The 72,089-nt window shown below is 38.4% G+C and overlaps 5 protein-coding genes, 1 long non-coding RNA gene and 2 pseudogenes across 6 annotated transcripts; 5 read left to right on the top strand and 3 right to left on the bottom strand.

Moving 5' to 3' along the window:
• Window positions 1-11,151: 11,151 nt before the first annotated feature.
• LOC148596930 (uncharacterized) lies at window positions 11,152-12,434 on the top strand. The gene has a single exon (XM_088562719.1). It carries the CDS (start codon window positions 11,317-11,319, stop codon window positions 12,424-12,426), a length of 1,110 nt encoding a protein of 369 aa, XP_088418845.1. The 5' UTR covers window positions 11,152-11,316; the 3' UTR covers window positions 12,427-12,434.
• Window positions 12,432-14,043, top strand: LOC148596931 (uncharacterized; annotated as a pseudogene).
• Window positions 14,044-20,188: 6,145 nt separating this feature from the next.
• Window positions 20,189-21,426, bottom strand: LOC148596932 (uncharacterized). Its single transcript, XR_015918813.1, has 2 exons — window positions 21,211-21,426; window positions 20,189-20,482 (listed from the first exon to the last, which is right to left on the bottom strand). It is a non-coding gene; the product is annotated as an uncharacterized LOC148596932 (long non-coding RNA).
• Window positions 21,427-24,844: 3,418 nt separating this feature from the next.
• Window positions 24,845-35,507, bottom strand: LOC148596933 (52 kDa repressor of the inhibitor of the protein kinase-like; annotated as a pseudogene).
• Window positions 35,508-35,617: 110 nt separating this feature from the next.
• On the top strand, window positions 35,618-37,554 carry LOC148596934 (uncharacterized). Its single transcript, XM_088563150.1, has 2 exons — window positions 35,618-35,954; window positions 36,376-37,554. Exon 2 carries the CDS (start codon window positions 36,634-36,636, stop codon window positions 37,549-37,551), a length of 918 nt encoding a protein of 305 aa, XP_088419276.1. The 5' UTR covers window positions 35,618-35,954; window positions 36,376-36,633; the 3' UTR covers window positions 37,552-37,554.
• A 4,143-nt stretch (window positions 37,555-41,697) lies between these two features.
• Window positions 41,698-42,651, top strand: LOC148596935 (uncharacterized). Its single transcript, XM_088564346.1, has one exon. The coding sequence runs from the start codon at window positions 41,698-41,700 to the stop codon at window positions 42,649-42,651; it is 954 nt and encodes a 317-aa protein (XP_088420472.1).
• A 1,352-nt stretch (window positions 42,652-44,003) lies between these two features.
• LOC148596936 (uncharacterized) lies at window positions 44,004-46,447 on the top strand. The gene has a single exon (XM_088564287.1). The coding sequence runs from the start codon at window positions 45,078-45,080 to the stop codon at window positions 45,576-45,578; it is 501 nt and encodes a 166-aa protein (XP_088420413.1). The 5' UTR covers window positions 44,004-45,077; the 3' UTR covers window positions 45,579-46,447.
• A 4,172-nt stretch (window positions 46,448-50,619) lies between these two features.
• LOC148596937 (uncharacterized) lies at window positions 50,620-57,801 on the bottom strand. The gene is made up of 6 exons (XM_088564347.1): window positions 57,465-57,801; window positions 55,553-55,870; window positions 54,737-54,811; window positions 52,233-52,546; window positions 51,575-51,740; window positions 50,620-51,531 (listed from the first exon to the last, which is right to left on the bottom strand). Exons 1-6 carry the CDS (start codon window positions 57,574-57,576, stop codon window positions 51,305-51,307), a joined length of 1,212 nt encoding a protein of 403 aa, XP_088420473.1. The 5' UTR covers window positions 57,577-57,801; the 3' UTR covers window positions 50,620-51,304.
• Window positions 57,802-72,089: the final 14,288 nt, after the last annotated feature.

Genomic DNA, 72,089 nt, shown 5'->3' on the forward strand with positions numbered 1-72,089 from the left:
ATTTTTTCGTTTTGAGCTTTTTAATTTTTTCTGCTAGTTTTTATATTGTTTAAGACTCTGACGTGAGGTTTTTTCTTTTCTCTGACGACTTTCATTTCTGAAGATGCTCTTTCTTCTGCAGCAGCAACATGCAATATCACAGTTGGCTTGACAGGATTCGTATCGGTATCAACTGCATTCGGGTTAACAGGAATCATGTAAGAATTTCTAAATCGACCATGTAGTTCACGTCCCAGCTGGTTCCTCTTCTTTGAACGTCTGTACGTGTATGGGTTAAATTGATTTGAAGCCATATTTTTATTAAACCGTTCCCAGATTACAGGATCTGTCACAAAATTCGTATCAAATAACGAAAGGAAATTTTTTTTTAAATGAAGTGAGAGTCCCATTCTTTTTTGAGAAATGAAGCATCACGTCCTTTATATAAAAATGTATATGTTGTATTCCGCCTGGTCTAACAGGTATGTAATATGGATTATTGTAAATTATATTGTTTTGTTTTTCATTGTCAAAATACATTCTTCTTAATAATGGCTGTTCGTTATTTCCGATAAAACTATGTTGACAAATATCAGAAAAAATAAACACTTCAGGCTTTTCCTTGGCATCGTTGCGTTCGGTTGTAGTAAATTCAGTAATGCGAACCACTCAATATCCATCTAGCTGTATCATTTGATTGAGTTTGACTCTAAAGTCATATGGTTTGTTGTCAAGATACAAGTCTTTTCCATCTTCTGAAGATACGACAAGTCTCAAGCTCATTTTTCTTTAAATGACGTTAACTGTCAGTTAAGTTCTATTTTATGTCTTTGATCGAACTCTTTGGAATCCAAGATTTAAATTTTGAAGGCCTACCTAACCATTTGACTAATACCTGTTCTTTTCCGAACCTCGTTCGTTTTCTTAAAATCCTCTCTATTTTGTACATTTTTGTGTTTGATTGATCTATTTGTTGAAGCTCGTACCTATTGAAGTTTCCTTTCAGCTCGTCACCCCTCATATCTTGATTGTCTCTTTTCATTCGTTTACGAATTTTAAAATATTGTCCAATTTTCTAGGTATCCCTTCTCAAAAACTCTTTAAAGTTGTGAAAACCTTGCTCTTTAATTTGAAACTTGCTTTTTTCTTTTGATTTTGAGATTTTTCATGCGTTTTGATTTCTTTTCCCTGACCAGATATTGAATGTATCTCACTTCGTCTTCATTACTTTTTGTCACGGAAGCAGGCGTTGCACCTCCCAAAGATTGATGAGGTGTATTGTTGTAGCTATGAACTAATTTCTGAAGAACGTCAATGTACTTATGTGTTTGCTTTTCCATGAAATAAGAATACACTTTGTTTTTCAAATTTCTAATGACGCGTTCTGCATAATTACTTTTAATTGGAGAGTTATGTGTAAAAAAGTTAACATTTTCGGTCTTTAAGTATTTCTGTACATTGCCTTTGAATTCTCCGCCCTGATCGAATCAAATGGTTTTTGGTCTCCTATTGCTTTTTGTAAAAATTGATTTCAAAGCCTCTGCTACTGTTTCACATTTTCAATCGACATTAGATCACCGTCCCATTGTGCATTTAAACCTGAAACAATTACCCTATTTCTTTTAAAGTTCCTCTTCGCAGGTTTTTGAACACTGTATGCATCTTCCTTAGATAAAATCTGTTTTAAATAACCTCTACTAATGTTATATTTGCCTTCAGAACGAATAACTTTTATTAATTTATCCAGTCCTGCACATGCTCCGGGGTGATTAGGATCTGTCCATATATTTTTAACATAATCTTCCTTCTCTTTCTGTGTCATTTTGATAAAAAAAAGTTGTGATGTGTTCAGTGTATTTACCTTGATTGTAAATGAGAGTTTTTATATTGTTATTTATTATTATTAGTTATTATTTGTTGGGGTTTAACGTCCGAGCAGCAATATTTCAGCTATAGTTGCAAAAACAATTTAAACACACCTGTAACAAACATCAACAAGCAAAAATAAAACACTAATATAACTAAACATATTTCTTTATTATTTGAATTTCAATTATACATAGATTTAGATAGTATTTAAATAACTGTTTTCTTTTTTCTATAAATGTCATATATATCTCTACTACTGCAATCATCATCATTAATTTTCAGTCCGATCAGGCGTCAGCACGGAATACATGATTTTTAAATCTCCTTCCTGGTTCTGTGAAATATCATCGTCATCATGATGAACGGATCACATTCTGAACAGCCAAACATTCCCATTTCATTGTAATGAGTATATTCGCAAATGACAGCACTGTTGAGCAAAATCATTACTGTCTTGGTATCACAAAGTTTTTGCCATTTTATACTATTTAATGCTATACCACGCCTCGTCGCAACAGGTTCATCTGTTTGTTTGTCGGGGTTTAACGTCCGAGCAGCATTATTTCAGCTATATTCAGACGATGAACATGAAATTGATGATAAAATGAACATGAAATGATGAAGGAATGGGACACAAGGACAATGGGGTCAACAAATTTTTTGATTGCCACTGGAAATAGGGATAGGTGGGTAGGGTGGGGCAATTTAGCCTCCTGTGGCGGAGCCCTATGGTTCCTACTCCGGGAGAATACCACAGTAGGGTTCTTTAACGTGCGAGAAACGTGGCATCTTCCCTAAACGGTGCACCACTATGGTTTGCGGTCAGGTTTTCCGTATTATAGCCTGACATTCTTTTCACACCCGGACCTGCACGGAGACAGGTTCATCTGAATCTTCCGGTTTCCAAAAATGTCGGATGTCAACTGTAGGATATTTAAATTTAACGTGACATATACACCACCACCTAAATGTTTGTTTGTTGGGGTTTAACGTCCGAGCAGCAATATTTCAGCTATATTCAGACGATGAACATGGAAATGATGATGAAATGAAAAAGGGATTGGACACAAGGATAATAGGGTCGACAAACTTTGATTGCCACTGGAAATAGGGAGAGGTGGGTAGGGTCGAGCAATTTAGCCTCCTGTGGTGGAGTCCTATGGTTCCTACTCCGAGAGAATACCGCAGTTCTGTTCTTTAACGTGCGAGCAACGTGGCATCTGTCCCAACACGGTGCACCACTATGGTTTATAGTCAGGTTTTCCGTATTATATCCTGACAACCCCAGCATGTTACACGCCAGGGGTACCCCATTCCACCACCTGGGGCACACATCCCAGTTATTCTGTGGGCAGAGCGCCCTAGCCCCCCGCTAAGGTTCTGAGCACTATTTAGTCGCCTTTTACGACAAGCTTAGCGCTGCTACAGGCCTATTCTTTTGACATCCGGACCTGCACGGGGCCACCACCACCTAAATGAATTAGTTCTTCGTCAACCCTCTCTCCCGACAAACACAATTTTAAAACATTGTCAATGAAATCCTTTTGACTTTTCAAAACTAGCCATCTTGATAGTGTAAGTGCTACACCCTGTTTGGTAGGATACTTCTTTCCTTCGACATTATGATAGTTTCGAATGTTAATATATATCTGACCTTTATAGTCCTTTGCAACAACATAGGCATCTTCCTGCAGCTCTATCATCCATCTTCCTTCTGATGATATAGGTAATTCATCATCTTCCTTGTTCTCATCAGTGTCCTGATTCCTTATTTCACTTATGTTCTATAATAACTCTGGTTGTCCTGCTTTCACAAAAGCCATTCTTAGGTGATGTAATGATGCATTCCGGAACTCAATTATCATCTTGATTAGCTTTTGTGCTTTCAAAAAGTTGGATTCGACCATCAATAAATCGTCTTTTTGATCTATAGAAATTACTCTCCTGATTGCAAAATGGTGCGCAATACGATCCGTATTCATAATTGTTACCAGTTCATCGCATGGTTTTTCTACTATTTCGACGACTTTGGTTAATATGTTATGTTCTTCTGATGGATGATTTCCACGTATATTTCTATATTCACCCCATCCGTATAATTAAAGGAGTCATGAGATATTTCCTCGGAAAAACAACCATAGCGATATTTTTCCATGTTTCTTTCAAAACCCATTTCGGAAAACACTGCATTAGACTAATGACATCTTTTTCAAAGTACAATTTATATAGTATAGTCGTTATGGTATATGATTATTGAATTATTGGCCGATTTGTGTGTATGAGGTCATTATAACCTCAGAAACAACTATAATATGGGGGTCGTTGTAGTTTATGAATGAAACAGATTACCCTATATTGTGTTATTCATTTTAACCCTTATGTATAATTGTTAATGTTGAAAAATGTAGGGGTTGTGATAAGGTTTGTTTTGTTTGTTTGTTTGTTTGTTGGGGTTCAACGTCCGAGCAGCAATATTTCGGCTATATTCAGACAATGAACATGAAACGAAAAAAAAAGGATGGGTCACAAGGATAATAATAATTGTGATAAGGTAACTTATTTACGTCAAGAAGTTATACAGGCTTCATGTAGGTATTGGTAAGGTATAAATCGTGGGGGTTATAATCAGAGGTTAGGGGTATAGAATATCTTTAGGTTAAGACTTATACGAGATACATGTACCCTTAGGTATTGGTTATATAATGGGGTAAAAATAGTAGGAGTTATAATTAGAGGTTAGGAGGTAGGGGGTATAAAACCACCGTAATTCTTCTGTTATGTAATAGTAGTTAAATATGGAGGTTATAAAGCTATGGTGGTTATATAATAGGGTATAAATAATAGGGGTTATAATTAGAGGTTAGGAGGTAGGGGTGTAAAACCCCCATAATTCGAGTGTTACCTAATAGTAGCTAAATATGGGGTTTATAATGCTATGTAAAGGGGGGTGAAAGGAACCCCCTATAGTAGTGATATGGAGTGATTTTCACTTGCTTTACCAGTAGAGCCATTCATTTGGAAATTGCCAACTCCTTGGATACGGACTCATTAATAAACGTTCTTCGTCGATTCTTACGTCTTCGAGGACCCATTCGTCACCTTACGTCGGATAGAGGGACTAATTTTATCGGCGCTAAGAATGAGTTGGATCGCGCAGTGTCAGAAATGGACGACGAACGAGTAGCGGAATTTCTTAAAAATGATTGATTGATTGATTGTTGGGGTTTAACGTCCGAGCAGCAATATTTCAGCTATATTCAGACGATGAACATGAAACGGATGATAAAATGAACATCAAATGATGATGAAATGAAAAACGGGATGGGACACAAGGACAGTAGGGTCGACAAATTTTGATTGCCACTAGAAAAAGAGAGGGATGGGTAAGGTCGGGCAATTTAGCCTCCCGTGGCGGAGCGCAAAGGTTCCTACTCCTATCGAATACCACAGCAGGGTTCTTTAACGTGCGAGGAAGTGGCATTTTTCCCAATACGGGGCAGGTCAGGTTTTCCGTATTATAGCTTGACAACCCCAGCATGTAACACGCCAGGGGTACCCATCCCAGTTGCTCTGTGGGCAGAGCGCCTAGCCCCCGGCTAGGTTTCTGAGCACTATTTAGTCGCCTTATACGACAAGCTTAGCGCTGCTGCAGGCCTATTCTTTTAACACCCGGACCTGCACGGGGCACTATGGTTTGCGGTCAGGTTTTCCGTATTCTAGCCTGACAACCCCAGCATGTAACACGCCAGGGGTAAACATCCCAGTTGCTCTGTGGGCAGAGCGCCTAGCCCCCGGCTAGGTTTCTGAGCACTATTGAGTCGCCTTTTACGACAAGCTTAGCGTTGCTGCAGGCCTATTCTTTTGACACATGGACCTGCAAAGGGCCAGGAGCAAAAGGATGTTGCAAAATGTTACATAAAGTACATGTATATCATGCGTTCATACTGCTACAGTAATTATGTCAAATTAAAAGACACTGAAATTGCTGCCGAAGACACACTTCTGGAGAACTAATCTGTCATCAGTCGTGTTAGTGGTGATCAATGATATAAGGATTATATTACTTAAAACACTCATTGGGCATGGCATGCATGGACCACTTGATTTTCGAGGTGGGGGGGGGGTCTGCGATCGTTTAGAAAAAAATTTCTTATCCTGTTTTTGTCCAAAAAAACAATTCTGTGACCAACACCTGTGTTAAAAAAAACATACTCTGGCTTCAATTTTGGCAAAACAAAATCAAGATTTTGCCAACAAAACTTTCTTCCATTGTATTTTGTTTGTTTGTTGGGGTTTAATGTCCGAGCAGCAATATTTCAGCTATATTCAGACGATGAACATGAAAAGGATGATAAAATAAACATGAAATGATGATGAATTGAAAAAGGGATGGGACACAAAGACAATGGGGTCGACAAATTTTCATTGCCACTGGAAATAGGGAGAAGTGGATAGTCGGTCAATTTAGCCTCCTGTGCGGAGCCCTATGGTTCCTACTCCGGGAGAATACCACAGTAGGGTTCTTTATCGTGCGAGCAACGTGGCATCTTTCCCAACACGGTGCACCACGATGGTTTGCGGTCAGGTTTTCCGTATTATAGCCTGACAACCTCAGCATGTAACACACCAGGGGAACCCCATTCCACCACCTGGGACACACATCCCAGTTGCTCTGTGGGCAGAACGCCCTAGCCCCCGACCAGGGTTCTGAACACTATTTAGTCGCCTCTTACGACAAGCTTTCAATCCTTTGAAACCGGCGTAGGGTCAACATGATCATACAGTTGTCCCACCTGAAATTGATTCTGGTGGCTCCAACCATAACGTTGATTATCAAAGAGACTTCGAAGTTATCAGAGACTCTTGTGAAAGTTAAACTCCCTAGTGATCTAAAATTAATTGACTCTAAATCTGGCATCAAACGCCCTGATCAAGCTCACTTGGGGACCATTTCAAAATGTGCTAGATACACGGAGAACTCTTTAAAGTTACTTGCCTCACTAGCTGAACGCGTAATCGATCGAAATCCGGAACTGGGTAAACTTTACACCGTCTTAGTGGCTCAGATGAACTATTTGCAATCCCAAATACGCAGGATTAGTGGTTAAAGGACAATTTGACAATGAGACCGCTAACTTATTTAAGTGTTTAGAGAAAAACACAACTCAATTTAAAGGAGACACCTTAGACAACCTTCGTGCCCCCGCAGAAATCGCTGCCACCAAAAATCGTGTGAACAAAGACAATTCTAGTTTCAATCGGCGCGGTTTTGGTTACGGACGAAGAGGTTCTTGGCCCAACCGTGGCAGTTCACGAGGCGGTTATAATTCCGGACGGGGTTATGGTTATTACCGTGGTAACCAGGACAGTAATGGCAACATCCCCATGAATCGTGATAACTCAGACTAACTTTTCAAATGTGTTTTGACAGAAGCAAACTTTCAGAATGGGAATCTATATTGTTTGTTTGTTGGGGTTTAACGTCCGAGCAGCAATATTTCAGCTATATTCAGACAATGAACATGAAATGGATGATAAAATGAACATGAAATGAAAAACAGAAAGGATGGGTCACAAGGATCATAGGGTCGACAAATTTTGATTGCCACTGGAAAAAGGGGGGATGGGTGAGGTCGGGCAATTTAGCCTCCTGTGGCGGAGCGCAAAGGTTCCTACTCCTATCGAATACCACAGCAGGGTTCTTTAACGTGCGAGGAACGTGGCATCTTTCCCAACACGGTGCACCACTATGGTTTGCGGTCAGGTTTTCCGTATTATAGCCTGACAACCCCAGCATGTAAGACGCCAGGGGTACCCCATTCCACCACCTGGGGCACACATCCCAGTTGCTCTGTGGGCAGAGCGCCTAGCCCCCGGCTAGGTTTCTGAGCACTATTTAGTCGCCTTATACGACAAGCTTAGCGCTGCTGCAGGCCTATTCTTTTAACACCCGAACCTGCACGGGGAGGGAATCTATAAATGCACCTACAACAGTATTAAATTGGTTGAAGTTTGGTGTTGTCATTCCGTTTTCAAAAACTCCTGAACCGTTTTTATTTCAAAATAGACCTTTTAGTGCTAAAAAACATAACTTTATTCAAGAAGAAATTAGTAGATTACTCACAAGCGGCGTCATTTGCAAAGATGATTCTATTCAACACGTTTCTCCGATTAACTGTGTGCCGAAAAAGAACAAAAGTTTTCGTTTAGTAATTGACTTGAGAAATGTAAACTCTTATGTTCAGCCTTGCAGTTTTCAATATGAAGATATCAATTCAATTTTGGAGTTCGTCAGTCCAAAAGACAAACTTATTACTTTAGACATTAAAGATGGGTTTTATCACGTACCCATTTCTTTGGGATCTCTTTTGTTTGTTGGGGTTTAACGTCCGAGCAGCAATATTTCAGCTATATTCAGACAATGAACATGAAATTGATGATAAAATGAACATGAAATGAAAAAAAGAAAGGATGGGTCACAAGGATAATAGGGTCGACAAATTTTGATTACCACTGGAAAAAGGGGGAGATGGGTAAGGTCGGGCAATTTAGCCTCCTTTGGCGGAGCGCAAAGGTTCCTACTCCTATCGAATACAACAGCAGGGTTCTTTAACGTGCGAGGAACGTGGCTTCTTTCCCAACACGGTGCACCACTATGGTTTGCGGTCAGGTTTTCCGTATTATAGCCTGACAACCCCAGCATGTAACACGCCAGGGGTACCCCATTCCACCACCTGGGGCACACATCCCAGTTGCTCTGTGGGCAGAGCGCCTAGCCCCCGGCTAGGTTTCTGAGCACTATTTAGTCGCCTTATACGACAAGCTTAGCGCTGCTGCAGGCCTATTCTTTTAACACCCGGACCTGCACGGGGGTCTTTGGGATCTCAAAAATATGTTGGATTCATGTACAATAATCAGAAGTTTAGATGGTGCAAATTACCATTTGGGTTATGTATAAGTCCATATTTCTTTTGTAAAGTACTAAGACCCATTATTGCACATTTTAGGGCTTTAGGTATTAAGATTTCAGTTTATGTTGATGATTTTCTATTGTCTGCTTCTGATGAATCAATAGAAGAACATAAAGGTTCAGTACTTGATACTTTATGTAAGTTAGGTATTAATGTGAATTTTAAGAAGTCAGATTTAAATCCTACTTTTGTTAAAGAGTACATAGGATATATTATTGACACTGATCATGATGATCATGTTTGGTTAAAGATACCACAGAAGAGAGTCACTAAATTGTTACAAGACATTAATAGAGTGGTCAAGAAGGGTGAGGCCACAGCCAGAGCGATTGCTCGCATTACTGGCCAGTGTATATATATGTGTAAAGCAGTTATTCCTGCTAAACTGTTGTTAAGAAACTTATACAGGTTGTTAAAACAAAGAGACTCATGGCAAGATGTATTGATACTTGATCAGTCCTGTTTAAATGATTTAGGTTGGTGGAGATCGGCGCGCAAATCATGGAACGGGTGTGCCATTTACTCGAAAAGCATAGAATTTCAGTTGACGACGGATGCCTCCTCAATCGGCTGGGGAGGTTACATTCCAGGGAAAGAAGCGCAAGGATTATGGACACAAGATTTCGATTACGAAAATTCGAATCTACGAGAAATGGCAGCAGTGATATATTCAATGATAGCTTTTCGACAGGAATTGAAAAACAAAGTAGTGCAAATTGTATCGGACAATGTCGCGACAGTGGCGAACATCAACTTCCAGGGAGGACCAAGCCCGCAATTAACTAAAATGTTGTGAATTTCCGCCGAGTGAAAATGACACCCAGATATTTGCTGAATTTTTGTGTTCGCAAGCTGATTCAAGTGATCGACCTGAAACTTTAATGAAGATGTCGTCTGCGGCTATTGCTAACTTTGATAATGGACTAAACTGTAGAGTAATCCAATGCAAAACGAGAATATCAAGAGACTTATTACCAGTTCGGTGAAATCTGCTACTAAGAAACCAGCCAAAAGGACTGAGGTTATGCCAATAACGCCTTTTATGCAGTATTTCCGTTCTATAGATTTGTTTGTTTGTTTGTTGGGGTTTAACGTCCGAGCAGCAATATTTCAGCTATATTCAGACAATGAACATGAAATGATAAAAAAAGGGTGGGTCACAAGGACAACAGGGTCGACAAATTTTGATTGCCACTAGAAAAAGGGGGATGGGTAAGGTCGGGCAATTTAGCCTCCTGTGGCGGAGCGCAAAGGTTCCTACTCCTATCGAATACCACAGCAGGGTTCTTTAACGTGCGAGGAACGTGTCATCTTTCCCAACACGGTGCACCACTATGGTTTGCGGTCAGGTTTTCCGTATTATAGCCTGACAACCCCAGCATGTAACATGCCAGGGGTACCCCATTCCACCACCTGGGGCACACATCCCAGTTGCTCTGTGGGCAGAGCGCCTAGCCCCCGGCTACAGTTCTGAGCACTATTTAGTCGCCTTTTACAACAAGCTTAGCGCTGCTGCAGGCCTATTCTTTTACCTCCCCCGTTCTATAGAACCAGATGAGATGTTAGATTTGCCGTTTTTACGAATGAAGGTTATAACATTACTAGCATTGACATTTATGGCTAGACCGTCTGATCTAGCTCCTCGTTCGCATATCGTGGCTCGCAACAACTTGTGTTTTCACAGTGACAACTCATTAACAATTACGTTCCTTGGTATTAAGAATGACACATCCAGGACAGGGTTTGAGGTCCGAGTTCCACCAACCAATGACCCAATGACTGACCCAGTCAGTGCTCTTAAGGTGTATTTAGATAGAACACGACATATTACCTCATTTTCAGGTCCTGTATTTTTGTCGCTTACTTACCCATATAAGCCAATTTCTGCAGAAACTGGAGCTAAGATTTTATGTGATGCCACATCATTGGCTGGTTTAGGAGGTGGAGGTTTTACGGCCAAATAATTTAGGCCAACAGCAGCTAATGCTGCAGTACAATCTGGAGTTGACCAAGAAACTGCCATGTATATTGGTCGTTGGAAGACCAAAGAGGTATTTTTCAACCACTATGTATACCCTTTAGCACCTCGTGATTATACTGACAATGTGCAAGAGTTTGAAGGTCTTGATTATTCATAAATTGTACATTTGTTCTCTATATTAAGGCATTGTTTAATTAATATTGTATAATTATATTTGATTAATTTGCAATTAAAATATTTGAAGTGTGACGTAAGTTTTGTCAATTATGACGTAAACTGTAGTCACACGAATATTTTTACGACATTATCAGTTTACGACATCAATTGTCGTAAACCTGTATCGTCTTTGCCAAAATTGTGTAGAATTTTGTTAAATTCATTTTTACGGAAATCGAGTCATGCCCGTCCGAATTTGTATTGTATTTTATTATTAGCATGGCCACATCCAGGCCTTTTTGCAGAAGATACTTTGCTTTGGCTTATTTTTGCAAAACTAGTGACATTTATGTGTAAAATATGCAACAAACCCCACGTATTACTGGCGGCAACAAGTACCATGAAATTCTTCAAGCGCTTAAGGGGGACCATGAACATATTTCAGACCAAAATCAAACACCGGCATTAGATTCTTCGCCTTCGGTAACCAACCCCGGGGCAGCACAGAATAGCCCACTTTCACAGGACCCCGACTTGTCTTTTGCTACTATTATGGACCAGCGTCTACTTTTAGAAGCCCCACGCTCGGCCCCAGCGACAAAAACCACTAAAAGTTCAGTTACGGAACAGAGACACATAAAATCAGAAATTTCAAAATTGGAGGCCCAGTGCGAACAGCTAAATCTTGAATTAGCAAAAGTTAGGTTGGAGAAGAAGCAATCAGACCTCACTAAAGCCTTGGCTTTGGAACTTCAAGCTGTACAACCTAAAGACACTAGTCAACTCAACCCAGGATCAGGTATACAAATAAAAAAGGCCAAGCAAATTACTGACTTTTTATTTTTAACATCTCTTGATTCTATTGAAGAAGAGGGCCATATAGTAGATATCGGGGGCGGAGCTCGTATCCAAATTGACCGCAAGAAAACACCCCTTAGTCAAGTCACTTTAGAACAATGGGGCTTCGCGAGCCTTGGTATTTTCAATGAACTTGTGCGTACTGGTGAATTGTCTTCCTTGGAAATCAAGGGGTACATTAATTACACACAGAGCATATTTAGACTTGCTGCTAACCTTATTTGGCATAGTGTACTCTTGTATGATAAGGAATATAGGGACCTTCAAGCTAAAGAGGGATTTAAATGGGGGGAACCCCAGAAAGATTTGAGAGACTTCCATCTCGTCCCAAGGAATAACAATCTAACTATGCGTACACTTAGTGCAATGAGCAAAACTTCACATTCTCAAAATGTAATGGAAAATTCAGGGTCGAAATTCAGTCAGCGGAGAAGAGGCCCCTTTTTGCCAGATGGTAGGGAAATTTGCAGAAAGTTTAATTCGGGATCATGTGACCTTCAAAAGTGTCGAATGGCTCATAATTGCGCAATATGTTATTCTCGCGATCACAAAGCAGTCGAGCACAATGCAAAAAACGAAGGGAAGAAACCGCAACAGAATCCCACATCTTAATCTTTCCTCGAAGCATTTCTTGTGTCAACACATACCGTTTAAATGTGAATTCATGGTCCAATTTGTTGCCTAGTGATGATATAGATTATGATTTTTTATTGTGTGGTGTCAAATATGGTTTTTCTATCGTGGACCGTATGCCTAATTTTAATTCCCCAGTTTTATGTGATAATTACAGATCTGCATTGTCAAACAAAAGTTTAGTGGAGAAGCAAATTAATGTTGAAATCGAAAATGGCAACTATGTGGTGACCAAAGTTCCGCCTCTTATAACTAGTGCACTTGGTTCAGTTCCCAAAACTAATGGATCCGTGCGTTTGATTCATGATGCCAGTATGCCAAATAATTTTTGTGTGAATAGCTTAGTTTAGGAAAAATCATGCTCATATATGGATCTTAATTATGCATGTAAATTAATAAAACCTCATGATTACCTTTGCAAAGTGGATTTAAAAAATGCATATAGATGTGTAAGCATTCATGAATCAAATTTTAATCTCACTGGTCTTCATTGGAAATTTGATGGCGATGCAGATGAAACATACTTTTATGATACAAAATTACCGTTTGGTGCTTCAAAATCGCCAAGTATTTTTCAACGTCTTTCAAGTGCAGTGTGCAGAATCATGAAGGCTAAGTTTAATATTCTGGTGATTTCATACCTTGATGATTTTTTGATTATCAGTGACTCATATAACAATTGTAAAAATGCACTTCAGAGGCTTCTTGCAATTCTGCGTTTGCTTGGTTTTCATATTAACTACAGTAAGATATCAGGGCCAGCACAGAAACTGATTTTTTTAGGTGTGCTAATTGATACGGTAGAGATGACGCTGTCATTGCCAAATGAAAAACTATCAGATTTTAATTTATTATTACGTTCATTTCAAACCAAACGTCGTGCGTCTAAAAGACAGCTTGAATCACTCATTGGAAGTTTAAACTGGGCGTCGCAAGTCATACAAGGAGGCCGCCCCTTTTTACGTAGGATAATAGACTTACAGAATACACTTAAGGGTCACTCTGATAAGGTTTTACTAAACTCTGATTTTTTTGCTGACTTAGACTGGTGGCTTCATTTCATGCATTTTTTTAATGGAAAGACTCATATTCTAGACAATAAGGCTATTTCACCACTTCAGTGTGATGCTTGTTCTGAGGGAGGGGGAGCAGTTTTTCTAGGTGACTTTTTATACATTAACTGGGCTGTTGATATGCCTGAAGTTGCTCCTCTGCACATTAATTTGAAAGAGACAATCATAATTGTTGTTGCAATTTTTAGATGGGCTTCATTATTGCAAAATAAGAAAGTAATTGTATACACGGACAATGTTACTGCCAAGAGTGTAATAAATAAAATGTCAAGTAAAAATCCAACAGTGATGGTGTACATTAGATTTTTGTTTTTTATGCAAGCTGTATTTAACTTTTTCAATTTTTTGTGTACATATACCTGGCAAGCGCAACAGACTAGCCGATGCTGTATCTAGATTACATGAAAATGACAGTTTGTTGGGGTTTAACGTCCGAGCAGCAATATTTCAGCTATATTCAGACGATGAACATGAAATGGAAAAAAGGATGGGACACAAGGATAATAGGGTCGACAAATTTTGATTGCCACTGGAAAAAGGGGGGATGGGTAAGGTCGGGCAATTTAGCCTCCTGTGGCGGAGCGCAAAGGTTCCTACTCCTATCGAATACCACAGCAGGGTTCTTTAACGTGCGAGGAACGTGGCATCTTTCCCAACACGGTGCACCACTATGGTTTGCGGTCAGGTTTTCCGTATTATAGCCTGACAACCCCAGCATGTAACACGCCAGGGGTACCCCATTCCACCACCTGGGTCACACATCCCAGTTGCTCTGTGGGCAGAGCGCCTAGCCCTCGGCTAGGTTTCTGAGCACTATTTAGTCGCCTTTTACAACAAGCTTAACGCTGCTGCAGGCCTATTCTTTTAACACCCGGACCTGCACGGGCGTGAAAATGACAGACTAAGTCAAGTTTATGAATTGTTATCATTGAATCAGATAGGACTATTTTATGCTTATGATCTGCTTAATCATGTCTTATAAATATTTTATTCACATGTGGTTATGTGGAAGACACCCTCGAAAGGGCTGTGGCTGAGTACAAGGCCAGGGGCTGGGCAGAGAGCACAAAGCGTTTGTACAGATTTCAGTTGAAGTGCTACCTTTCCTTTTGTGAGACTATGTTTAAACAGCCAGTGCCTATCTCAACCCAGGATGTTTCCTTATACATAGCCTATTTAGCCTATTACAAGAAATTCCGGTTTTGTACTATTGAGAATTATTTGGTGATAGTAAAACATTTACATAAAGCCAATGGTTTTCATGATCCTCTTGATAATTGGCACATAAAACATCTATTGCAAGGAGTCAGGAGAGATTAGGTGATGCACAAATAGGAGCTACAGCAGTTACTCCGGATATCATTCTGCTGATAAAGAAGGCCTTAAATTTGTATAGACTTTTTGATTTATCCATATGGGTAGCATGTTTAATTGGATTTTTTGGTTTACTTAGACCTGGCAATTTTTTGCTCACGGATAAGCATACTCCTATATTACGTATTGAGCAGATAGATAGCTATGAAAACGGATTTGTAATTACATTTTTTTTATACCAAAACTATACAATTTCGTGAGAGACAGCTTCAAATTGTGATGCCGCAGATTACAGATAATCCTCTCTGTCCAGCCTCTGCCTTATTACGTCTACTGAGCCTTCATGAAATACTAGGGTCTAACGGTCAGTCCTCTTTGTTATGTGAAAATGTTTTTAAACCTTTGTCATATGTGCGTTTTATAGCCTTTATTAATGATACTCTTGCAAGTGCAGGCTGTAATAAGAAGTTAACTGGACATTCATTTCGAAGAGGTGGGGCAACCTTTGCTTTTCATGCAGGTTTGTCAGGTGAAACCATACAAGATATAGGCATGTGGAAAAGTGATGCCTACTTGCGATACATTGACAAAGGCCTGTCCGACAAAACAAAAGCAATGAAAAAGTTTGGGGAGGCCTTGCCTAAAACTGCCCTTTGAATTATTATGGATTTTGATATATAAATGTTCAATTCATTATTATTATTATTATTTTCTTTTCTTTCTATTACCCTTTGGGTTCTTGGGTAGTTTTTATATGGTACTTGTAGTAGTTAGCTTACATGTATTAGGCTTTTTGCTTTATTATATACTTAACATGCATTGCTTATTTCATATATGTAATTGTGTTGTTTAATTTGTAATTGAATAAATTGTTGCACCCAGCACTTGATTTTCTTAAGTATGAGTTTTGAAGTAAAGTAGAATTTTGTTAAATTCATTTTTACGGAAATCGAGTCATGCCCGTCCGAATTTGTATTGTATTTTATTATTAGCATGGCCACATCCTGGCCTTTTTGCAGAAGATACTTTGCTTTGGCTTATTTTTGCAAACCCTCCCTCCCACACCAATAGTATTATTGGCTGGTAGCTGGCTCAGTTTTTTTAGCTAAATTTTTGCTCGTATTTTTGCTATTGCTTAAAATTTTGCATAACTAGGCTTAAATGTATAACAAGTGCTTACATAAGGGGTAGTTTTTTTATATGGTACTTGTAGCAGTTAGCTTACATGTATTAGGCTTTTTGCTTTATTATATACTTAACATGCATTGCTTATTTCATATATGTAATTGTGTTGTTTAATTTGTAATTGAATAAATTGTTGCACCCAGCACTTGATTTTCTTAAGTATGAGTTTTGAAGTAAAGTGTTATATTTATGGTGATTATCTTTGGTTATAAGAGACTGATATGGCTAGAATATATGTCATTATGTGAATGTGTGCATTTGGTAGAGATAAGGCATTGTTTAATTAAAATTGATTATATTTGATTAATTTGCAATTAAAATATTTGAAGTGTGACGTAAGTTTTGTCAATTATGACGTAAATACAAATCGGAAAGCAAATGTAACAAACTTCGCAAAGTTCAAGATCAGAGAATAATTACCGCCGCGAAAGCCTCGAGTCCAGACATTCGTAACCATAGCACATTATTATCCATAAATGTTTACACCGGTATCTGTTTTTGAAGAACTTGCCTTATCTTTCTGTATGTTCGTAAAGGCTAGAAACCACTATACTCGGCGTCACATAAATAACATACTGTTAAAATTTGAATAAAAATATTTTCTACGACTTTATTGACACCAACCGTCGTTTAAATTGTCTTAAATGACTTGCACATTCGTTTACCCAAACAGCTTCTCAAAAACAAGTCGCTTATTAGCTTAAATCACGCGTAACAAATCCTTACGGGAAAATCCCATACTAATATCCGCCATGTTGGTTTTTACGGGACGATTTGTTTACAAACGAAGTTCGTAAGTTCCCGTCGAACTCCGGTGACAATCGTCTGCTTGATCAACTTCTCGGTATTGTACGTTGTTCGCGTAAAATAAATCCGAGATATCCGAATAACGCCGAAGTGCATTCTGGGTTCTTCGGTTTTTGGACAAACCATTTAACAGTCATTCCCAAATAATGGGTACAATTAGATTGTAGAAACTGATAAAAATAAATGTCAACTGAACAGAGGGACAAATGGTATACCATTTTGTATCTATATCTGGTCTGTCAATTTCCAAAATTTCACTCGCACCATCAAAGCAGTTTTCAAGTTATAGAATTTTTAAGATGTTAAGGTAGATGTGAACGTTACGGAAGTTAGTGTTTTATAAAGTCAGCCTTAATAATTAAAGAAGAGGAACACATGATGTTTATCAAGGCTCATGTGAAAAGGCTTACATATACCACCATAACAAAATAATTAATGGTATTATTCTGCAATGTATAGAAAGAAATAAACAAATAAAATGTCTGAATCAAGAGAGTTTTTTTTATAATTAATTCATATTACAAGTTTGCAGTACTAGAGAAGTAATGAATTTTAACATATAAAAAGGTCTTATTGTATATTATTATAGTTTCATATTACAGCTTTCCAAAATGATCTAATAAATATGTTTTGAATTACTATTGCGCATGTTTCATGTGGCATATCCACATGCCCAACTTTGTTACGGAGGTTAAGAAAAAAACAGTATGCAAATGTTGATACAAAGTAACATTCAAATATTTATTGCGTACATTTTACAACAACTCACAGACAAGATACAAACTAGACAACTGTTTTTTTATATCAAATTATATGTATTTTTAAATTAAAAGGACCTTTTATGCAATAATCTCCGTAACGATTCATGAACATTCACGAGATTGTTTTATCTTAACTTAATATCGTTAATTTGATATTTCTTGTAACCAACAGTGATATTTTACTGGCCATATTAGACAAATTTATATAACTTGCAATGACATTAAGACGAAATATATTATTTTCAATTATATTTTCGTGTTACGGAGGTTATTTTTTCTCATTTAATTCACATATATTACCAAAACATCACAATAACATGTTTGGAATGACAAGTACATCAAAGTTTTTTAGGCATGTGTTTTAGCGAGGATCTCGATTTTCTTCAAGTCATCTAATGGGATGGTATAAGTTTTTATCCTTTTCCCCGATGGTTTAGGAGGAGACACAATAACACATAAAATGTGCTCCAATTTTATCCAGATTATGTCATCTTCCTTTGGCCATTTGAAGCTCTCCCCATATCGACCAGCCTGTGTCATAAACTTCACATTGACTTCTTCATCATTTTGATCTAAATCTATAACTTGTCCTATGTACCATTTTCGTTGGTACATTGCTGCAACCCAAGTTTCTTTCGAAAGTTTATCTAGCGCAACAGTCTCCTGCTGGTGTCTGTTTATTTCTACTCCTTCTAGATTTCTTCCTTCTCCTGTTTCTCCCTCTTGATCTGAACTTGCCAGAGCTTCTACAATGCCCTCGTTACCACTGTCCTTTACAAGTCGATGAAGCGTGTACCCTACACATGTTGATGTAGAAATATCAGCAATACATTCCTTACAATAGCATGACGTATTTCTTGTATATACTTCGGTTATTCCATTTCCTATGACATAGTGAATTTTGAATGTTCCTTTGACAGCAACAGGTGTAATTCTTTCCGACAAAATCTTCTCTGAGTTATCATAATCCTCCTGGTTGTAAGATATGTATTTCACTCTACTCCCAGATTCCCGAGCTCCAGTAGCCCATATCATAAAATCGTCTGCAGACTGAATCGACCTCTTGCCTTGCTTGACGGCATTATCCGCAGCTCTCTTGACACTTGCGCCAAGCCCGTCACATGGCCCCTTGCCATGACCACTTTCAAGGTAGCTCCATCGAGCTGACATTCCAAATTCCTGATCGTGCATTGCAATAAACTGGAATATTGTTTTATTCCTATACTGACTTGTCGGGGAATCGCTTAGGTAATGTATTCTTTTGAGGTTTGGATTGTCTTCTTTCATGATAGCTATCATTTTTTTAAGGATTGTGTAGACTGCTGTAGCATTGTGTGACAGAACATCTGAAGCAGCAACATAGCTCTGTATTTTGTTGTCCGTACCAGTAGGATAATAAACTACCATAGTATGCAGAGATATCATGGCAGCATTCCAGTAAGCTGATTGTACCTCTTCAACTGAGACACAGCCAAAGTTTTCCGCAAAATCCATCCATATTAAAACTTCATTCTCTGGAAGGTTTTCGCGAAGGGTTTTGAGCTGACTGTATTGGGTATGAACTCTATCAACGTGATCCCTGAATTCTGTCAGATCTTTATCAAATTTGACGCAGAAGTCTGCTTTTGTTACTGTTTCTTCTATTTCTTTAAACCTCATTTTCGTTCCATCTGGAACTCTCTTCCACTGAGTGAACTTGATTGTAGTAGATTCCAGCGAGTTTATCTGTTCTAAGATCTCCTCATTGATGGTGAACTCCTTGATGAGCATATCAGGATTTTTGGAGCACCTCAAGCCTACATTGTTTAGACCCTTTATTTTCAAAGCCAGGTTCTGATGTTTAGAGCACAGACAGGTTTTTCTGTTGGCAAAATCTGCGAGAATTATATGCGGTGGTCTTAACTTATAAAAGACCGTTCTCGACATCTGAATTTCTGGGTTTTCGAGCTTGAACTTTTCGTACAGGTTCATTACATAATCTGACAAAACATGCTTCTGCTTAGTTTCTTTATTTGTCGTTTTAGTGTCTTTTTTCCCTGGTAGTGTAGTGCTGTTATCTTCTCTCTCTAAGAATTCAATTACCACGCCCTTCACCTGTTCGGACATAGCTTTGCCTTTCCTCTCTTTTGACAAATCATTAACTTTCTTTCTGTTTACCCCAAGTGATCTACTCAAGGCAGATGCACACCGATATCTTGACATCAACCCGGACCAGACTGATTTAACCCCTTTCTTCTTTTTCTGCTGTACTGATGACCTAATGCTATGAAGTACTGTGTTAGAAAGTAAGAGTTGTTTTCTAACTTGTGCTGCCCTTTTCCTATCTAGCTGCAAGGAGTTTACTTCTGTTCTTGTTTTGCTTCTAGGGGTCATTTCATTGATAGGTATTCTTTCGTTATTGATAGAACTATCCAAACTTGAAATGTCTGCGTCCTCTGCATCTGTAGATGTCAACGTCATCGAGGGTTTCTTCTTGTTCAAACGCTCAATTCTTTTCTGTAACCTTTTATTCTTTCTTTCCAGTTCTGAATTCTTTCCTAACAGTTCATTTTTTTTCCTGTACGCTGTTCTCAACGACCTCCGATATGTTTTTCTCACTTGTTTTCCCTTGTTTATGTTGTTGATTGGCAATTTGACTATCATTGTTAATGAGGAGGAAGGTCTTGCAACTTCGATCGTATCATTTTTGACTCTTTTTACTTTCTTGTAATGTCGCTTTGACTTCTTACATAGCTCTTCTCGTCTTTTCTTTAATGCAGCGGGGGAAAGTAAATTCGATGGAATATATGTTTCTCTTTTCCTTTGAGCTTCTTTCTTGAGATATGTAACTGGGTTTTTTGCTTTTTGTTTCTCCCTATAACGTCTCTGTCTCTCTGCATTACTCAGTGGCATTGTCTGAAAATAAAAATAGAACGAAATGAACAGGCTTGTTTTCATACACGCACATGCGCAACTAATCTGGGGGACATGCATAATACTCATACACTCGCGTGCCCGCACCTACATAGATATTATAATGTATTTATACTCCACTATGAAGCATAGGCGTCAATCGATAATCATATATTTTTTTTCTATCCTCCGTAACGAAATTAAAAACCTCCATAACGGCAAATTCGAGCACTTACCAACATCGAACGTATATATCACAGTTAGTATTTCAATGTAATGACTATCAAGACAATGGAACAAAAAATATTCTTCGATTATCGTAACCATAGGAGAATTAAGTCTTGCCTGGAACAAATGATTAATTTTTTTTTAATTTCTATCCTCCGTAACGTATATCAAAAGTGTTGTTAATGAAAGGCATCAATATTTGATACTCATAGGTGGTAATTGATTGACTAAAACGGGATCTGTAACAATGTAAACAAATTTTTAATTGTTATTTTCGTGTATGCATGTTAAATTTTTTTTATTATTAGCATAACCTCCGTAACATTCATGAAGTCTCGAAAATCTGGATAATATTGGCTATACACCGCTATTGAAGTTGTGAAAGTCGTCGTATTTTAGCAAAGTTGTGTTGTAGAGTCTTATATATGAGAAAATGGCTGAGAAAACGTTTATTGTACGTTTTAATGTTTCTTGCATCATGGGGAATAAATGAGCAAACTTACCTTTCAAAAATCGATAAAAATATTCTTTATATCTTTCTTTTGTCGTGCTGTATTATTTTCAACAAAAGCTGTCTGCTACAAAAATGACTTCCGGCGGTGTCAACAGCCGTTGATACCGATAAAAAGGTCCGGTAACAACTGCGTAACGGAGGTTATTAAAACGGAGGTTAGGTTTATTATTATTAATTTGGATATATGCAACAATTTTCTTGATTTGCTTTCACAAAACTGATTCTTGAGAAGAATTATGTGTATTTTAAAGAAACTTTGAATCATATGAGTTGTCCCTGAAAATATGTTACAAAATTATGCGTAACGTAGGTTAGGTTCTTATATGCGACAATGGGAAAATACAGAACAAAAAGTATTTTTTTCAATTTTCATAACCTTGTAACAAAAGTTAGAGGTAGCATTTAAAAAATTAATATATCAACACTTCTTAAAGTCATATGAATCAGGTTTTCTTGTCATATGAATATTTCCTGCCCGTACCTCAACATTCGTTATGGTAGGTTATACGTTTATCGGCGACATTGATTTAGTTTCTTGGTCAAAGTGTATTCAACATCATGCGATGAAGAAAGTAATATATAATTAAAATATAATATGGTGTAAAATAAAAATGGAAAGTTTATATGAATTGGATGAAAAGAAGGATGTTAATTTCACACCTACATTTGGACTTTTTCTAAGCGACATTCGTATTTGGAGTGATTTCCGGATAATGGATGTTAAAATCACACAAAATTATTTACGATTTACATCACCACGAAATATAATTTTATGTTAGTATATATTCCAACTTCTAAGAACAAAAAAGAAACTTCTCCGAAACAAATTTTAAGCTGGTAATTTATGGAATATTGCCGGCGACACTGTAATTATGTAATTGTACCCATTATTTGGGAATGACTGTTAAACGTAAACAACATCTCCTAGCAACCCGATCACTGTAAACATGGCCGACTTTTTACAATGTAAATATTGGCACCTAGAATTAAAATCTGACCGGAATTTAACGATTCAATGTTTAGGGAGAAGCCGTTTGGCTAAACGAATGAGCAAGTCATTTAAGACAATTTAAACGACGGTAGGTGTCAATAAAGTCGTAGAAAATATTTTTATTCAAATTTTAACAGTATGTTATTTATGTGACGCCGACACTAATTCCACTTCCCATAGGCTTCTATACTCCAAGTCACCTCAGATTGTTTGCGGTTTTTTGCGTTTATTTTTGTAATTACTCGACGGTTCCTTTCAAAAACTTGCCATTTCATTCATGTCGTTCCGTACTACGATTCCCTTACAATTATTTTTCGTTCTCAGGGGCGTAGCCAGGCTTTTTTAGAAGTGGAAGCAACCTACGGCGAGGGGTCTAGGGGCCGCTCAAGCAGGGCAAAGCGAAGCCCCCGGAAGCTCCTCGATTTTAAGAAAATGAGACGTTAGAACATGCTTATAATAGGTCGAAAATTATGGTTTTCTTTACTTTTGAAAGATATAAATTAATGCAAATGTGACAAAGCTGTATTTTACGGTCTTTAGAAAACAATAAACACTATCTCAGGTTCTAATAGGTTCTTTATTCATTCAAAGAAAGTATAGTTATAAAACCCTGAAATAACAATAAAGATATTCTAACTATCTATTCAACAATTACTATAAAATACCTTATAAATCTAGTAATTATATATGATACAGGAAAAGTACAATTTTCCATAATTACCAAATATGAATATATTAAAAATGTATACGGTAATATCGGATCTGTTCAAAATGAGTATGATGCATTCTGATTGTAATCTATACTTGTTTTACATAGTTAAATGCACATCTTAAAGAATGCATCTGCACATCACAGTAAATAATATATTTGCTGTATTCGATCTTGTTTTAAATGTTGTGTAGTAAAAATATAAAATAACATATTAGTTAAGCAAAAGCAAATGTTAAAGCAACATTATACTATGTTAATAAACAAAACATAAGCAAAGCAAAAGCACACGTAAGTACAACAAAACATACCTTGCAGGTTTTGCAAAGGTTAGGTTTACAACCCAAGATAATCTGCTACATAGTACACAGTAATAACGTGCACTGTATCCACCTGAAGATATAAATATTAAGCTACTAAAAATCTAATCAAAAATGGACAAAAATATTATCTCCCTTGTCTATTTATCCAGTTATTTACATATTGAGTTTATATGCTTATTTAAGTATTAAAATCATAATCAAACACTCATTCAATATGATAAAATCCTAGTTAATGGTTTTTATGTCAAAATTATCATTTTAACCATTATTTATAAATTATTTACAACAATCAAATAATTTATATACCAGATTTAATTGATTTATCTGTATTAGTTACTTTATGCAGTTTAATATATAAGTTTAAAAGTTTATATCAAGTCACACACACTGTTCATACAATCAATCAGCCATTCACACTATGTCATTCATAACTCTCAATCTCACAACTCAAACCAGTTAAAATAAGGTTTCATAGGTATGTTAATAAAGGATTGAAGTAATAAGACTAACCTTCAAAAGAATAGGAAACTATCCATAATAAGAAGTCCAAAATATGAGTTCAAGTTAGACAAACAAAATAATGGCTTCCATCAGTCAAAACATATAAAGTCAAGTGACCAAAACAAAGACAAAGGATTCCCGCCTAAAATATGACACCACAATTCCTATCACCAAAACTGACCAATAGAAATAAATAACCAAAAGTACTGTTATAAATTACTACTCTGAAAATAATTATTACAAGATTAGAATTACTAAATTAAGACTAACTGCTATCAGGAGAATACTATCAGCTGAAAACATGAATACTATAAATTAACTGTAATCAGGTAGATTCAATCAGCTGAAAACATAATTTCATAAATTTAATTAAGAATAAAATTATTGAAATACTTAACTATAATTAACATGACAATTAATAAAAATATGTACAAAACTTGACTCTGCCACACAAATATACGCAACATGGTGACAAATTTCAAATCAAACAGAAAACAAGTATTACCAAAATGTCAAAAAAAACCTGTAAATTTGGGTATGTGGATATGCTTATTTCGGTGAGTAACGTCTGGTCACAGACAGACAAGTTGACGGACAGACAGACAAAGTGAAAACTACGTAGGTGACTTCTGTTGAGAACATTCTAGCGCATACACGGGACTTGGTGTAATTAATATATATTAAAAACTTTTGTGATCTACTTTATTATTGATACATCATTTAATCATTCTCCTTAACCCGGAACAGGAAAGCCAGTCGCCTGTCTTTACGTGTAGCGAATGAATCGATAACTTTTTCAATGTCAACAGAGAAATCTTTGTATGCGTGTAGCATACAAAGAGCGGAGAGTATTTCAGTAGTCATGGTGGAGCGGAGGTAGGTTATTACCCGGTGCATCACACTGAAGCTCCTCTCGGCTGTGGCTGTTGCTGTTGTGACGGGCATGCAAACCAGGATGAGCATGCACTTATACAGACTCGGATATAAGTCAGATGAGGTCACATTCAATGTATCTGATAAGGTACTTGGTCTATCGGCCACCTCAACTCCAATCCATCGGGCCCCGTGCAGGTCAGGGTGTTAAAAGAATAGGCCTGCAGCAGCGCTAAGCTTGTCGTATAAGGCGACTAAATAGTGCTCAGAAACCTAGCCGAGGGCTAGGCGCTCTGCCCACAGAGCAACTGGGATGTGTGCCCCAGGTGGTGGAATGGGGTACCCCTGGCGTGTTACATGCTGGGGTTGTCAGGCTATAATACGGAAAACCTGACCGCATACCATAGTGGTGCACCGTGTTGGGAAAGAAGCCACGTTCCTCACACGTTAAAGAACCCTGCTGTGGTATTCGATAGGAGTAGGAACCTTTGCGCTCCGCCACAGGAGGCTAAATTGCCCGACCTTACCCATCTCCCCCTTTTTCCAGTGGTAATCAAAATTTGTCGACCCTATTACCCTTGTGACCCATCCTTTCTTTTTTTCATTTCATGTTCATTTTATCATCCATTTCATGTTCATCGTCTGAATATAGCTGAAATATTGCTGCTCGGACGTTAAACCCCAACAAACAAAAAACAAACAGCTTTCCATTTCCGAACTTCTAGGTTGAATTCCTCCAATGTGATGTCTGCCATATCAGAACTATAAGTGTCATGCAGCTTGTTTATAGCATCGTCTGTTAGACCATCGATTAAAGACGGAACGATGTGTTGGGCTAGAAATCGGTCCTCATTTTTAATGAGTCTGTCGCGTAATTCCTGTAAAAGATGATCTACGAATGGCAGGAACAAAGCCCTTTTCCAGTATTGACTTGGGTTTGCTGCAGGGACATTAACTCTGTGTTGTTGCCTTGCGGCTCCCCTAGGTATAGCTGGATCAACTTCAACACTGTTTCCCAAAGCAACTGCGCGGTCATAGATAGAGTCCCATTCCGCGTCATTATCTCGCATATCCTGTAGAACCGCTACCACCACTTTAGCTTCGCCAACAGCCTGAATTAGATCGAAGTCTTTTCCTTGCAGAACCGCAGACAGGCGAACCAGAGGTTGCAACACCGTTTGAGCAACCACCAACCCGATAATAAAGTCAAACTTTGTAATTGAACTGTAGTAGCTACGGGCCTTAGCGTCACCATCTTGTTGTAAATCGTCTAATGAGCTCAACAACAGGAAAGGCCGTCAAGAACGTGTAAAGAGAGTCAGACCGGCTTGCCCATCTCGTCTCGCACAACGTTTTCAGTTTTTGTCGTTTTCCCATACCTTCTTTGACGTTATCATCTGTAGTTTCGAGATTTTCTTTGAAGTTTAATAATCTTTTCGCGCTGTAATCGAATGCAAAGGCTATTGCCTGCACCGTGTCCATAAGATTTCTTATCAGTGGTTCTTTGCACGCGTGTACTATGGCCAGGTTTAAATTATGAGCTTTGCAGTGCACATAAGAGGCTTCTGGAACAGTTTCTTTTATCCTGGCTTGAACCCCACGATGAATACCTGACATATTAGCGGCACCGTCATACCCTTGAGCGCGCATATGGCCAACTATAATTCCGATCGACTCCAATTCCGCCAGAAATTTATTGGCAAGTGATTCGCCCGTAGTTTTTTCTGCCTCAGCAAATCCTAAGAAGTCCTCGCGAACAGTTTGTGATTGCTGATCGTAATACCTAACGCATAAAGATATTTGTTCCTTAGTCGATCTATCTGTTGCCTCCTCAGCAATGAACCCAAAAAACACTGCCCTATTACAGTTGTCGACTAACTCATTTTGAATTTGTTCTTGTTTTCCTCATGTCCTCTTAATGCGATATTCTGCTTTCCACACAAAATGATTACTTCAAGAATACAGTGTAAAATTTTCCGGTTTCTTTGTACATGTTCATTGTAGCTTTTGGACATAGATTCCCATATGTCGGAAGATTTCCGTGTTTGTATACGCACAAACTCCTCTGCCGACATTACATAATCGTGGTGTTTTGCACCTTTTTTCAAATGTCTTTCCACCGAACGACCTATGTTTGACCAGTCATCTACTTTGGATGTCAAAGTGAAGGTTTTGTCTTTTGTATCATCTCTCTTTGGTCCGAATAATACGCATGGTGCACAAAAAACTGCATCTAATGACTCGGAATAACGCATCCAAGGATTATTCGATAACCATGTTGAATTCAAGCTTCTGTTTACACCTCTGATTTTCCTGTAATTCAAGGAAATATATCCGTCATTAAAAGATTACAAAAACACATGTCGGACAGTTTGACGGATATTAGGTTGTTTCTTTTATACATTTTAAATAAGAAGGGAAATGGGGAGCATGTCAAAGAGACAACGACGTAAAGGGGAGAAAAACAACACATAGCCCGTGACCATACTTAAGGTCTTCAATGAACGGTGAGGAGACCCAATGCTAGATCGCAGTCCGTCCCTAAATAAATAGTAAAATATAGGAAATAAAGTTCAGCACACCCTTCTAAACTTCTGTAGACATAGAATAAATAGTAAACCGATGTCCATTTTAAAATCTTTTTACGATATTTTATCTTTTTTTATAACAATGTACATGTACAAAGAAGGGATATGGAGGAAATGTTGTAAATAAAATCATACATAAATTCTTGGAGTTTAGATACAAAGACTTAAAATATAATGATCCAGGTAAATTACCTCATAGGAAAACTAAATTTCGAGGCATCCCAGGATGTCGCCAATAGGTCTAATTTAAACTTGTCTTGTGATATCATCTCTGTGGACACTTTCCCAAGATCAAAATAATTTGGCCCAGCAGCATCAGAGGGAAGGTTGGCTTGTTGTTCAGTGGCACTTGTACTTGTAGTGTCTGTTTGCTCGGAACTGGAGACATTATTAGGTTTTCCTTTGACAAAAAATTGTCGAGCTTGGACTGCATATCATGAGTAGGATATTTGTTCAATGTGCGTCTGCAACTGCTCAACTCAGTGTGACTACTATTGGTACCAAGAATTGCATCAGTCACGTGCGATAAATCAGGTGATAAGACGGAAATGAGGTGACATACAATCAAGTGTCAATTTAAAACTAAATGAAATGGTTTGTTTTGACACATGTCAGAATAAACTGTCAGTCATATAAAAAAAGGGTACGTAACTAAGGGCTTAAACCCTCTCTCAAAAAAAAAAAAAAAAAAAAAAAAATTGCCGAAACGACGTGGAAGCACGTGCTTCCGTGCGTCCGGCTGCCTACGCGCCTGGTTCTTACCTCCGAGATTGAAAAAATTCAAAATTTATTTTTCCTATGAGAATTTTGCATTGAATGTATTGTTTAGGCTAAAAACCACTAATTCCACTTCCCATAGGCTTCTATGCTAATTTCACAATATTCAATGGCTTCTCTGGACTTTACCTTAACTTTAACCTGCAGAGGACTATATATCAGCATGATTCTACATATGTCAGCTCACAATCCTCAGAATGGCATGTGGGGTTAGCAGACTTGCAGTGCAGTACTGGTCACCGGAAGTGAAGTGTCTATAAATAGCATGGGAAATCCAAGTGTTTTCACAAGATAGGGGTATATTTAAAAATCATTATGGAGATTAGGCTTCACATCACAAGAAGCAAAATGCACCTATAAAATGTACAGAAATGTTTTTCCTTTCAGAAACTTTAAATTTTTTAAATAAGATGAGAACTTTTTTCACAGCACTATGAGGAACAGGGGTAATTTCTGCGTAGGACTATTTTTGCGTACGTTCCAAATGCTCATTGGTTGAATTGGTGGTCTCTAACCTAAAAAGTCACTTTTTGTCTTAGAAAAAATAAATAACTATACAGGTATCTTCCTACACACATACTGAATGCATTTGCAAAGTTTCAGTGAAATGTGACAAGCACTTTTTTAAATATTTGATTTTTAAATATAGGGTAACCAAGTTGTGCGAGCAAAAAAGTGACAATATTCTACCATACCTAAATGCATTAAATATTTGCAAAGAACTTTTTCTGCCTTTTCAAATAAAAAATATCAATTACAACTTGTTTTTTTCACAATATTAATGAAGAAATAATTTTAAAAGTAATCATTTTCTGAGAAATTGGTCTATTTTTAAAAATTTATTTCTGACATGCCTCCCCCTTTTTCTTGATCACATGTCAAAAATCCTAAATCTTTAAATTTTCACAAAAGGTGATATATTTGGCTTTAAATTTGTAAATACAGTGTTTTCACATTAAAACATGACCAGTAAAGGGCACCTAAAGCAAAAAAAGTGCTCAATAATGGATTTTCCATGTTGCCATAGGGGAATGCTTATATGGCCTTAACTGCAGTAATGAAAGTGAGTTTTTCCTCATTTCTAACCTAATTTTTGCTCAAATCTACACAAAACTTGATTTCAAGTGCTTATTACCACCATATTTAGGTAAATATAGCCCTTAAAGTTTAATATTTGATATTTGACCGAAAGGACGCAGCGTTTCGGTATAAAAGTAAAGAACGGGACGAGAAAGGATGCTTTGGAGGAAAGGATCATGACGATTTATCGTGGCGCAGATACTGCCAGTATCAATGGTCTTTAAAAGACAATCATTTTTTTGTGATTTGTTGTGATAGTACTTACAGAGCAGCCGCAGGTCTTATTTCTCATTTATATCGCAAACACTAATAGATATAGATATAGTTTAACAATTCTGTTCTTTTTTTATACGCCCGTCAAAATTTGACGGTCGTATTATGGTATGGCGTTGTCCGTCCGTCCGTCCGTCGTTAGACTATGGCTTGTCCGGAGATCTCCTCCTACAGTTTTCGACCGATCTCTTTGAAACTTGGTAGGATTAATCACCATGATAAGAAGTTGTGTTTTCCTGAATGGCATTTTGATTCGACGATTTTTACCAGAGTTACGGCCCTTTGTTATTTTCGGTATTTCAATCTTGTCCGGAGATCTGCTTCATTTGAAAGGTAATTGAAATTCATGTAAAGGTCTTTTTGGGGGGTTCTGAAGGCAAACCTTCACCTAGGACGATTCGTTTATTGCCAAAACCTAAGATCTAGCCATCCAGTCAGATAATATTTAGTGAGATAACCTTTTGTAAAGATCAAATTGAAGATCATGAAAATTACTTCAAGTTGAGCGATCATTCTCTTGTGGCGGACATGGAAATCCTCTTTTCAAATATCTATATCCAAGCCATGGCAACGAAGTGAGGTTTGAGAGAAATTACTTCAAGTTGAGCGATCATTCTCTTGTGGCGGACATGGAAATCCTCTTTTCAAATATATTTGACAACAATCCATCAATTCAGATTAACAAATAATGGTTCATATTAAAGAAAAAATTGACAACTTTGAAGATATTGCTCCAAAATGAGCATAGAACACTGCAATTTAAATATTTTTTAGCCGAAACAGGGCTCATATCAGCAATTTGGCACAATTTTTAGTACATCATAACTTTCAACTGCATCTTGTCCAATACTTAGTAAACTTATCAACCCCATATTTTGCAAGCAACTTGTTTTGAAGTAAAAGGGTACTATAAAGCATATAATTTTGTTTCTTCCCCTTCCCTATGGTTTCTAGATAATCTGTGATTTTTCAAAATCTTTGAAATTACCAATTTTTTAAATATATCTATTTTTAGTTACATTTTTTTCGGGCAGTAACCTGGAAATTTTTGTTGTTGTTGAAAATTATAGTTGATCAAGCATACAATAGATGTAAAACCTAAAATCTCAGGTTTTAGCGTTATCAATGTATTTTGGTTTATTTTGTTTCAAGTCTTATGCTTTGTGCATTAGAAAACATTCCTTAATGTGTTGTTACTAGTATGTCATGCTAGAGTTTGTTTGTAACTTGTAAATGACTTCTCACATAGCTTTGTCATGATATTGGCGAAAGACATTACAGTGACTTAAATTGCCTAAATATTAAGAGGATAATCACATTTAAGACAGGTGAATGTTTTATCCCAGTGCTATAATTTTGCTTTATTGATAGGTACATATCTAGGAAAACTGATGTACAAATATTATTTCCAAGGTTAAAGCAATATCAGAGAATTTTAAGCAGTAATTGAGTAAGCTTTGAGTAGACTGTCAGATCTTTCTTGGAAACAAAGCATAATTTTTTCACATCAAGATGTCAGATATGTTTTTATGTTATGACACAAGCTATAGTAACTATTTTGAAGCAGCACACAGATGATATTTGAACACTCGGGCTTCAGAATATTATTTTACAGATTTCTAATAAACAGTTGGGGCATGACTTGTGTGTGTTTGCTATATAATGACCTGTAACAGTTATTTTTAGCTCACCTGACCCAGAGGGTCAGTGTGAGCTATTGCCATCACTCGGCGTCCGTCTGTCCGTAAACTTTTCACAAAACAAAATACCATTTTCTCTAAGGAGTTTTATTTCTTGCAGTTTTACGTCCAGTTGCACCTTATATTGATATGTAAAGGTTATACTACTCTACTTTAACTTATTTGTCACAGTTTGGGACATACAAGGTCAAACAGAAGTATTCTAGCTGAGATCCGCAAAATGTTGGACATGTAAGGCCATTAAATTGCGAATAAGAGCGTGAATTATCTCCCCTATATTTTATATATTTATTGGGAAAAGGGAAGATGGACCTTATATGCAAAAATGTCTTATTTCCAATGGCTGGATCCACATGAGGTATGAAGTTGAACCCATGACTCAAATTAATTGTATATTTTACCATAGCGACACTGAGGAGTTTCCTTGAGTTTTGGCTAGATGCAGATGAGGTATGAGAGTGAACCCATGGCTCAAATTGATTGTGAATATTACCCTCATACCTCATCTGCATCTAGCCAAAATTCAACGAAACTCTTCAGTATTGCTACGGTAATATTTTCAATTAAATTTGAGCCATGGGTTCACTCTCATACCTCAACTGAATCAAGCCAAAAGTCGGTGAAACTCAATGAAAATCCTCAGTGTCGTTAGGGTAATTTTTACAATTAATTTGAACCATGGGTTCACCCTCATACCCCATCGTGGAACTCATCGAATCTCCTCAGTGTCGCTACGGTAATTTTTACAATTAATTTGAGCCATGGGTTCACTCTCATACCTTATCTGGATCAAGCCAAAAGACCGTGAAAGTCAACGAAACTCCTCTTTGTCGCCACGATAATATTTTCAATTAATTTGAGCCATGGGTTCAACTTCATACCTCATGTGGATCCAGCCAAAAGTCCGAAGAACTCAACGAAGCTCCCATGGGTTCACTCTCATACCTTATCTGGATCAAGCCAAAAGTCCGAGGATCTCAACGAAACTCTTCAGTGTCATTACGGTGTTTAACATCCGAGCAGCAATATTTCAGTTATATTTAGACGATGAACATGAAATTGATGATGAAGAAATGAAAAAGGGATGGGACACAAGGAGAATGGGGTCGACAAATTTTGATTGATTGATTGTTGTTGTTTATTGCCGTTTCGGCGACCAGGGCCATATCACGGCAAGAACATTTAATGCAAGGAAAATATTAAAATTAAGATCAAAGTCTCTTCATAAAATAATGAAATTAAAACAAGCAGCTATTTACATATAAAAAGGTACATAAAAGGTGAACCTAAGACATAAAATACATATAGAAACATAAATTCGATAAAATATTGAAAAACTAAGGAAGGTATCCAATCTAGATTTTATTAAATAAACAAATGTCCCGCAAGAAATCGATGATGTTTTCAGATGAAACGGTCTTGAACAAAGCAAACATATTGGCGCAGTCGAAATAATTTTGCCTGGTGTTGGCAAAATCCAAAGAATGAAGAAGAACATGTTTGATAGAGAAAGGGCAATCACATGGGATACACTCAGGTGGAGGATCACCAACAAGCAAATGGCCATGTGTAAATCTAGAATGTCCAATGCGGCATCTAGTCATGACCACTTGCTCTTTTCGATTGCCCGACCCGGATTGATGAACGCCTAGATCGGGTTTTATGGAAATGAGTTTGTTGTGTTGAAGACCGTCCCAACGGTCCTGCCACATCTTTAAAATATATTTCCTTATTAAAGGTTTAAAATCGGTGTATGGCAAACTAACGTCCTTTATTATTTCATTTAATGCCTTTTTGGCAACCCTGTCTACAACTGAATACCAACATGACTGGGTACCCAGAGAAAAACAATCTATCAAATTCCCGAAGTCGATGAATAAAATACAAAATTTGTAAAATAACAGTGTTTTTCAGTTTGTGATTCTTAATTGCCAAAAGACAGCTCAAAGAGTCAGAACAAATAATAAACTGTGACAGATTAGATTGAGTAATCAATTTAAGTGCTAACAATATGGCTCGAGCTTCAGCTGTGAATATGGAAGCGCTCGATGGCAACCGTTCAGTTACAGTTCTGTTACCATGGACAGCAGCACATGCAACGCTATCGCCATCTTTTGAGCCATCTGTATACACCGTCGAAAAATCCGGATAATTTGCTTTAATTTCAGAAAATTTTTGTTGTAAAAATAAAGGATTGGGACGAACCGTTAACCGAAGATCAACTTCAAGAGTGGTACAAATGGAAGGAAAACTTACATTATCTTGAATCGCTTCAAATTCCAAGAGTAATAGTTCCTTACCTTAGTGAAACCGTAAGTCGAGAGTTACTTAATTATTGTGATGCGTCAGAACTTGCAATTTCTGCTGTTTCATACTTACATGTGACTTATCGGAACAACTCAACCAAAGTTGGATTCGTACAAGTAAAATCCAAAGTCGCACCCCGAAGTGGACACGATACCAAGATTAGAGCTGTGTGCAGCTGTGCTCGCTATAGATAGCGATCGATCAATTACAACTCGAACTCGACCAGGTTAAATTCTTCAGTGATAGTCGTGTGGTCTTGGGGTACATAAACAAATCAGAGACGATTTTTCGTTTACGTCGGAAACCGTGTTGTACACATCAGAAAACTCAGTGATCCGTCTCAGTGGTTTTATGTTCGTAGTGAGGAAAATCCAGCAGATGTTGGAACAAGAGGGATCAACCCAATTGACATGCAACATAGTACTTGGTTATGTGGACCGAAGTTGGTAAATTCTGATCAGGACACTCACCGCCTGATTAATCCGGACGAGGATTCTGAGATTCGTTGTAACAAGGTAGACATCAAAGGGGATGTAACAGATCCAGTTTTATGTTTTAATGATGACTTGTATTCTAGATTTTCTGATTGGGATAGACTTGTAAGATCATTAGTGACAATTCGTAAATTCATACAGAAACAGAGTGTTTGTTGTTGGGGTTTAACGTCCGAGCAGCAATATTTCAGCTATATTCAGACAATGAACATGAAATGGATGATAAAATGAACATGAAATGAAAAAAAAGGATGGGTCACAAGGATAATAGGGTCGACAAATTTTGATTGCCACTGGAAAAAGGGGGGATGGGTAAGGTCGGGCAATTTAGCCTCCTGTGGCGGAACGCAAAGGTTCCTACTCCTATCGAATACCACAGCAGGGTTCTTTAACGTGCGAGGAACGTTCTCTTCTACTGAGATCGACAATCTGAAACTCTCAAAACCAATTGATAAAAACAGGAAAATCTATCAGTTGGGCCCGTACTTGAACAAGGATGGACTTTTTTGCGTAGGAGGTCGACTAAGGAAAGCGAGTGGTTTAGAAGGTCAACTCAAACATCCGATCATTCTTCTCGGAAAACATCCAGCAACTACACTGATTGTCCGTAAATTCAATATTGAAGTCAAACATCAAGGACGTCACACGACAGAGGGTCGAGTCAGATCAGCTGGATATTGGATTTTAGGCGGGAAGAAACTTCTTTCGTCAATTATCTTCAATTGTGTCACATGTCGTAAGTTAAGGTCAGAACCGAGTAGTCAGAAAATGTCTGATCTCCCAGAAGAAAGGTTAAGTTATGGGGAGCCACCGTTCTCATACGTAGGTGTGGATATCTTTCGAAGTAGTAACCCGACGCACACGTGGAGGTTTGTTTTTGTTTGTTTGTTGGGGTTTAACGTCCGAGCAGCAATATTTCAGCTATATTCAGACAATGAACATGAAATGGATGACAAAATGAACATGAAATGAAAAAAAAGGATGGGTCACAAGGATAATAGGGTCGACAAATTTTGATTGCCACTGGAAAAAGGGGCATGGGTAAGGTCGGGCAATTTAGCCTCCTGTGGCAGAGCGCAAAGGTTCCTACTCCTATCGAATACCACAGCAGGGTTCTTTAACGTGCGAGGAACGTGGCATCGTTCCCAACACGGTGCACCACTATGGTTTGCGGTCAGGTTTTCCGTATTATAGCCTGACAACCCCAGCATGTAACACGCCAGGGGTACCCCATTCCACCACCTGGGGCACACATCCCAGTTGCTCTGTGGGCAGAGCGCCTAGCCCCCGGCTAGGTTTCTGAGCACTATTTAGTCGCCTTTTACGACAAGCTTAGCGCTGCTGCAGGCCTATTCTTTTAACACCCGGACCTGCACGGGGCCACACGTGGAGGATCGGCTAATAGTAAGAGATGGGGTGCTTTGTTTACATGCTTAACGACTAGAGCGACACACATAGAGGTAGTCGAGGAAATGACTACATCGTCATTTGTCAACGCACTCAGGTTTACATCTATCCGAGGCAGTGTTAAGGTCATTCGTTCTGATATAGGAACTAACTTTGTGGGTACGGTAAACGAGCTGAGATTGAATTGCATCAACGTTGATGACACTCACATGCGCAAGTATTTGAACACACAAGGAACGACTTGGACTTTCAATTCTCCCCATTCTTCCCACATGGGAGGAGTGTGGGAAAGAATGATAGCTATTACACGTCGAATATTTGAGTCAATGATGTTGGAATATGGATCACGTAATCCAAGTCATGAGGTTCTTACTACTGTGGACAAGCTGATTTTTACTTATCAAAATAATTATTGTTTTCCATTTATTGACTTATATTTCTTTCGAAATTTTGATCTGTTCTCTACAGTGGTCTGAGTTACTCTACGCTTCGTTGCATTTTGCATTTTCTTCGCATTGTGCTGAAAATCTGCTCACTGGTTGTTATTGGATTTAATATATTTAGAGGTTGGATGTTCTAGTTTTTCCACTTGTGAGTAGTACTATATTTTGGTATAAATACTCAGAACTTTTTATAGTATTTCAATGTGGAACTGGGAGGCCAAGATGAATGTCCGCTTTTAATTGTTAGAAGTATAGCCAGCAGATAAGGTATTTATGATGTTACTTTTTCATGTTCTTACTTTTCATTTTTCGTACTGGCAATTTGCATTTAAAGCATTTTTGTATTTCAATGTTTTATTTCAATTTGTTTTATTGATTTTGCAGATCATTGAATCAGTTTAATTGATTTAATGTTATACCTTGTTATAGTGAGTACTTATAAAGGACTTTAAATGGTCAGTTGTGTACAATTATAGTTAACTGTGGGTATTACATTTAAATATTCAATTGATGATTTGTGTTCTTTTCGTGTGTTCGTTAAGTTGAATTGTTTTGAACATGCAAATGAATTTGATTTATGCAAGTTGTTTGAATATTTGCAATGATTTTCTATGCTTTGCATGTATTTGACAATAATTGGTCTATTTTGTATATTTATTCATTATTCCTTTTGTTCTCTATTTTGTAGATCTTTCAATGCCTTCTATGTGTTAATAAAAGTAGTTCCACATTCGTGTTATATTTGGGCCAGCATTTACCATCACGCCCCACTTGGTCACAGAATGGCGTCGTCGACAATTCAATTATGTAGAAGGCATTGACTGCTGGCAAGGCGGGAAAGCAAGGTTAAAGGCATTAAGCAGACGATATTTTGATAGGATTCCGGAAGATGTCGAACATTACCAAGTGAACTACACGGAGTTTGCCGAGTAACATACCTGTAAGGATGTCTCGCCCTACATGTAAGTCGCTTCAAAGACAAGTTCTTGAACTACAGCATCAACTTAACCAGATGAAAACAACTGATGATAATGAAGACGTGGAGAATGATGAACAACTATACGACCAGAAACGTTCTGTTATATATGTTCAGCGTGACAGAAGGGTACCAAAGTTTTCCGGATATAACATGACCGTAGAGGATTGGCTTGAAGATGTTGAGTCTTGCACACGTGAAATGTCTCGTCAGGAGCGTGCTGATTTCATTTATTCGTTTTTGGAAGGTGCAGCCAAGGAAGAAATTAAATATAGATCGAACGGTATTAGACAGAATCCTAGTCGAATTGTGAAAGTTCTGCAGGATGCATTTGGTGGGAAGGACAACATCACAAAGCTGCAGAAAAATTTTCTCGACAGAGTGCAACGACAGGGCGAATCCTTACGTGAGTATTCTTATGCTCTAATGGATTTAATCCGGAAAGTAATTAGAAAAGATGATTCATTGATTCCGAACAAGGACAAATCACTATGTGATCAGTTTTCCCAAAATGTACAGGATGTCATGCTTAGGAAGCACCTGAAGCGTTTAGTTAGATCTGATCCAGACATTACGTTTCTCGGTCTCCGCGAAGAAGCGATTATGTGGTCAGAAGAGGAGGAGATAAATGATCCCGTACCTAAAGTGAAAGTTCAGGTAGATTCAAATGTACTGAAAGATCAGCATTCTAATGATGATAAAATGAATCAGCTTTTCGCGATAGTAAGGAAACAAAGTGAGCAGATCGATGCTTTAACAAAAACAGTCAATTCCAAGCCATCTGGTCAGAATAGATCCTACAATGAACAACGTTCTTCTAATTTATGCTTTGGGTGTAAAAGGCCGGGTCATAAAGTTGCTGATTGTCCGAATAAGCAGGGAAACTAGCGCCATCTTTCGTGTCGAGTCCCATGTTAGATGGAGGATATATGGACTCTGTTGATTGTGATTATTTGATAGGAAAGTGTCCGGTGGTTACCGTTGCCATAGCAGGCACAGAGGCTAAATGTTTAGTGGATACGGGATCTACTATTTCTTCGGTTACAGAGTCGTTCTATGATAAATTTCTGCGGGATTGTACTCTATTACGTACTGACGTAGCTTTGCAGCTTCGGGCTGCAAATGGACTTTCTATTCCATATATTGGTTATGTGGAAGTTGATATGGTAGTGATGGGACAAACGTTGAAAAGCTGTGGTGTATTGATTGTGAAAGATTCCACTGATCCAGTCACAAGAAGAAGGAAGGCATTGGTTCCAGGGCTATTAGGTATGAATATCATTAGGAGCTGTAAAAAACATTTTAGAATTTGATTTTGGCAGGAACTTTTGCGAAGAAGTATCCACTATTGCGGAAAATTCAAAACTTAAAGAGCAATTTAAAGCTTGCATTAAAGATGAACATTTGAACACTATTGGTTATGCTAAAGTTTGCGCTAGTTCTCCTGTACGCATACCTGCTTCGTCTGTTGTTACTTTAAATGGCACAGGACCAAATCTTCCTAGAATATATGATGCCGTAATAGAACCATTAAAATCAAGCGGACATTTGCCAAGTTCACTAGTCGTAGTACACACTTTTGTAACCGTCAAACGTGGTCATTTTTCATTTCGAGTCGCAAACCTAGGCAGTGATGACATTTATATTGCACCAAAAACAAGAGTTGGCATTCTTATGAAAGGAGAAGTCGAGCAAAACAATCGGTCACGTATTGAGTTCATTCGAACTGATTCTGTTGAAGAAATAATTTTCCACAGTAATTTACCATTTTCTGATGTTCCGAATTCTAAAGTTGATGATGATTATAAACAATTTGAAATGCCGGTTGATATAAGCCATCTATCTGTTAACAAAATTGAGTTAAACGCTGTTCAAAAGTTGTTTTATAGATACAAAGATGTTTTCTCAAAAGATGATAATGATGTTGGTTTCACTTCTACCGTTAAGCATACCATTCGGCTGCAAGATGATAAACCGATCGTACAACCATACAGGCGTATACCGCCAACACAATATGAGGAAGTTAAGAATCATATCAAAAAGTTGCTAGAAAATAAGATCATTCGTGAAAGCACCAGCCCTTATGCTTCGCCGATCGTTTTGGTCAGAAAGAAAGATAACTCTCTGAGGCTCTGTGTTGACTTCCGTTTACTTAACTCGAAAACCAACAAAGACGCATTTCCGCTTCCGCGAGTTGAAGAATCTTTTGATGCTCTCAGTGGCGCTAAACTATTTTCTACGATGGACTTGACTTCTGGTTACAACCAAATTGCAATGAATGATGATGATATTGAGAAAACTGCATTTACTACTCCTATGGGTTTGTACGAGTATTTACGCATGCCTTTCGGACTCTGCAATGCGCCGGCTACATTTCAACGGTTAATGCAGCATTGTTTTCGAAATGAACTGTTTCAAATTTTGCTTGTATTTCTTGATGACATTATCACATTTTCTAGTACATTTGATGATCATTTAAAACGTCTTGAAGTAGTTTTTCAGCGTTTAAGACAGCATGGACTGAAACTGAAGCCTTCAAAATGCCATTTTTTCAAGCGTGAAGTAAGATATCTTGGTCACGTGGTGTCTGCTGATGGTATACACACAGATCCTGACAAGGTTAGTGCTATAGAAAATTTTGAAGTTCCGTCAAATGTAAAGAAATTGAAATCATTTTTGGGATTAGCTGGTTACTATCGACGTTATATTAGAGACTTTAGCAAAATTGCTTCTCCTTTGAATCAATTGGCTCAGCAGTATACACCACATCCACGTAAACTTTTTGGAAAAGATTGGAACACCGATTGTCAAAAAGCGTTCGATACGTTGAAAGAACACTTAGTTTCTGCACCGATATTGACATATGCAAACTTTAATAAACCATTCGTTTTGGAAACCGATGCAAGTATGCAAGGCTTAGGTGCTGTGTTATCTCAATATGTGGAAGGAAAATTACGAGTTGTTGCTTATGCGCGTAGAGCATTAAGACCGAACGAGCGAAATATGAACAATTATAGTTCTAGAAAGTTAGAACTATTGGCAGTAGCTTGGGCGATAACTGAGAAATTTAGAGACTATTTATTATGTTCTAAGTTTACTGTTTATACCGATAATAATCCATTATGTTATTTGCAGACGTCAAAACTTTCAGCACAGGAACAGAGGTGGCTGTCCCGATTAGCAGTGTTTGATTTTGATGTCAGGTATAGACAACAAAAGCATAATTTAAATGCTGACGCTTTGTCTAGAACACATAATAAGGTAGAACTTGCAAAGTCCGAAGATATAAAAACATTGCTACAGAAGTTTGCTACCGGTACAGCAGTTCCAGGTGATGTAGTTCAGAATGTTAGGTCTGAAGACTGTCAAACTGTTTTTGTTGAAGAAGCTCATACAACTTTACCAACTTTTGACAAAGGTGAAATTCGAAATTTACAAAATTCTGATTCAGTAATAAGTAAATTTATTGCAATTTGGAACACTAAGGTTAAACCTTCACGGTCAGAAATACACAAGTTAGATAGAAATTTAGTTACTCTTTTACGTCAATGGGACAGAATGATTGTTGTAAATGGTATATTTTATAGAAGGATACGTGATCCGATAAATGGTGAGATAAACCAGTTGATTTTGCCAGTTGTTCTGAGGGACAAAGTATTGAGAAAGTGCCATGACGATTTAGGACATCAAGGGATTGAACGTACGTTTACCACCATACGGACCAGATGCTATATGAACATGAAATGAAAAAAAAAGGATGGGTCACAAGGATAATAGGGTCGACAAATTTTGATTGCCACTGGAAAAAAGGGGGATGTGTAAGGTCGGGCAATTTAGCCTCCTGTGGCGGATTGATTGATTATTGGGGTTTAACGTCCGAGCAGCAATATTTCAGCTATATTTAGACGATGAACATGAAATGACGATGAAATGAAAAACGGGATGGGACACAAGGACAGTAGGGTCGACAAATTTTGATTGCCACTAGAAAAAGGGAGGGATGGGTAAGGTCGGGCAATTTAGCCTCCTGCGGCGGAGCGCAGTGGTTCCTACTCCTATCAAATACCACAGCAGGGTTCTTTATCGTGTGAGGAACGTGGCATCTTTCCCAACACGATGCACCACTATGGTTTGCGGTCAGGTTTTCCGTATTATAGCCTGACAACCCCAGCATGTAACACGCCAGGGGTACCCCATTCCACCACCTGGGGCACACATCCCAGTTGCTCTGTGGGCAGAGCGCCTAGCCCCCGTCTAGGTTTCTGAGCACTATTTAGTCGCCTTATACGACAAGCTTAGCGCTGCTGCAGGCCTATTCTTTTAACACCCGGACCTGCACGCACACACTGTAACGCCTTCAGAGGTAAAAGTTTTCATGATCGGAGAGAAATTCTAAAGTTTAAGAACGTTTGTTACAGATGTTGTGAAACCACTTCTCACTTTGCGAAGAAACGTGAGGCGAAGATACAAATGTAATGTTTGTAAAAGCGATAGACACTGTAGAGCTCTACCTATTTCTCAGGAGTCAATGAAACCGAAACAAGACTTTCCTAGTGCGCAAATTCATGGCGAGGAGGTAACTGGTACCATCTTAGTAAAAGCAAAATGTACAGAAGTCTGCGGAAAGTTTCGTGGTAAATCATGTGCTCGTATCGTCCCAGTGCGTGTATACAAGAAAGGTCAAAGTGACAATTTTGTTGATTGTTTCGCAATGCTCGATGATCAGAGCAATAAGTCTCTCGGTAAAGGTACGTTATTTGAGAGTCTTGGAATACACTCTAACTCAGTACAGTACACCATGCAATCTTGCTCAGGAACGTGTGTAACGAATGGTCGTTTAGCTGAAGAGCTAGTAGAAGGATCAGATAATGTTCAAATTCACTTACCTCCAGCAAGTGTCAGCAAGTCGTAAACATATCGGATGGTGATTTGAGTAAAAGGAAGACGAGAGTTACTCACCTTGACATATTCGAGACTAGGAATGATGATAACACTCCAGGTTTATCTACAGACGATAGACAATTCCTTGAAGTCATGGACAAGGAATTTCACATAGGAACTGAGGGCAAATGGACTGCACCTTTGCCATTCCGTGCAAACAAGGAACCTATACCTGATAACTTCGACTTGGCGTTGAATCGGGCTCGTTCACTGGATTATTCCCTGAGGAAAAATGTTAAGAAAAAGGAACATTTTATGACCTTTAAGGAACAAATCTTCGATCGTAACCATGCAGAGTTGGCACCAGATAAAGAGCGGTGGTACTTACCGCTTTTCGGTGTTTATCACCCACACAAGTTAGACAGAATACGCGGGGTATTAGACTCGTCTGCTACGTACCAAGGCATCTCACTTAACTATCAACTTCTACAAGAGCCACATCTTATAAATAGTATCTTGGGCATACTCATCAGGTTTAGAAAAGAAATGATCGCCGTAGTCGCAGATATTCAACAAATGTTCCATTCGTTCTTGGTCAACGAGCAAGATCGTGATTACCTCAGGTTTTTGTGGCACAAAGACAACATATTTGACAATCCGTTGGTACCTTATAGAATGAGGGCACATGTATTTGGCAACAGCCCCTCTCCGTCAATCGCAATGTATGGTCTTAGACGCATACGCAGTTTAGCAGAGGAGACACATGGAAGCGATGTTAAGGACATTATTATGAACCATTTTTACGTTGATAATGGACTGGTGTCTTGTTCAACAGCTGACGAAGCTATCGACTTGGTTTCTAGGACACAGGATGCAATGAAAGTACATGGACAATTAAGACTCCATAAATTCGCCTCAAATAGTGGAGAAGTAATGAGCTCATTCAAATCAGAAGACATCGCTAAAGGCTTGGTAAATCTTGACTTTGAAAAGGACACTCTCACTCAGCGTAGTCTAGGACTATTGTGGGATTTAGGCTCAGATACCTTTAAGATCAGTATATCGACAGACGAAAACCTGCAACTCGTCGAGGCATTCTGTCTGTAGTGAATAGTTTCTGACCCTCTTGGGTTCATATCACCTGTCACCATTAGTGGAAAGATAATCTTGAGGAAAATAGTAGCAATTACGGTTGATTGGGACGATTGATTGTTGTTGTTTATTGCCGTTTCGGCGACCAGGGCCATATCACGGCAAGAACATTTAATGCAAGGAAAATATTAAAATTAAGATCAAAGTCTCTTCGTAAAATAATGAAATTAAAAAGAAGCAGCTATTTACATATAAAAAGGTACATAAAAGGTGAACCTAAGACATAAAATACATATAGAAACATAAATTCGATAAAACATTTAAAATATTGAAAAACTAAGGAAGGTATCCAATTTAGATTTTATTAAATAAACAGATGTCCCGCAAGAAATCGATGATGTTTTCAGATGAAACGGTCTTGAACAAATCAAACATATTGGCGCAGTCAAAATAATTTTGCCTGATGTTGGCAAAATCCACACAATCTAGAAGAACAAGGGTAATAGGGTCGGCAAATTTTGATTGCCACTGGAAAAAGGGGGATGGGTAAGGTCGGGCAATTTAGCCTCCTGTGGCGGATTGATTGTTGGGGTTTAACGTCCGAGCAGCAATATTTCAGCTATATTTAGACGATGAACATGAAATGGATGATAAAATGAACATGAAATGACGATGAAATGAAAAATGGGATGGGACACAAGGACAGTAGGGTCGACAAATTTTGATTGCCACTAGAAAAAGGGAGGGATGGGTAAGGTCGGGCAATTTAGCCTCCTGCGGCGGAGCGCAGTGGTTCCCACTCCTATCGAATACCACAGCAGGGTTCTTTAACGTGTGAGGAACGTGGCATCTTTCCCAACACGATGCACCACTATGGTTTGCGGTCAGGTTTTCCGTATTATAGCCTGACAACCCCAGCATGTAACACGCCAGGGGTACCCCATTCCACCACCTGGGGCACACATCCCAGTTGCTCTGTGGGCAGAGCGCCTAGCCCCCGTCTAGGTTTCTGAGCACTATTTAGTCGCCTTATACGACAAGCTTAGCGCTGCTGCAGGCCTATTCTTTGAACACCCGGACCTGCACGGGGCAATGCGCAAAGGTTCCTACTCCTATCGAATACCACAGCAGGGTTCTTTAACGTTCGAGGAACGTGGCATCTTTCACAACACGGTGCACCACTATAGTTTGCGGTCAGGTTTTCCGTATTATAGCCTGACAACCCCAGCATTACCCCATTCCACCACCTGGGGCACACATCCCAGTTGCTCTGTGGGCAGAGCGCCTAGCCGCCGGCTAGGTTTCTAAGTACTATTTAGTCGCCTTTTACGACAAGCTTAGCGCTGCTGCAGGCCTATTCTTTAAAATAAATTCTTTATAAATTTAAAGTTATGGTAATTTTGATGTTTAAAATGATTGGAAATTAGGTTTTAGTTTTTCTAGATTTAATTTGCTTGCTTTAGTAATTTGGTTTTTTTATTCACTGACTAAATTGTGAATTTGAAGGATAATTTTGGCTACTTCTAAATGAGGCTAAGGCATGCAAAAGCCCGACTTTTGTATGCAAGTATTTTATTAAGTTTATTAAGAAATTTGGCTCTTTTGAGTCATTTGACACTTTCAATATATTAAGAAGAAGCGTTGTGATATCGATGATAGATTTTCCTATTTCCATGTAAGCGTCCTTGGTTTAGCAAGTCCCAAAACATTTCATATAGTCTGCTTTACGGCATAGGTAATATTTTAATATTCTCGCATTCTTTTATTTGTCTCATAATTTTGATTTATTTGATTGTGTAAATATGATCGTAATGCTGTTTTATTAGTTTTTGTATAATTGAGATAGCGTCCCTCGCTTAGTGTGTCCCAAAATGCGTTCAGTTAAAGGGAGATAATTCAGGTTTTTTCCCGCAACACGTTTTTAAGGAAAACGACAAAAAAAAATGTTCTTTTACGTTTTATTAAGATGGTAGGTGTCCAGTCGTATAGTCACGAAAGCCAATGGTTTCATACTCCTCGTGTTTTAAATTTTGAAGTGAAATTAAGTGATTTGTCAAATTCAGAAAGTTTTTAATTTTATTTTTGATATCCATTAGTAACGAAGATTTTATTGGGTGAAATATTTGAATTTAAATGTTTATTCTTATCCTATTATTGTATACTTATGCATCTTATATGAAATTGTTTTTTATTGTTATAACACTTTTGAGTTTGCCAGCAAATAAAGAAGTTCAAAATAATTCACTGTTTTCCAGGCCTGTCAGAAGACCCCGAGTCAGTTACGTAGTAACAAACAGTGTCCTGAATCTATACAGTCATTACTAGCGCCTGTCTGTCTGTCTGTACTCTACTAGCTATTCCCCCACACGAAACAAGAAAATTGTAGTGTGTCAATTGGTGGACGAACCAAAAGATCCAGAGGACAGACAGATTCATCATTGATGTCAAGTGGTTATTGGTTGAGGATGAGACCCAACAATTCTACCCAAGGAACATCCACCTCCCAGGAGACGGAGACGATACCACCAACAGAGGATGTAAACCAAACAACCCAAGGGTCAGAAGGGGGTGTTGAGACTGGCATCCTAGTGGACCTTCCAGTCCAGACCAGACCAGTTCTACAATCAACAGGCACAGAGACTATATCACCAGTGACATCAGAAACTCCAATACGATCTCCAAAGGTACAAGTATCCCTGGAAAGATTCAATGGGTCAGGTGACGCCACCCAATGGTGGTCTATGTTTATGACTTTCTTAACACTTCAAAGAATCTTGCCAGCCGAAGGTGTCAATGTTCTACCTTTCTATTTAGATGGCATTGCCAAACAATGGTATTATATGACCAGTTCTACTGTAAGAAAATCCTTACAACTACTTAAAACTTCATTCATTAACCGTTTCAAAACTGATGAAGACGATATTTGTTTCACCGAGCATTAAAATACAACAAAAATGATAGTTGCAATGAAAAGTTTCTCATTAAATTATTATACAGAGGTATAAAAGAGTCAATCAGAAACATTGTTATGCCTCAAAATCCAACCTCAGTGGCAGATCTTATCGAAAGGGCTAAAAGAGCAGAGTTAACAATCAAAATGGGAGAAAATGCTCCAGATTCGAAGGAAAACATTTTTATGAGTGCTATTCAATCAATGGAAAAGACATTCGCTGACAAACTTGAAAGTTGTAACTTTACATGCACCCTGATCCAATTAGGAGAAACTTGTCTTGAACAACCCTCCACAGATTGATAATGACCCTGAGTCAGACATTGAATCTTTGAGTGATCATGATATTGAACCTGCCCCTCTTTCACAAAACCTCCGAAGATCTCAAACTCCTGTTGACCCAACTGTGAAGTATCGCATTAAGAAGCTTGTTAGGGGTAGATTTAAGGCTGGTCGTAGAGAAATATTAGTCAATTGGGAAGACGGCTCATGCTCATGGGAGCCAGATGAATCTTTTGATGAGGGTCTACTAGCTGTCATTAACTCAAAGTGGACAAAAAAGGGAAAACGTAGGAAAAGTCATTTTCGATAGAGGTATCTTAGTTTTCACAGTTTTGGCAATCTCTAGTTCCTCTTAAATTAAAGTGTGCAGTCTCGTTCTAACCATATTTAGTAAGTGTTTTTATGTTTCCCTTGGGCTCTATTAACCTAAGTGAGCTGATAAAGAGTTATTAATTCATTTCATTTTCATTGTGGTATTGCTACACCACATGTTTATTGGGTGTTAAGAGAGTGGTATTGCGACACCACCTATTGATTTATGTGTTTAGAGTGTGGTACTTGACACCACAAATCTGTTTGTTTGTTGGGGTTTAACGTCCGAGCAGCAATATTTCAGCTATATTCAGACAATGAACATGAAATGAAAAAAAAGGATGGGTCACAAGGATAATAGGGTCGACAAATTTTGATTGCCACTGGAAAAGGGGGATGGGCAAAATCGGTCAATTTAGCCTCCTGTGGCGGAGCGCAAAGGTTCCTACTCCTATCGAATACCACAGCAGGGTTCTTAAACGTGCGAGGAACGTGGCATCTTTCCCAACACGATGCACCGCTATGGTTTGCGGTCAGGTTTTCCGTATTATAGCCTGACAACCCCAGCATGTAACACGTCAGGGGTACCCCATTCCACCACCTGGGGCACACATCCCAGTTGCTCTGTGGGCAGAGCGCCTAGCCCCCGGCTAGGTTTCTGAGCACTATTTAGTCGCCTTTTACGACAAGCTTAGCGCTGCTGTAAGCCTATTCTTTTAACACCCGGACCTGCACGGGGCTAGCTTTTCACCACATACACATACAATTCAACAATTGTATTGGTTAGCTATCTGCAAATACATATACATTCAACAGAATACACATGTTAAAGGCAGAACAATAGGCCTGCAGCAGCGCTAAGCTTTTCGTAAAAGGCGACTATATAGTGCTCAGAAACCTAGCCGGGGGCTAGGCGCTCTGCCCACAGAGCAACTTGGATGTGTGCCCCAGGTGGTGGAATGGGGTACCCCTGGCGTGTTACATGCTGGGGTGGTCAGGCTATAATACGGAAAACCTGACCGCAAACCATAGTGGTGCACCGTGTTGGGAAAGATGCCACGTTCCTCGCACGTTAAAGAACCCTGCTGTGGTATTCGATAGGAGTAGGAACCTTTGCGCTCCGCCACAGGAGGCTAAATTGCCCGACCTTACCCATCCCTCTTTTTCCAGTGGCAATCAAAATTATCACCCTATTATCCTTGTGATCCATCCTTTTTTTTTTACTTCATGTTCATTTAATCATTTATTTCATGTTCATTGTCTGAATATAGCTGAAATATTGCTTCTCGGACGTTAAACCCCAACAAACAAACAAACATCCCCATTTTTTCTAGTGGCAATCAAAATTTGTCGGCCCTATTATCCTTGTGACCCATCCTATTTTTTCATTTCATGTTCATTGTCGAATATAGCTGAAATATTGCTGCTCGGACGTTAAACCCCAACAAACAAAAACAAACTTGATACATTATCAACGCATAACCACTTAAATTCATTGCCATATATTCTTAGCATTCAGGGATTCCCGATACCGGTTACAATTCAATAAATTTGATCTTAAACTTTGTATTAATATAGACCTTCACTGAACAAACTTGTTTTCTTAAAATTATTTATTTAATTGAAATCCATATATGATTTACACCAGATACAGTACTAATCACGTTCAAAACACATAATACAATGTTCAAACAACTAAACGGAATATAATATAAATAATGTAACTTCAAAAGGACAATAACCTTTGATATCATTACCCAACTGCACACTATCAATCTTGAACTTTGTGAAATTTATTATGGAAGTGGTATTTAATTTCGTGATAAAACCCAATCAGTCGGAGTGGGGAACGCGCTTGAACCCACGTGGTGTCTTGGATGAAACCATAGCGTCAACAGCGCAGGCAGCCTAACATGATTGATTGATTGATCCTGAAAAATTTACAATTTTTCTATACAACGTTTTTGAAGCCCAGCGACGATATTGCAACGCACTCGCCAACGCTACAATTTTAGTGCCGAATTTATCGCTAGAAAACTGGTTTCGGTTTTGGTTCTCGGTTTTGAAAACTGGTTTGGAACTGGTTCAAAACCAACTTATGGTTTTCTAATTTTAAATAAACAAGTAGGTTTTCTTTTTAAGTTTGATAAACATGGCTGACTGTCAACAGTTTCAAATCAATTTATTGATACAATTGTTATCTGAGGGTGACGAAGAGCTCGAGAAAAATAGCTATGTTAAAATAAGTCAACATATTAAGAAAAGAGGTATGTTTGATGCATTTCTGGCATGCATCCATGAGCGCAGGAAAATTCCAAGAGTGGAAAACTTTGTTGAAAGTGTAGTACCTGCTTACACCCCTGATGATTTTAGAAACAGATTTAGAATGAATCGGTCAACTTTTGACAAATTGATTCAACACCTGTCAGAGAAGTTAACTGTGGGAAATAAGGGTGGTTACATGAGAATATCTGTTGAGAAACAATTATTAATATATATAAGGTATGCCTGTTCTCAGCAAACACTTAGAGATATAGCAGATAATTTTGGTGTATGTGAAGCAACCGTACATTTTGTAGTACGCCGCACTTCATCTATAATATGTAGTTTTATGTTGCCCAGTTTAATCAAGTGGCCAACAGGGATGCATGTACAGAGAATAACTGAGGCTTTTTTCGCAGCAAAGGGGTTTCCAGGTATCTTGGGTGCCATTGATGGGTCTCATATCCCAATTAGGACACCCTCTGTAGATGCAGAACAATATTACAACAGAAAAAAATTTCCCTCTGTTGTTTTGCAAGCTGTATGTGACAGAAATTTACATTTCCATGACGTGTTTTGCGGATGGCCCGGGTCAGTACATGATTCTAGGGTTTTAAAAAATTCACCGTTGTTTGACAAAGTTTCAAATAATAAGGAAGAAATGTTTCCTGGAAATACACATTTGATCGGGGATTCAGCTTATGGGTTGAGTAACTGGTTGATGACACCTTATAAAGACTTTGGAAATCTCAGTGTTGAGCAGAAAAGATACAATTTCATTCATTCGTCTACTCGCATGCCTATTGAACAAGCTTTTGGTGCCTTAAAAGGGAGGTTTCGTCGTTTAAAATATGTTGACATGTTGGATATTCCTCAAATTGTAAAATTCATACTAAGCTGTTGCGTTTTACACGAGCTTTGTTTATTGAATGAAGATGACTTTGGTGAATACCTTGAAGAAGGACTGAGAGACAATGAAGAAGTCAATGACTTCCATGATTTTCTACCAAGGCAACCCTCTGCAGAACAAAAGCGACAGTCTATTGTAGACCTTCTATAGAAATGCTTTGATGAGAAAATATTAAAATATTTTGTAAAGACTAGCTTATGATATCTGGACAGAAAATATAACACAGGCAATGCTTGAACTCTCTCTGTTTTTACATCCATCCAAAATCTGTATTTCTCAAGTGTTTTCAGGAGTAAAATTTCATTAAAATTAGTGTGTTTTGCCTAAACTGAAGTTCAATGAACACAGTTTAAAATGTGAATAAAAAAATTTTTATTAAAAACAAGTTCTCTCATGTAAATACCTTTCGATATTAGTGGCAGATCTAGGGATACGTTGGACCTGAGAACTTATAGTTCCTGAGATATGGCCTTTAACCGTCCTACTTTAATGCATTGAAAATTATCAGTCACTTAACCAGAAAACCAAGGTCGAAAAAGGGAATGCAGCTTTGCTATACATGTTATCACTGGGGCATATAAATACCAAGTTAGATTTGAGTTTTACAGTGTGTTATGTTTGAGCATCAATAGGGTTAAGGTTAAGTTGATTAAAAGTACAAACATAACACGATGTCAAACTCATATCTAATTAGTGCTTTATGCAAGATTATCAAAAGGAGGAAAGGTGGATAAAAAAAACTAGTTTAACCCCACCACATATGTGCCTCTCCTAAGCCAGAAATCTTTGTCAAAGTTTTTGTTTGACCTTGTCATCTTCATGACCTGTGTTCATTGTTTGGTCTTTCATTGATAATATAGGGATTGGTATTGGATCTTGTGAATTGTATTTCAAGTCTTGGGCCAATGCAAGACTGTGCGCATTGACCTCTGGTCATGTTGAAGACTGCTGGCTGTTTTTCATTGTGATTTTAAGTCCTGTTTGTTTGTGTTGGTTGTGTCGCATACCCATTTTCCACATCTCTTTATTGTCTATAATAATTAAATGGAGGTGTTCATCAAACTTTCTGAAAAGTAAACTGTCACTGGTGAAGAAATACATATATGTATGTCTGGCTCTGCTTAAAAATTATACAGCAGCATACATGTATATTTATGTTGTTTATTCTTAGTAAGTGTTAGACAGATAAATTCCAAGTTTGTTTGCTGGGATTATTAATAGCTGGAGATGAAAAGACTTCCATTTTTGACAAATCTCACAAATCGAATCATGAAAATCAATAAAAATTTTATTTCAAAATGTATTCCAACATTTAAAATGAATGAAATAAAAATAATAAATGAAAGCACCTAAGCTCATAATACCCAATGCCAAAAAGCTTCGCTGAGTGCAGAATGTCGATACAACAGGAACATGTTGAACCCTGTATGTTTGAGGCCCAATATCATGGATAGTCAATTGCTCTAGACACATATGCATGCAGCCTTTAGTGGATTGACAATTTTCTAAAAATTTGAAAATCTAACGTAAAATAAAAAAGTTGATTTTTGGGGTGTGGTACATCTTTGCTCATCCCCTCCAATAGCAAAGTAACAGTGCAACATATATCAAATCAATAGACACATTTAGTTGACAGAGTTTAATGAAGAATTCAATAAAAAAAAAGAATTTTCAAACTTGAATGAATATTTTACAGCAGATTTGTCAGTACAACTGTTTTGGCCCCTTTTGTCCCTTTTTCTAAAACGGTAGCGGTCACAAACCCATAGTACTATACCTAACTTATTTTACTGGCTACAAACATCATATCAAAATTTTATAACAATTGATCAATATTTCCCCATGTTATCGCACAGAAACAAAATGTCCACATACAACGACATCACCATAACATAATGATCACAAAAACTTTGCTGTCATACAAAAACCTGAAAACAATTACAAAAGGAATCTTATTTTTTCATTAAAGCAACCATCTGAGACATAAGTTCAAGTTTTTTGTCTTCTTTTTCCATTTTATCGCAATGTTGTTTTTTGAGTTCAGACAGTAGTTCCTCCTGCTCTTTTTTGTAATCTTCTCTCATGGTTTCCATCAAGGTAAAAACATGACTTGTTTTCTTTTTTTGCTTGCTTTTGTGGTGTATCCTCTGAAATTGACAAACAATCTGTTTTTCGTTTTGTCGGTGGACTGTCACTAGTCTCAGAATTACCTAGACTATCATTCTCAGCAACTGATTCGTTATCACTGCCAAAATCATTATCTTTGGTGATAGAGCCTAGAGTAAAAACTGGTTTAACATTGGCTTTGTAACCATATGCTTCCTCAAGCTCCTTGAAAAATGGGCATTCTTTTTTGTCATTTCCACTCTTATTGTTGTGGTCTACAGTTGCTCAACCCGTGCAGGTCCGGGTGTTAAAAGAATAGGCCTGCAGCAGCGCTAAGCTTGTCGTATAAGGCGACTAAATAGTGCTCAGAAACCTAGCCGGGGGCTAGGCGCTCTGCCCACAGAACAACTGAGATGTGTGCCCCAGGTGGTGGAATGGGGTACCCCTGGCGTGTTAAATGCTGGGGTTGTCAGGCTATAATACGGAAACCCTGACCGCAAACCATAGTGGTGCACCGTGTTGGGAAAGATGCCACGTTCCTCGCACGTTAAAGAACCCTGCTGTGGTATTCGATAGGAGTAGGAACCTTTGCGCTCCGCCACAGGAGGCTAAATTGCCCGACCTTACCCATCCCCCTTTTTCCAGTGGCAATCAAAATTTGTCGACCCTATTGTCCTTGTGACCCATCCTTTTTTTTTTCATTTCATGTTCATTTTATCATCCATTTCATGTTCATTGTCTGAATATAGCTGAAATATTGCTGCTCGGACGTTAAACCCCAACAAACAAACAAACATCTACAGTTGCTCTAAACGATTTTGTAAGATTTTTCCATTTCTGTTCCACCTGCTGATAATTAAAGTTATTTCCCATGATATTTATTTGATCTGTTATTTCTTGCCATATTACCTTTTTTTTGCAGCCTTGTTTATTAAACTTATGTTCATTTTCGATGTGTAGATCAATAAGCCTTTTCACACTAGAAGTCTTCCATAATTTACTAGATCTATCCAATTCTTCCGGCTGTTTTGAAGTAATTGAATCTCTTGATTTACTTGAAGTAATATCTTGCACTTTTGTACATGTACCTGAAAACAAAATGTATATAAAAAGCTAACGATCTATTTTATCCAAAAAAGGTTAGGCCAAATTAAAAAATATGTGTGTTTCTGGTTTCCCTTCCTACCCTAGTTTTTCATGCAGACCCTAGACTTTTTATTGCCATTTTTGCTTAAGCACCGCTAAGCACCATTAAGTTTCCATTAACTCTTAAGTAAAAAATCAAAATAAAAAAAACTAATGCCTTTCTAGTGACACTTTTTGGGGGCCATGAAACCAGAAACACAAATACTTTTTTCTGGCCTTAAAGAATTATACTCGTTAAAGTGATTTAATGTAAAAAAAAATCATTACAGCAGGGAATTCTCAAACATGTGTGAGGGTGAGAAGTCATACTAAATTTTAACTCATTTAGACCGAAAAATACTGTTTAGTATACTTGAAATTTTTCCCTTTAACTGAAATTAATGATACCCTGAGACTATTTGCTTGAAGTATGAAAATTAGACGGTTGAAATAAGAAAAGAGGCACCAATGGGGCAATCCAAAGTCATAGTATAGAGTTTTGTTGAAAGTACTCATGAGTGTCTATTTCGAGATCTATCTAAATACTATATATCATCTCTGTGGTAAGTTACTCGATTGAATGACCAGAGGCTGAGGGGCTGAGCATGTATCGCTCACCTGGATAAACTATCATCTGCGCTGGCGGCCATGTTTTTTAGCGGATCGGAAAAATTTCGGCAATCTAAGTAAAGGACCTTCCATACATCATTCCTGTAAACTTGATCCGTAACTCAGGGTAGACTCACATACAAAACTAGAGGCTCTAAAGAGCCTGAATCGCTCACCTGGTCTTTTTGGCAATTAAAGGGCAATAACAAGACATTTGACGACTTCATCTCGGTTGAATATTTTGTAGGGCTGGTCATAAGGAATATTTCAACAACTGAAAGTTTCTTCTTATTATTTACAATTTTTAAAATAGAAGCCAAAAACAGCAAAAATAGCATTCCAAAGGCAATAAATCATATTGGGAGTCATTTGACGACTTCGACTCTGTTACATGTTTTGTAGGGCTAGTCATTAGGGTCATTTCTACAACTGAAAGTTTTTTTCTATCTTAAATGCATCTTAAGACAGAAGCTAAAAACAGCAAAAAAACACCTATCAAGGGAAATAACTCCAGTAAAGAATAAATTCACAACTTTGACTCTGTTAGATGGTTTGTAGAACTAGTCAAGAGGATCGTTTCAACAACTGAAAGTTTTTTTCTATCGTAAAAGGTTTATAAGAAAGAGGCCAAAAACAGCAAAAAACGCCTTTCAAGGGAAATAACTCCAGTAAAGTGTATTTTCACAACTTTGACTCTGTTAGATGGTTTGTAGAACTAGTCAAGAGGATTGTATCACTAAGAGAAAATTTCTTTATATTGTTATCGGTTTAAAAGATAGAGGCAAAAAACAGCAAAAAACGCCTTTCTAGGGCAAAAACTCCTATAAAAAGTCATTTCACAACTTTGACTCTGTTAGATGTTTTATAGGGTTGGTTTTGAGGATCATTTCAACAACTGAAAGTTTTTTTCTATCATTTACGGTTTTAAAGATAGAGGCCAAAAACAGCAAAAAATGCCTTTCAAGGGCAATAACTCCTATAAAAAGTCAATTCACAACTTTGACTCTGTTAGATGTTTTGTAGGGCTGGTCATGAGGTTTATTTCAACAATTGAAAGTTTCTTTCTATCATTATGGGTTTTTAAGATAGAAGCCAAAAACAGCAAAAACCAGCAAATTATACCTTTCAAGGGCAATAACTCTCATAAAGAGTCACTTGACAACTTGGACCCAATGAAGACTTTCGAAGAGCTTATCAAGCCGAACAAGGAAGGTCACATTTTTTTTCCAATATCTCTTACAGTTATAGAGATATTTGTAGTAATAGGTGACTTGACCTTTGGGCCAGGTGAGCTAAAAATCAGCTCAATATCTGCAAGCATTTAAAAAAAGTGTGAAAAACTATTTTGTTACAGACGGACGGACAGACTGATTACTGTAGGGTTGTCCGCACTTTGTGCCAGGGCCCTAATAAAAATGCATAACACTATTTACGGTTTGAAACTTGATATCAAAGGTAAGATTGACTTTGACAGACCTATTATGGTGCTTGATCCTGACATCCAAAATGATAACAAAGGGTAACATGGTCTTTGTAAAATGTACCTTTAAACTTTTCTTTCCCAATATTGTTGTTTGGATCCAAGTCTCCATTATCATCTGAGGTCGCCAAATTCTTCTCTGGAATATAAATACATGTACTAAGGTCTGATTGTGGTATAGAATATATGCATGAAAAAGGAATAATGCTAAGCTGAGTTTTACAAATGTTGTTCTTGGACAAGGATTTATTTAAAATAATTGTTGTTTAGATGAAGAAAAATTGAAAACATGCTGGTTTTATTTTTAATGGTGAAAAAATTGTGTTAAGTTATTTGGATCAGAAACTTTATACATGTAATAATAGTAGTGATTTATCTGTTTTTTTTCCATCACTTTACCAGATTTTCATTCATTTTATGATCATGTTTCTCCTATCCCAACCACCCAATAGGTCTCCAACAACATTAATGGGAATGGCCTTCAGCGTATTGCTGAATTACACTCAATACAACCATACATGTAGTGTATGGATATGGAGAAAATATATCCTATACAATGGAATATCTCATTAAAACAAATACAAATGTAACTGTTTGTTTCCCCCAATTGACCGAACCATACCATATGTAGTAAGATGTGGGAAGGTAGATAGGTATTTTTTTTTCTTACATGGTATCATTTACCATTAATGTACTTGACCCCCCCCCCCCAAAAAAAAAAAAAAAGGAGCAAAAAGAAGAAAATAAAACAAATTCTTCACAATAAAGGCAATAAATTTTTTTTGTTCAGATCAATTTTTCCGGGTTGGTCAGGATTTGGGAAACAAACAATTTTTAATTTTTAGCCTAATAGAACATCCAAAAGTCAGCATGTTTTTACCTATGGGCTTTGAACAAACAAACTTCTCAAAGTCTGACGACCAGTCTACCAATGTGTTGAAAATCCACGGACTTATATCTTTGACAGCATCCTGTCCATCTTCTGTAAGATTGTCCATCACATGCTGATATACTGTATCACTTCTTTTCTTTGTTATAATCGGAATATCTGCAGGGTCCGCAGCTTTCAAAAATTTGTCAGCATCTGACTGGTTGCTAGCCAAATAAGATTTAAGAATGTCTGTACCAAAAAATCTGTGGTACCTTCTTGGTACTAACTCTGAAAATGGGCCAATACATGCTGGTTCTCTAGTTAAATCTATAAAAAAACAAAAACACTTGTGTCATTTATACATTTGTACATGTATGTTTGTTTTAACATGTTTATACACAAAACTGATGTTGGTTGATAACAAGAGCAAGATTCAATATCCCCCACTGTTAAGATTCATGAAAATCCATGAAGGCTTCCTCAGGTTTTCCTTGAAAATCAAATCTCTTCTCATAAACATACACTTTGCGAAAATATGTAAATTAAGTGCTAGATTCACTAACTATCATATTTGGCCTAAAAACACGTAAAAATTTAAAATAAGTTTTCTTATGATTTTTTATTTTTAAAAATTATCTGGAATCATGATATGTTAACTCTACATTCCATACCACTGATTTATATTGATTAGTGATTGACAGTATTGGAATTCTTTAATTAAAATTGGCAATTTGACAATTTGATTAAGAAGGCACTTCCATAGATAGGAGGTGTTGCTGTGATTTTACCTTATGTATTATTATCCCAAAACAGCGCCCTTATTCCATAAGGCACAAAAAGGTATGTGTGGTTCCGGTTTATAATGGCCCCTCTGAGGGCCTCAAAAAAATAGGGTCGGTAGGTAATTTATTTTTTTAAAACTAGTGTAAATGGGAAGTTAATTTCAATTTTAACGTTACTTAAGCAAAAATGACAATAAGAAGTCTAGGGTCTGCATGAAAAACTAGGGAAGGAAAGGATACCAGAAACACATATTTTTTTATCTTGCCTATTAATTGACACCTAGATGATGATGGAACTTACATGTATATATTCCTAATTGTACTCTCATTCCAGGATTAAAACATTGTTATAAATCTCGAATCAGCAGCTGCACTACCCCTGAGATAAATTTTATTAAAATGAAAATATTATTGACCACATCATATTTTTTATTAGTCTATTTTTCCTGACCTATTAATATACAATATTGTGTATTCTCAAGCTGAAAATTTGTACATGTTGTATATACATTTATCCTGCAATGATAGTTTTTACTATACAGATAAAGCCCTACATATTTTTTTTGCCTTGCTTGTATACTATGTACAGGATATCGATTTAAGCCGTGCCCACTTCCAGTATTTATGAACAAACAGAAATCCCCAAAATATTCATTTTTAGATTATATATTCCGTAAACTGAAGGTGTTTTGTGCATTGCAGGATAAAAACAATATATAATTAGTGTCTTTAGATATTAAATGTATTTGTACTCAGCACTAAACAGATTGAATGCTCGCCAAAGGCTCGCACGTCAATCTGTTTCTAAGCCATGTACAAATACAGTTGATATTTAAATACACTAACTATATATTGTCTATGTATCTACGTACCTATTCCACCAGAAGATGCAGAACGTTTTATCATCAGCCCCACCACCAGGAGATAGTGAGGTCTGTATCATATTTTATGGATTTTCATAAATTGTTCTTATCAATTGAATTGTGCAACAGCCTACTTGATTTTCATTCTGAGCTTCTTGCATCTCCCAAGCATGCTCCGGGATATAGGGGCCTTTTGCTCATTGCTTGGGATATTTACATGTGAGTGACACAGCATATACGATCTATAAATAGATAACTGAATAAGAATATACTTACTTGTTGTGTGTGTAGGTTCTTGACACTCATGGTTTAAAAAAACCTCCATCAATGCATTTGTATATTTGCATTTTTCGCATTGAAAAACAATGTCTTGGCTGGTTGCCGCCATATTGCTCACACGCGAAACCAAACCATGGAACCACACTTCGAGCAGTTTCGTCAGTTTGATGAACCGGTTTTGGTTTTAAAAAAATAAATGAGAAAACCAGTTCAAGTTTCAAACTAGTTTAAAACCAGTTTAAAGAAATAAATGAAAAGTTTGGTAAACTAGTTCGAAACTAAAACTAGTTTCCGTGCAATGAATTCGCCCTAGGTAAGATGATAAATGTCTTTGCGAGCTCATCTGAATGGCATTGCGATTGAAGGAGAGACAATATAACTGTTAACATTTATTGGATACATGTTATGAAGATATATACAACAATATTATGGTTCAAACCAAAATAATGTCAGCTGAATATGTTTCTCTATGAAGCAGTGCTTACTGTATAGTCCTAAATATCCCTTTTACCCTAGACTGTATGGCAGATCAGAACCAATAGTTGTGGTTGAGTGTTACCATTATTGTTATTACCATGAATCAGGGATTGACACTAACTTTTTTTTATCTTGGTTGCCACCCGGGCTCCTAAGTTAAAAAATCTAGGAGCCCAGAAAAAAAGTTAGGCGCCCAGAAAATTTTTCAGAATATTAGTTTAATGTGTAATTGTTTGAAAATACATTTCTTTTCAAGAGATTTTAAAAGTATTATGGAATAAACAATTTATTTCCCTGTCTTCAGTTTATTACCTAATTGGTTCTCATCTAGTACTGTAGTTGGTACTCACAAATAAACATTTCATGAAATAGTTTTTTTTTTTATTAATTCTTAAACAATAATGAATTAAAACTCATTAGTGATTGAAACAGTGAAACATCATCAATCTCTTCCAAAGTCAAAAAGTCTTTCAAAAACAAAGTGCTCATCTAAATCAGAATCCAACGATTCATTTCCAGAGTCTCTCTTTCGTTTTTTTACAGGAGATCGTTTAGTTTGTTCCTTCGCAATCGGCTTTACCCCTTCAATGTATCGCCACATTTTACCATGGTCTTGACTAACTGGTATTTATTATTTGTATTTGTACGCAAAATTCAACCAGTTGCGATTTCCAGTATGCCTAAAAACCGGAAAACAAACCCGACCTCGTACCAAAATTACGGTCGCCACTTGGACGACAAACAATGGTTATTATCGTCGCCCAGCAAAAATTTAAGTCGCCACGGGCGACTGGGCGACTGTTAGTGTCAATCCCTGTGAATGGAATCCAAGTTTTCACCACAAATAATGATTAAATGTTTACCACAAATAATGGTTAAAGTTTACCACAAACTATGGTTAAATGTTTACCACAAAATAATGGTTAAAGTTTACCACAAAATAATGGTTAAAGTTTACCACAATTATGGTTAATTGTTTACCACAGTCTAGGGTTTAGGTATGTGAAATGAAATGCATGATATCTGGTTCAGCCTCTTTAAGACTGAACATGTAACAATGATTTTCTTCAGCTTATATAGTTCTGAAGTCAGTCATGTACAAAGAGAGCATGCTTATTTCATGCCTTTAAATGTCTTGAAGAGGACTAAATTAATCGCAGGTGAGAAAATAAGACATTACCTGAACTCAGAAAAATCAATAGTTCCTGAGTTAAAATGATTAAATGCTTGAATCAACATTATCTAGTATGCTAATTAAGTAGAAATAAAATATTAAAACAAATTATAACACAAATCTGAAATAGGTTCGTGACACAACCCCCCTCTTAAAAAGTGTTTGTCCCCAAACAATGAGTTTAATGGTATGACAATATGTGTTAAGGTATCCCAGTATCTACTAAACTTATTTGATCCAGGATACAAAACGAAAACATGAAAACATTAAAATAGTTAATACATAAACATCATGGTCAAAGTCTGCGAATATCCTCAATCCTCGTGTCAGTTATACCACACATTCCATCCAATCTCAAGTTTGTCTCTAGACGTTTAATTTCCAGAAGAGTTGAAATTTCATTAGATGGAGACGGAAGAAATAAAAGTCCTTCATTCCTTAGGTAGTCCAATACTAGGAGAAAATGTTTTGGGTTCTGATCTATGAACACTTGCCGACGACCATCATACCCTTAGCGACGATTTGTGAACACCGCCAAAGGAGAACTAGGATCGTATTGAAGAGTGGAAGTAGACGTGTGGAATAACTCTCCCCCTACATCCAGAATAACGTGATGATCCTCAATACATTTCAGTCTCTGGAAGATGGTACGATTAAGATCATCCGTAGCTTACTCGAGCTAACTGCTCGTCGTCCTAACGGCTTGACCTGTAGGGCCTTTTGCTGGTTTAACTGGAGACAGCTGTCTTGGTGAACTGATATTGCACGATGACGGACAAGAAAGAACGTCGTCATCAGCTGGCTGTTGCGACACGTCTCCCTCAAACGTTGTTGTAGCGACTACTTTTCGTGGAACATACACATCATCGTCATTTTCCGACTGTTCTGACTCGGTATCAGCATTGTATTTTAAGGTAGAGGCTTTATCATAAAGGTGAGTTTTAGACATCTGAACTTGTGGTGGTTCAGCTTCAACATCTACTTTCTCCTTAGGATCTGCATAATCAGGCACTGTAGGTGTTGAAGAAATAGTGTGTCTTCGGTTCTCCACGAACTTCCTCTTCGGGGAAGATCCCCGTGCACCTTCAGAAGCACTTCTTTTTCTAGGAGGGCACTCTATCTTTCTCTCATAGACTTTGCCCTGAGCGAATTCCTTCTTGTACTTCACAAAGTCACTTTTAGCCTTGTCTCCTACATCACCATTATGCCGATTATAGCACACATATGAAAAACCTCCGTCGCCTCTCGAACACCTACCATGGCGTCCATTTTCCCTTGCAGTGACAGCCTTGCAGTAGATGCACTGCCATCCAAAACTACTGTGTCCCTCCATAATATATCTTTCAGCAGCAGCCTTGGTTTTGAATGAGTTGTATTGATCATCTTCATAACAGATGGAACATTTGAATATACTTGATAGGCCTGCAGGCTAAATTGCCCGACCTTACCCACTTCGCCTTGTTCCAGTGGCAATCAAAATTTGTCGACCCCATTATCCTTGTGACCCATCCTTTTTTTTTCATTTCATGTTCATTTTATCATTTATTTCATGTTCATTGTCTGAATATAGTTGAAATATTGCTGCTCGGACGTTAAACCCCAACAATCAATCAATCATAATTTCATTATTTTATGAAGAGACTTTGATCTTAATTTTAATATTTTCCTTGCATTAAATGTTCTTGCCGTGATATGGCCATGGTCGCCGAAACGGCAATAAACAACAACAATCAATCAATCAACGTGTAAACATCTTGCGTCAACAGAAGGGACACGGTCGTTTTGGGTCTTCATTAGATCGTTTTTCAATACTTATTTTGAACCCCGTGCAGGTCTGGGTATCAAAAGAATAGGTTTGTTTGTTTATTTGTTGGGGTTTAACGTCCGAGCAGCAATATTTCAGCTATATTCAGACAATGAAGGCCTGCAACAGCGCTAAGCTTCTCGTAAAAGGCGACTAAATAGTGCTCAGAAACCTAGCCGGGGGCTAGGCGCTCTGCCCACAGAGCAACTGGGATGTGTGCCCCAGGAGGTGGAATGGGGTACCCCTGGCATGTTAATGCTGGGGTTGTCAGGCTATAATATGGAAAACCTGACCGCAAACCATAGTGGTGCATCGTGTTGGGAAAGATGCCACGTTCCTCGCACATTAAAGAACCCTGCTGTGGTATTCGATAGGAGTAGGTACCACTGCGCTCCGCCGCAGAAGGCTAAATTGCCCGACCTTACCCATCCCTCTCTTTCTAGTGGCAATCAAAATTTGTCGACCCTACTGTCCTTGTGTCCCATCCCATTTTTCATTTCATCATCATTTCATGTTCATCGTGCCCCGTGCAGGTCCGGGTGTTAAAAGAATAGGCCTGCAGCAGCGCTAAGCTTTCGTATAAGGCGACTAAATAGTGCTCAGAAACCTAGCCGGGGGCTAGGGCGCTATGCCCACAGAGCAACTGGGATGTACCCCAGGTGGTGGAATGGGGTACCCCTGGCGTGTTACATGCTGAGGTTGTCAGGCTATAATACGGAAAACCTGACCGCAAACCATAGTGGTTCACCGTGCTGGGAAAGATGCCACATTCCTCGCACGTTAAAGAACCCTGCTGTGGTATTCGATAGGAGTAGCAACCTTTGCACTCTGCCACAGGAGGCTAAATTGCCCGACCTTACCCATCCCCCCTTTTTCCAGTGGCAATCAAAATTTGTCGACCCTATTATCCTTGTGACCCATCCTTTCTTTTTTTCATTTCATGTTCATTTTATCATCCATTTCATGTTCATCGTCTGAATATAGCTGAAATATTACTGCTCGGACGTTAAACCCCAACAAACAAATATGTTCATCGTCTGAATGTAGCTGAAATATTGCTGCTCCGACGTTAAACCCCAACAATCAATCAATCTTTCATATATATTGTCATTGAAAGATATAATATACAAACCCAATGATGGATTAAGCATCAGGAGAATACGTCTCAATACGACAAAAATGTTTATGTAAAATAACTTTTATTCTCAGTAAATAGTGATTATAGATGTATTAACATGCATACATGACAGTCATATTTTATAAGTATTCACATTCTTTAAAATGAAGTGAATAACATGTATGTGCCTACCAATTGTGGTACTCTTTGTTGAAGACATACCAATATCAGAATTCACAACCTTTGAATAGGTGGATTCCGAAAGAGGCTTCAGGAAAATTATTTGATATTAGTAGTAATTTGTTTCCACAAAAAGCACAAAATAAAAAAAAAATGTTCGCAATCTCTATAATCACCCCCCTCCCCTTGCATATAGTGTTCATCGACTCTTATAAATTTGTGTACCAACCTGTTCACTGTTATTAGTGTAAATCTAAGCTCGGAAGAATTCCTTTACTTCATGTTTGGATGTAAATCCAGTTATAAATCCTTCAAAACAATGTTAGAATATAGGTCACCGCTTCGTTTTCTGTCCCACCATTTGTTCTGTGACATAGAGGACACCGGATGTTCACATATATTTTAAGACCCGTGCCTATCCGGTTGTCAAAACAATAGGCCAGCAGCAGCGCTAAGCTTGTCATAAAATTCGACGAAATAGTCCTTAGAACCGTAGCCGGGGACTAGCGCGCTATGCCCACAGATCAACTGGGTTGTGTGCCCCAGATGGTGGAATGGGGGTACCCCTGGCGTGTTCCATGCTGGGATTGTCAGGCTATAATACGGGAAAAATGCCACGTTCGTCTCGCGTTAAAAAACCCTACTGTGGCATTCTCTTGAAGTAGGAACCATACGGTTCCACCACAGGAGGCTGAATTACCCGACCCTACTCATCTCCTAATTTCCAGTGGCAATCAAAATTTGGCGACCCTATTAGCCTTTTGTCCCATCCCTTTTTCATTTCATCATGATTTCATATTCATTTTATCAATTTCATGTTCATCGTCTGAATATAGCTGAAATATTGCTGCTCGGACGTTAAACCCCAACAAACAAAACAGCTATTATTATCATTGCCGTCATTATTGTCTTCTTGTTTTGGTCTGATTTATCAATATTTGCCAGAACAATTTTGAATAGATGGTAACCAAATTCTTCAATATAAGGAACTTTTTTTACAAAAAAAAACTCCTTCAATATATTATTTTAGAATGCCTCACTTAGTCATATTATCAATCAGAATTTCTAACTAAATGTCCATTGCAGGTTGAGTGTTTCTAATCCTGATGTTTTCTGATAAAAAAAAATCCCTTCCATTATAAACACATCTCTTCATGATGATACCCCGTGGAGGTCCGGGTGTTAAAAGAATAGGCCTGCAGCAGCGCTAAGCTTGTCGTATAAGGCGACTAAATAGTGCTCAGAAAGCTAGCCGGGGGCTAGGGGGATGTACCCCAGGTGGTGGAATGGGGTACCCCTGGCGTGTTACATGCTGGGGTTGTCAGGCTATAATACGGAAAACCTGACCGCAAACCATAGTGGTGCACCGTGTTGGGAAAGATGCCACGTTCCTCGCACGTTAAAGAACCCTGCCGTGGGATTCGATAGGAGTAGGAACCTTTGCGCTCCGCCACAGGAGGCTAGATTGCCCGACCTTACCCACTTCCCCTTGTTCCAGTGGCAATCAAAATTTGTCGACCCTATTATCCTTGTGACCCATCCTTTTTTTTTCATTTCATGTTCATTGTCTGAATATAGCTGAAATATTGCTGCTCGGACGTTAAACCCCAACAAACAAACAAAAACAAACTTCATGGCGATTTTTTCCTACTTCTGTTGACTTCATTTTTTTCATTAAACTAGCTAGAAGCACCAAAGTCTTCCTTTTTCAGTTTATTTAGATTATATGCATCACAGCCCTTCCTTATGAAAAAAAACCATCGGATGTTGCTATCATTTTGAACAATATGAATATGCCTTGATAAACGTGTAAACATCTTGCGTCAACAGAAGGGACACGGTCATTTTGGGTCTTTATTATCTCATTAGCTTGTTTTTCAATACTTATTTTGAACCCCGTGCAGGTCTGGGTGTCAAAAGAATAGGCCTGCTGCAGCGCTAAGCTTCTCGTAAAAGGCGACTAAATAGTGCTCAGAAACCTAGCCGGGGGCTAGACGCTCTGCCCACAGAGCAACTGGGTTGTGTGCCCCAGATGGTGGAATGGGGTACCCCTGGCGTGTTCCATGCTGGGGTTGTCAGGCTATAATACGGGAAACATGACCAAACACCATAGTGGTGCACCGTGTTGGGAAAGATGCCACGTTAAAAAAACCCTACTGTGGCATTCTCTTGAAGTAGGAACCATAGGGTTCCACCACAGGAGGCTGAATTGCCCGACCCTACTCATCTCTCCTAATTTCCAGTGGCAATCAAAATTTGGCGACCCTATTAGCCTTGTGTCCCATCCCTTTTTCATTTCATCATGATTTCATATTCATTTTATCAGTTTCATGTTCATCGTCTGCATATAGCTGAAATATTGCTGCGCGGACGTTAAACCCCAACAAACAAAACAGCTATTATTATCATTGCCGTCATTATTGTCTTCTTGTTTTGGTCCGATTTATCCATATTTGCCAGAACAATTTTGAATAGATGGTAACCAAATTCTTTAATATCAGGAACTTTTTTTACAAAAAAAACTCCTTCAAAATATTATTTTAGAATACCTCACTTAGTCATATTATCAATCAGAATTTCTAACTAAATGCCCGTTGCAGGTTGAGTGTTTCTAATACTGATGTTTTCTGATAAAAAAAAAATTACTTCCATTATGATCACATCTCTTCATGATGATACCCCGTGGAGGTCCGGGTGTTAAAAGAATAGGCCTGCAGCAGCGCTAAGCTTGTCGTATAAGGCGACTAAATAGTGCTCAGAAAGCTAGCCGGGGGCTAGGGGGATGTACCCCAGGTGGTGGAATGGGGTACCCCTGGCGTGTTACATGCTGGGGTTGTCAGGCTATAATACGGAAAACCTGACCGCAAACCATAGTGGTGCACCGTGTTGGGAAAGATGCCACGTTCCTCGCACGTTAAAGAACCCTGCCGTGGGATTCGATAGGAGTAGGAACCTTTGCGCTCCGCCACAGGAGGCTAGATTGCCCGACCTTACCCACTTCCCCTTGTTCCAGTGGCAATCAAAATTTGTCGACCCTATTATCCTTGTGACCCATCCTTTTTTTTTCATTTCATGTTCATTGTCTGAATATAGCTGAAATATTGCTGCTCGGACGTTAAACCCCAACAAACAAACAAAAACAAACTTCATGGCGATTTTTTCCTACTTCTGTTGACTTCATTTTTTTCATTAAACTAGCTAGAAGCACCAAAGTCTTCCTTTTTCAGTTTATTTAGATTATATGCATCACAGCCCTTCCTTATGAAAAAAAACCATCGGATGTTGCTATCATTTTGAACAATATGAATATGCCTTGATAAACGTGTAAACATCTTGCGTCAACAGAAGGGACACGGTCATTTTGGGTCTTTATTATCTCATTAGCTTGTTTTTCAATACTTATTTTGAACCCCGTGCAGGTCTGGGTGTCAAAAGAATAGGCCTGCTGCAGCGCTAAGCTTCTCGTAAAAGGCGACTAAATAGTGCTCAGAAACCTAGCCGGGGGCTAGACGCTCTGCCCACAGAGCAACTGGGTTGTGTGCCCCAGATGGTGGAATGGGGTACCCCTGGCGTGTTCCATGCTGGGGTTGTCAGGCTATAATACGGGAAACATGACCAAACACCATAGTGGTGCACCGTGTTGGGAAAGATGCCACGTTAAAAAAAACCCTACTGTGGCATTCTCTTGAAGTAGGAACCATAGGGTTCCACCACAGGAGGCTGAATTGCCCGACCCTACTCATCTCTCCTAATTTCCAGTGGCAATCAAAATTTGGCGACCCTATTAGCCTTGTGTCCCATCCCTTTTTCATTTCATCATGATTTCATATTCATTTTATCAGTTTCATGTTCATCGTCTGCATATAGCTGAAATATTGCTGCGCGGACGTTAAACCCCAACAAACAAAACAGCTATTATTATCATTGCCGTCATTATTGTCTTCTTGTTTTGGTCCGATTTATCCATATTTGCCAGAACAATTTTGAATAGATGGTAACCAAATTCTTTAATATCAGGAACTTTTTTTACAAAAAAAACTCCTTCAAAATATTATTTTAGAATACCTCACTTAGTCATATTATCAATCAGAATTTCTAACTAAATGCCCGTTGCAGGTTGAGTGTTTCTAATACTGATGTTTTCTGATAAAAAAAAAATTACTTCCATTATGATCACATCTCTTCATGATGATACCCCGTGGAGGTCCGGGTGTTAAAAGAATAGGCCTGCAGCAGCGCTAAGCTTGTCGTATAAGGCGACTAAATAGTGCTCAGAAAGCTAGCCGGGGGCTAGGGGGATGTACCCCAGGTGGTGGAATGGGGTACCCCTGGCGTGTTACATGCTGGGGTTGTCAGGCTATAATACGGAAAACCTGACCGCAAACCATAGTGGTGCACCGTGTTGGGAAAGATGCCACGTTCCTCGCACGTTAAAGAACCCTGCCGTGGGATTCGATAGGAGTAGGAACCTTTGCGCTCCGCCACAGGAGGCTAGATTGCCCGACCTTACCCACTTCCCCTTGTTCCAGTGGCAATCAAAATTTGTCGACCCTATTATCCTTGTGACCCATCCTTTTTTTTTTTCATTTCATGTTCATTGTCTGAATATAGCTGAAATATTGCTGCTCGGACGTTAAACCCCAACAAACAAACAAAAACAAACTTCATGGCGATTTTTTCCTACTTCTGTTGACTTCATTTTTTTCATTAAACTAGCTAGAAGCACCAAAGTCTTCCTTTTTCAGTTTATTTAGATTATATGCATCACAGCCCTTCCTTATGAAAAAAAACCATCGGATGTTGCTATCATTTTGAACAATATGAATATGCCTTGATAAACGTGTAAACATCTTGCGTCAACAGAAGGGACACGGTCATTTTGGGTCTTTATTATCTCATTAGCTTGTTTTTCAATACTTATTTTGAACCCCGTGCAGGTCTGGGTGTCAAAAGAATAGGCCTGCTGCAGCGCTAAGCTTCTCGTAAAAGGCGACTAAATAGTGCTCAGAAACCTAGCCGGGGGCTAGACGCTCTGCCCACAGAGCAACTGGGTTGTGTGCCCCAGATGGTGGAATGGGGTACCCCTGGCGTGTTCCATGCTGGGGTTGTCAGGCTATAATACGGGAAACATGACCAAACACCATAGTGGTGCACCGTGTTGGGAAAGATGCCACGTTAAAAAAACCCTACTGTGGCATTCTCTTGAAGTAGGAACCATAGGGTTCCACCACAGGAGGCTGAATTGCCCGACCCTACTCATCTCTCCTAATTTCCAGTGGCAATCAAAATTTGGCGACCCTATTAGCCTTGTGTCCCATCCCTTTTCATTTCATCATGATTTCATATTCATTTTATCAGTTTCATGTTCATCGTCTGCATATAGCTGAAATATTGCTGCGCGGACGTTAAACCCCAACAAACAAAACAGCTATTATTATCATTGCCGTCATTATTGTCTTCTTGTTTCGGTCCGATTTATCCATATTTGCCAGAACAATTTTGAATAGATGGTAACCAAATTCTTTAATATCAGGAACTTTTTTTACAAAAAAAACTCCTTCAAAATATTATTTTAGAATACCTCACTTAGTCATATTATCAATCAGAATTTCTAACTAAATGCCCGTTGCAGGTTGAGTGTTTCTAATACTGATGTTTTCTGATAAAAAAAAATTCCTTCCATTATGAACACATCTCTTCATGATGATACCCCGTGGAGGTCCGGGTGTTAAAAGAATAGGCCTGCAGCAGCGCTAAGCTTGTCGTATAAGGCGACTAAATAGTGCTCAGAAAGCTAGCCGGGGGCTAGGGGGATGTACCCCAGGTGGTGGAATGGGGTACCCCTGGCGTGTTACATGCTGGGGTTGTCAGGCTATAATACGGAAAACCTGACCGCAAACCATAGTGGTGCACCGTGTTGGGAAAGATGCCACGTTCCTCGCACGTTAAAGAACCCTGCCGTGGGATTCGATAGGAGTAGGAACCTTTGCGCTCCGCCACAGGAGGCTAGATTGCCCGACCTTACCCACTTCCCCTTGTTCCAGTGGCAATCAAAATTTGTCGACCCTATTATCCTTGTGACCCATCCTTTTTTTTTCATTTCATGTTCATTGTCTGAATATAGCTGAAATATTGCTGCTCGGACGTTAAACCCCAACAAACAAACAAAAACAAACTTCATGGCGATTTTTTCCTACTTCTGTTGACTTCATTTTTTTCATTAAACTAGCTAGAAGCACCAAAGTCTTCCTTTTTCAGTTTATTTAGATTATATGCATCACAGCCCTTCCTTATGAAAAAAAACCATCGGATGTTGCTATCATTTTGAACAATATGAATATGCCTTGATAAACGTGTAAACATCTTGCGTCAACAGAAGGGACACGGTCATTTTGGGTCTTTATTATCTCATTAGCTTGTTTTTCAATACTTATTTTGAACCCCGTGCAGGTCTGGGTGTCAAAAGAATAGGCCTGCTGCAGCGCTAAGCTTCTCGTAAAAGGCGACTAAATAGTGCTCAGAAACCTAGCCGGGGGCTAGACGCTCTGCCCACAGAGCAACTGGGTTGTGTGCCCCAGATGGTGGAATGGGGTACCCCTGGCGTGTTCCATGCTGGGGTTGTCAGGCTATAATACGGGAAACATGACCAAACACCATAGTGGTGCACCGTGTTGGGAAAGATGCCACGTTAAAAAAACCCTACTGTGGCATTCTCTTGAAGTAGGAACCATAGGGTTCCACCACAGGAGGCTGAATTGCCCGACCCTACTCATCTCTCCTAATTTCCAGTGGCAATCAAAATTTGGCGACCCTATTAGCCTTGTGTCCCATCCCTTTTCATTTCATCATGATTTCATATTCATTTTATCAGTTTCATGTTCATCGTCTGCATATAGCTGAAATATTGCTGCGCGGACGTTAAACCCCAACAAACAAAACAGCTATTATTATCATTGCCGTCATTATTGTCTTCTTGTTTTGGTCCGATTTATCCATATTTGCCAGAACAATTTTGAATAGATGGTAACCAAATTCTTTAATATCAGGAACTTTTTTTACAAAAAAAACTCCTTCAAAATATTATTTTAGAATACCTCACTTAGTCATATTATCAATCAGAATTTCTAACTAAATGCCCGTTGCAGGTTGAGTGTTTCTAATACTGATGTTTTCTGATAAAAAAAAAAATCCTTCCATTATGAACACATCTCTTCATGATGATACCCCGTGGAGGTCCGGGTGTTAAAAGAATAGGCCTGCAGCAGCGCTAAGCTTGTCGTATAAGGCGACTAAATAGTGCTCAGAAAGCTAGCCGGGGGCTAGGGGGATGTACCCCAGGTGGTGGAATGGGGTACCCCTGGCGTGTTACATGCTGGGGTTGTCAGGCTATAATACGGAAAACCTGACCGCAAACCATAGTGGTGCACCGTGTTGGGAAAGATGCCACGTTCCTCGCACGTTAAAGAACCCTGCCGTGGGATTCGATAGGAGTAGGAACCTTTGCGCTCCGCCACAGGAGGCTAGATTGCCCGACCTTACCCACTTCCCCTTGTTCCAGTGGCAAACCCTGCTGTGGCATTCTCTTGAAGTAGGAACCATAGGGTTCCACCACAGGAGGCTGAATTGCCCGACCCTACTCATCTCTCCTAATTTCCAGTGGCAATCAAAATTTGGCGACCCTATTAGCCTTGTGTCCCATCCCTTTTTCATTTCATCATGATTTCATATTCATTTTATCAGTTTCATGTTCATCGTCTGCATATAGCTGAAATATTGCTGCGCGGACGTTAAACCCCAACAAACAAAACAGCTATTATTATCATTGCCGTCATTATTGTCTTCTTGTTTTGGTCCGATTTATCCATATTTGCCAGAACAATTTTGAATAGATGGTAACCAAATTCTTTAATATCAGGAACTTTTTTTACAAAAAAAACTCCTTCAAAATATTATTTTAGAATACCTCACTTAGTCATATTATCAATCAGAATTTCTAACTAAATGCCCGTTGCAGGTTGAGTGTTTCTAATACTGATGTTTTCTGATAAAAAAAAAATTACTTCCATTATGATCACATCTCTTCATGATGATACCCCGTGGAGGTCCGGGTGTTAAAAGAATAGGCCAGCAGCAGCGCTAAGCTTGTCGTATAAGGCGACTAAATAGTGCTCAGAAAGCTAGCCGGGGGCTAGGGGGATGTACCCCAGGTGGTGGAATGGGGTACCCCTGGCGTGTTACATGCTGGGGTTGTCAGGCTATAATACGGAAAACCTGACCGCAAACCATAGTGGTGCACCGTGTTGGGAAAGATGCCACGTTCCTCGCACGTTAAAGAACCCTGCCGTGGGATTCGATAGGAGTAGGAACCTTTGCGCTCCGCCACAGGAGGCTAGATTGCCCGACCTTACCCACTTCCCCTTGTTCCAGTGGCAATCAAAATTTGTCGACCCTATTATCCTTGTGACCCATCCTTTTTTTTTTCATTTCATGTTCATTGTCTGAATATAGCTGAAATATTGCTGCTCGGACGTTAAACCCCAACAAACAAACAAAAACAAACTTCATGGCGATTTTTTCCTACTTCTGTTGACTTCATTTTTTTCATTAAACTAGCTAGAAGCACCAAAGTCTTCCTTTTTCAGTTTATTTAGATTATATGCATCACAGCCCTTCCTTATGAAAAAAAACCATCGGATGTTGCTATCATTTTGAACAATATGAATATGCCTTGATAAACGTGTAAACATCTTGCGTCAACAGAAGGGACACGGTCATTTTGGGTCTTTATTATCTCATTAGCTTGTTTTTCAATACTTATTTTGAACCCCGTGCAGGTCTGGGTGTCAAAAGAATAGGCCTGCTGCAGCGCTAAGCTTCTCGTAAAAGGCGACTAAATAGTGCTCAGAAACCTAGCCGGGGGCTAGACGCTCTGCCCACAGAGCAACTGGGTTGTGTGCCCCAGATGGTGGAATGGGGTACCCCTGGCGTGTTCCATGCTGGGGTTGTCAGGCTATAATACGGGAAACATGACCAAACACCATAGTGGTGCACCGTGTTGGGAAAGATGCCACGTTAAAAAAACCCTACTGTGGCATTCTCTTGAAGTAGGAACCATAGGGTTCCACCACAGGAGGCTGAATTGCCCGACCCTACTCATCTCTCCTAATTTCCAGTGGCAATCAAAATTTGGCGACCCTATTAGCCTTGTGTCCCATCCCTTTTCATTTCATCATGATTTCATATTCATTTTATCAGTTTCATGTTCATCGTCTGCATATAGCTGAAATATTGCTGCGCGGACGTTAAACCCCAACAAACAAAACAGCTATTATTATCATTGCCGTCATTATTGTCTTCTTGTTTTGGTCCGATTTATCCATATTTGCCAGAACAATTTTGAATAGATGGTAACCAAATTCTTTAATATCAGGAACTTTTTTTACAAAAAAAACTCCTTCAAAATATTATTTTAGAATACCTCACTTAGTCATATTATCAATCAGAATTTCTAACTAAATGCCCGTTGCAGGTTGAGTGTTTCTAATACTGATGTTTTCTGATAAAAAAAAAAATCCTTCCATTATGAACACATCTCTCCATGATGATACCCCGTGGAGGTCCGGGTGTTAAAAGAATAGGCCTGCAGCAGCGCTAAGCTTGTCGTATAAGGCGACTAAATAGTGCTCAGAAAGCTAGCCGGGGGCTAGGGGGATGTACCCCAGGTGGTGGAATGGGGTACCCCTGGCGTGTTACATGCTGGGGTTGTCAGGCTATAATACGGAAAACCTGACCGCAAACCATAGTGGTGCACCGTGTTGGGAAAGATGCCACGTTCCTCGCACGTTAAAGAACCCTGCCGTGGGATTCGAT

Source organism: Perna viridis, chromosome 15, assembly GCF_037379345.1.
Source record: "Perna viridis isolate PV_CMFRI_1.1 ecotype Kerala chromosome 15, ASM3737934v1, whole genome shotgun sequence".
Taxonomy (NCBI): Eukaryota; Metazoa; Mollusca; class Bivalvia; order Mytilida; family Mytilidae; genus Perna; species Perna viridis.

Bases quoted from the DNA above. Each gene is read 5' to 3' on its own strand.
- LOC148596930 (XM_088562719.1), top strand. From the start codon at position 11,317: ATGCAACAAACCCCACGTATTACTGGCGGCAACAAGTACCATGAAATT.
- LOC148596934 (XM_088563150.1), top strand. From the start codon at position 36,634: ATGTCTCGCCCTACATGTAAGTCGCTTCAAAGACAAGTTCTTGAACTA.
- LOC148596935 (XM_088564346.1), top strand. From the start codon at position 41,698: ATGGACAAGGAATTTCACATAGGAACTGAGGGCAAATGGACTGCACCT.
- LOC148596936 (XM_088564287.1), top strand. From the start codon at position 45,078: ATGTCAAGTGGTTATTGGTTGAGGATGAGACCCAACAATTCTACCCAA.
- LOC148596937 (XM_088564347.1), bottom strand. From the start codon at position 57,576: ATGGCGGCAACCAGCCAAGACATTGTTTTTCAATGCGAAAAATGCAAA. The intron at 51,741-52,232 runs TAACGTCCGAGC...ACGGGTTGAGCA, and splicing joins TTTGTTTGTTTGTTGGGGTT to ACTGTAGACCACAACAATAA. The intron at 51,532-51,574 runs ATGATAGTCTAG...CAGTCCACCGAC, and splicing joins TAACGAATCAGTTGCTGAGA to AAAACGAAAAACAGATTGTT.